The sequence below is a fragment of the Nyctereutes procyonoides genome, unplaced genomic scaffold (assembly GCF_905146905.1).
Source record: "Nyctereutes procyonoides isolate TBG_1078 unplaced genomic scaffold, NYPRO_anot_genome, whole genome shotgun sequence".
NCBI lineage: Eukaryota > Metazoa > Chordata > Mammalia > Carnivora > Canidae > Nyctereutes > Nyctereutes procyonoides.
In genome coordinates, this window is record NW_026575052.1 from 6,682,041 (window position 1) to 6,752,560 (window position 70,520).

Genomic DNA, 70,520 nt, shown 5'->3' on the forward strand with positions numbered 1-70,520 from the left:
TAAAATAAAATATTTTTTTAAAAAGGGCATTTATGTTTGTCATACAGAAAAGATGGGAGGAAATATTAGGTTAAACCACATGATCACTTTTGTAGGTTAATAATGGTCAGTTATCAGCAATCTCATATGGTTCAAGCCAATACGCGTAAAGATGGTTATAATTACTACTTCTGAGAGTGGGATCATGGATGATTTTTTTCTTTGTTATTCTTTGATGTCAAAATTTTCTCCCATGAAAATCGCTGTATTTTTCATATCCAAAACATTTCCACGTGTATGGTTTAAGAGGAGAGAGAGAAAGGTGTCTTTCTGCTGCCCCCTTGTGTGCCCTCCAGCACAGGGCTCCTCTTCCCTTCACCTGCAGGGTCCTGGCACAGGTGCTAATTGTGTAGGTAGTTTACACAGGGTAACTCTACCAACAGACTTTCTGAGCAATTAGATCTCTGGCACAGAGACACCAAACAAAGAAATCATTATGGAGCCATAAAGATCAATCCTGCCGCTTAAGGACCAGCCAAGTCATTGAGAGTACAAGCAATCTAAAATCTAGCCCAGGGACAGGAGCCCCTATTCCCATTCTCCAGGACTTTCTTCCACCCCAACAAGGGCCATCGATCAAGCAGAGAAGTCAAGCAAGGATCACACGAAAACAAAAACCAATGTCTTTCATTCCCCATGAGGGCAGTGAAGGTTCTATCTAGTTGCTAGAAAAAAGGAGTGATGGATGATATTAACTACTCCTTTCGCATATATAAATAATTTAGAATAGATGTTTTCGTCTATTATTAGTATGTAGTATAGAGTCATCTCAGGGAAAGTGGAGATTGGGCATGAGTAAGGTGGGACAAAAGAGAAGTAAGGGAGAGAGGGGGAAGGAAACGGGTATTTACTGAATTAGGTACTAGCCCATTAGGGTCATGATCTCAATGTCTCACAACCACACCGTGAGGAAGCCCTGACTGCTCTTATTTTCCAGATGAGGATATTGGAGCTTGGAAAGATTATGGAAAATACTCCTGGTCACAGGGGTTTAAGCAGCCAAAATGGAATTTGGATTTATAACAATCTGACCACTCCCAGACTCTTTTCCTTTTGGTCCATCATATGCTAAGTGAGTGAGACAAGGGTGCCAGAAATCCGGAGAAAGATGATAAAGCCCAGGTGGGGAAGCAGGACACACAGAGGTGGGCAGTGGGACTAACTCCCCCCGAGGGCAGGAGCCAAGAACAGAAAAAAAGACAGAGGAGTGACAAAGCTCCCCCTGTGTGCGTGTACCTATGCTCATGCAAACACACACACACACACACACACACACACTCACACACACAGAAGGACAACAGCATAAAATAAAAGATGCAGAAACAAAGAATGACCGAGAGAAAAGAAAGACTTTTGTTGAATAACATTCTTCCCGCTGGCCTATTACAGGACTGCCACAGGATGGAAACAAACTGTGTTGCATTTTCACAGGGGTCTGTACAGGGGATGAAGTTAAAGACCTGCCTTTGGTACCAGAGACTCCCCACCCTGCTTTGTCCTTCTCGGAGGCTCTACTAGTCAATCAGCTGGCATCGGTCGTCCTCAGCCAATCACAGCTCCTATCCTGGCCCAGTTCACTTGCCCAGTGGTTCTGGGTGGCAGGGTGGGCTGATGCTCTTTGTCCTGAGTATTTGATGTCTATGTAGGTCCTCTATGTCCATCCAATAGAGTGACGTATCATTAATTCAAAATCCAGTCCTACATAACCAGTGACAGCTTGGACATGGTTGAGTTGATACCTAATTTAGCTTGAAAGCCCTGTCATCACTGGAAGAGCAAATTAACAATAAAAGAAGATGGAGCTGAGGGTGATTTGGTGACAGAGACAAGAGAGCAAGATGCCAAGAACTCTAAAGACAGGAAATACTTCTCGGGAAAAGCAATATGCTTATTACAAATTCATGCCAGCTAATAAAGCAGGTCCCCAAAAGAATTCTATAGGGCTGCATTTTGAAGGAAAGAATAGATTTTGTTAGTCCAGTAAGAATAATTTAATTAATGTAATTATATGCATCCTACACACACTGTCCTCACTAATATATATATTAGGTTTCCTGAGTCTTTATCTATATATATTATATATAAAGATAATATATAATATATATTAGGTTTCCTGAGTCTTTATATATATAAAGATAATATATATAACATGTAATATAATATATAGTATATATAATATATATTGTAGTATATATTCATTATATATGTATAATATGTATATGAATATATATATTTATTATATATTCATTATACATAATGAATAATTCATTATATATAATGAAAAGGTGTCTTTCACTCTTCCCTCCCTCCTTATTTCTTATCAATTTGGTATTTATCTTTCCAGACCATTTCTTACAAGTTTTAGCCCACATATATACCTGCAGAAAATGTAGTTCTGTTTTGTTTTATGTTGCTTTTGTGTTTTAGGTAAAGGTTACTTGGAATGCATTGCTCGGCCGCAGGGTTTTCCATTAGACCACATGTTCAGGAGAGCTGTTTATGTGAGTTCTAGACCAACCTCATTTCCCTCCACCTTATCCTCTTAAACTGTTTCAAAGTATTCAATGGCTGCCTTATAATTTAAGAAGACATTTTCCTGTGGATAGTTATATTGTTTCTAATTATTGACTTTTTACCTACCATGATGCCTTAAACATCCCTGGGCATACCTCCAGGGGCATGTGTGCAAGATTTGTTTTAGAATGGGTGATGAGATGTGGTATCTCTGGGCCGCCAGGTATTTAAAATGTTACCAGAGCCTGCCCCATTGCAGTGGCCGGACTCCAAAGCTGCCAGACTAGTGCCCCGTGTGAGAGTCGTTATCTTCCCACACCCTTTATGGTACATTCTGGCAAGTAAGTCCTAAAGCTGCATTTCTTCACTAAAAATCTAATCATTTTTTGGGGGGACTAATTTTTCACAGTTTCAGTTACCTGTGATCAACCCCAGTCTGGATCCTCTTGATCCTCCTGATGATGTTAATGGATTGTCAGAAGGTAGGTAGTAGCCTAGGGCTATGTGCTATGCCTGGTCATTCGCCTGCACCTCACTACATCTCATCACATGGGCATCTTATCATTTCAGGTCATCACAAGAAGAGGGGCGAGGACAAGATAGCCTGAGAGAGACAAACTACATTCACATAACTTTTATTATAGTATCTTGTCATTATTGGTCTATTGTATTATACATTATATTTATATGCTGTACTATATACATATATATACTATTTTATACTATATATACTTATGGTAAAGTTTAATTTACAAATTAGGCACAGAAAGTGCTAATCTCTTTCTTGCCTAATTTGAAAATTAAACTTTACCCTAAGTATGTACGTATAGGGACAAACATAGTATATTTAGGGTTTGGCACTATCTACTGTTTCAGGCATTTGCTGGGGATCTTTGAATGTGTCCCCCCTCAGAGAAGGGGGTCTCCTGTACTACATGGCACCCAGTGAGGTTTCCTGAGTTTTTGAAATAGCTCTGATGAAGCTGGCAGAGCAACTGCTAAGTGTACAAGTCCTCCTTCCCTTTGGCCTTTCGATATAACACATAAGCAGCCTTTGTCTGCACTCAAAGGACAACATTGTCTAGCGGAGGTCTCTGCTGAGAGAAGGGCAACGAGTTCCTTCGAAATTCTAGGCATGGCGCAAAAGGTCATGGGCCTTTGGAAGAAAAGAATTTTACAAGAAAGGCAAGCGTTTGTATTTCTGTCACTGTTTGCACATGTTCTGCATTTCCATGTTTCGTGAAGACAAGTCTTCCTCTTCTGGTTTCTGAAGTTTGCAACGCCAGGCTTTGCCTTCGTCCCATGGGCTTTCCACCACAGAGGAAGGTTTCAAGCAACTTTGTTAAGCCTGTGGGTCTGGGGCTTTGTGTTTCTATTAATGTTTACAACTCTCCCTCCTGTCCCTACGTTGGCACGGACATTTGACAGAATAGCAAACTGAGGTTCAGAAGTTAAACCACTCACCGGAGGTGAACCCAGGATAGAAATCCAGGCCCACCAGGCTCTAAATCATTGTGATCTGCTTTAACACGGAAAAAGTTAAATAGAAAATCAGACAACGGTGATATGTGACAACAGGGGTAGAAAGACTGTATCAGCAATAATATGGGATGCATGGGAGAATTAATGATGAAATAAATGAAATAAAATGAAATAAAAATGAAATAAATTCAGGTGTTATGTAGAGTTTTGTGCAGTTTATGAAAAGTTATGTGTGTAGTTTGATACAGTGGTTCAGAGCATATAGTCCTGGGACACCTGGCTGGCCTAGTTGGTAGAGTGTGTGACTCTTGATCTCAGGATTGTGAGTTCAAGCCCCATGGTAGGTGTGGAGCTCACTTAAAAAAAAAAAGAGTATATAGTCTGGAGTGAAATGGCCCAGCTTCAAATCCTGGCTCTGTCACTTTGTGACTTTGGGCAAGTTACTTGACCTCTCTGTGCCCCAGACAGTACATATTTCATTGGGTTATTGTAACGATTAAACAAGATATAGTACTTGCAAAGCAATAAGAACAGTGCCTAGCACAGAGTAACACCACAGAAGTTTGTCATTACTGTTGCATTTGGTCTTTTCTGTTTTCATTGCTAATTTCCAGATGAACAACAGGAACTTGGGAGGTGGAGGAAGTAACCCAAGATCATGGAGTCTGGGGATCCCTGGGTGGCGCAGTGGTTTGGTGCCTGCCTTTGGCCCAGGGCGCGATCCTGGAGACCCGGGATCGAATCCCACGTCGGGCTCCCGGTGCATGGAGCCTGCTTATCCCTCTGCCTGTGTCTCTGCCTCTCTCTCTCTCTCTCTGTGTGTGTGTGACTATCATAAAAAAAAAAAAAAGATCATGGAGTCTGAAGGTGATAGATCCGGACCAGAACCTCGGTCTCTGCCATCCTGTCCAGTGGGTTTGCACTCCCAGCACTGCCCAGCACCCTCCCCTTACTAAACATAACAGAAGGGGTCATCTAAAGCCTCAGAATGTCTGTGCAAGAAAAGGCGGGTCCAGGAACAATTCACACTCATTCTTCCGGAGAACAAAAGAAGGATCTGTAGGGAAAGAATTTCAGGAACTTCAGTGAAGCATGTGCAACATTTCAAGACAAGTCCAATTCCCTTCTAGGCACTTGTATCAGCATGTTAATCTCTCTTTCCCATTTCCCTCTCTCCGCCTCCACCCTGGACCTAGCATCACATCACCATCATCTGTCTTTGGACATCTACAGGAGCGTCCTATGTGGCATCTGCCCTCAGACCCATTCTCCTCACCAAAGCAGAAGACATGTTTCTAGACATATACCTGATCATGTATGTTCCCAGGATGGGCCCCCACGGCTCTAAGGGCTTGGGCTGAGCCCCTTCATATGCCCTATGAGATTGGGCCCGAGCTGGGCTTTCCTTCCACTTTCTGCTCAAGCCCCATATTCCCGTCAGACGGCACTTCCTTCAGTCCGCAAAACAGAACACACTGTCCCCTCCCTCTGAACTTTCAATCTGCCCAAGTCCTTCTCATCCTTTCAGATTCAGCTTGGCACTCAGCTCTTCCCAGAAGCCTTTTTGCATCTTTCACTCCACTTTTTTTCCCCCATGGCACCCTGTGCCTCTTCCTATAGCATTTCTCATGCAGTATTATAATGGTGGTGTCCTTGCCTATAGGTCCCACTAGAACCTGGGCTTCCTGAGGACAATCCCCCTGTCTCTTTGGCTCAGGGTGATGCTGGTTACCTGGCACAGAGCCCAAGATGAGAGTTACTGATGGAAGATAAATACAGATGCTGGTTGAAACTGAGCATTCGGATGCTGCTTTTGGTCATGACCCAAGAGGAACTTGTAGGTAGAGGGAGGAGATAGTTATTAAAGGCAGAAACATTAGGAACATTTCCAGAGATGGTGAGATTGCTTTAGAGGGCCATGAGGAGGAGAAGGCAGTAGCATGACTATGGGAAGGGGAAGAGTTAAGAAAGAGGGACTGAGATGAGGGAGGAGAGGGTATTAAGGTAACTGAATGAGGAGGCCATTAGACCGAGGTGGCTCGTAACTACAGAATGCATTGTAACCACAGAATCGCACCAAACCCTAAGCCAGAGTCAGTGCACTCAAATCCCAGAAAATGAAACTTAAGAACCAAGCACAGTCAAATAGGGTTTCCCAAGTACGTCAACTGCTCATGCTACAGCCAGTCAAATAATTTCCTTGCTTGAGTTCCTGTCTTCTCTATAAAATCCTCTCCCCTACCTCCTGTTGGAGGAGCGTCTCCAACCACCTTGGAGGTCATGATCTGGGGGGTCTTGGGATCCAGTCCCACATCCGGGTGGGAGCCTGCTTCTCCTTTTGCCTGTGTCTGCCTCTCTCTGTCTCTCATGAATAAATAAATAAAATCTTAAAAAAAAAAAAAACAAGAGAAAATGTTGATGTGTCTTAGTCTGCCTTTGAGCTAAGGGATTATTGCAGGAGAGAGGGGGGTTACAGTTGGGGTTAAGTTCCAGAACGGGCGGGTGTGAAGCAGAGTGACCCAACGACCCTGGCTCACCAAGGACTGCAAGCCCTGCGTCCCAGGGAACCCTTAGTTCACTGCAAACCTGGGTGGGTCACCCTAGAGTGGAATCCAGATTCCCAGAGTTGCCACAAGTTTTGAACGAGGACAGCCTCTCCCTTGAGTTATGAGGATGGTAGAGGGGTCAAGAGAGGGGCTGATTGAACCAACAAAGCGGATGGGCTTTGGAGCCTGCGCAAAGCTCTTCTTGCAATTCCTTAACCTCTCCGATCCTGTTTTCCCCTAATACGGGGATAATTAAACAAGATTGGGCCATGTGAGCGCGCCCACCCCAGCTGTAGGCTCCTAAAGCGAGTTCGAAGTTTTTAGCCCCCTCTCTTCCCTCGTTTTTGTCGCTGCTCCTGCGTCTCATGTCACTTCTCCATCCTCCTCCGTTTCTCGGCTTTGACCTTCCCGGGCTTCCCGGTCCCCGCAGCCACCCGCTCCCCGCGCAGAGCACCACCCGCCGCTGGGGGCGGAGCGGAGCCAACGGAGGCGGGGGCCCCTCTAGCCCTCCGAGGCGGGCTCTCTATGGTGCCTGCCGCCGGAGCCGCGCGGAGGGGGGGGGCCCGCGGGGTCCTGTCACGTGACCCGGGTGCGCGGCGCCCGCGCAGGCGCGGTGGGCGCGTCGCCGTCGCCGGGCTCGGTCGCCCGCGCTGCTTGGCTCCGTCGGCCCCCGAGTCCGGCGCGCGGCGGGCGGCGCGTCTCGCCGCGGCCATGTCCCGAAAGCAGGCGGCGAAGGGCCGGCCGGGCAGCGGCAGCCGGAAGGCCGAGGCCGAGCGCAAGCGCGACGAGCGGGCGGCACGCCGGGCCCTGGCCAAGGAGCGGCGGAACCGGCCGGAGTCCGGCGGCGGCGGCTGCGAGGAGGAGTGCGTCAGCTTCGCCAACCAGCTGCAGGCCCTGGGGCTGAAGCTGCGGGAGGTGCCGGGGGACGGGTGAGGCGGGCCCGGGCGCGCTGTCCCCTCGCTCCCCCGGCCGGCGCGGGGGGGGGGCGGGGCGCGGGGGCCGCCCCCATCCCCTCGGGGCGCTCGGGACGCTCGCGGCCCCGCGTGACACGCAGCCCCGGAGCCGGGGTCCCCTTACGTCGTGCCCGGGAGGGCGTCCCCGAGAGGTGACGTCTGAGCGGAGACGGACCCGGAGGGGGGCGGGGCCGCGAGTGGGGCAGCCCCGGGGCCGCGGACGCCGACGCCGACGCCGGGAGGTGGCGGCCCGGGCCCCTCGGAGAGCGAGCTGCCGCCTCGGGCTCCCGCTGGGGGCTGCCGCCCCGCTTCTCCCTCGTGGGAACTCGGTCTTCGCCGGGCTGAAGGGAGCTCCTGCAGCGCTCGCCTGCTCGGGCCTCAGTTTCCCCGGCGAGGCTTCCCCGAGCTTGTGCCGGGGCTGAGACTGCAAGCTAGGCCCAGTTTGTTTGCATTCATTCATTCATTCATTCATTCATTCATTCATTCAGGAATCCAGGGCCAGTTTTACTAATTTATTTACTCATTCATTCTGGAATCTAGGGCCAGTTTTATTTATTTATTTATTCATTCAGTAATCTAGGGCCAGGTTTTTTTTTTTCATAATTTTATTTTTTTATAATAAATTTATTTTTTATTGGTGTTCAATTTGCCAACTTACAGAATAACACCCAGTGCTCATCCCATCAAGTGCCCCCCTCAGTGCCTATCACCCATTCACCCCCCCACCCCCGCCCTCCTCCCCTTCCACCACCCCTAGTTCGTTTCCCAGAGTTAGGAGTCTTTATGTTCTGTCTCCCTTTCTGATATTTCCCACACATTTCTTCTCCCTTTCTAGGGCCAGTTTTCTTTCTTTCTTCTTTCTTTCTTTCTTTCTTTCTTTCTTTCTTTCTTTCTTTCTTTCTTCTTCATTCTGAATCTAGGCCGTTTTATTTATTTTTTCATTCATTCATTCATTCTGGAATCTAGGGCCAGTTTTATTTATTTTTTCATTCATTCATTCTGGAATCTAGGGCCAGTTTTATTCATTCATTCTGGAATCTAGGGCCAGTTTTCATTCATTCATTTCATTTATTTGTGGGGGAGTGAGGGGAAACGCAAGCTAAATAAGTGGGGTAGGAGGGAGAAAAGAATGGGGAAAGGGAAGAGGCTATGGATCCAGGAGCATGGATGACAGAAGGAAAAAGAGGAGAGGGGCTCATTGCAGGGGTTAGGGTAGGTCGGGGGGGGGGTTCTTGTTGCCTGAGCCTGTTGCTCCGGAAGAGAGAGTGTTAGTTAACAGCCTGGCTGCCGTCATTCTTCCCTCCATTTGAGGGCTCAGAAAGGGCAGAGGGAGGAATAAGATGAAGTCAAAGGCCAGATAGAATTAATTGCTTTACTTACTAAGTGTGGAAGAAAGGGGAAGCACATGTTTTTTGGATTTCACATTCCGTTGTAGCTTATGGATTGAGACTTGAACTAAGGCCCTAATTTATCTTTCCCACCTTTCCTGCAGATCTTTAGTGCTTAGACACGTGGCCTTACTTAGAGCTCGGTTGCAATTCACTCACCACCACCTAGCATAGCAGCTAGTACATAGAGGACATTCAGTGCATTTTTGTTGTATGAATAAGTGGTAAAAAAAAAAAATATCGTGGAGGCCAACTAGACCCTCAGCAAGGCTGCTGAAAGGGAGGTGTTCTTAGTGGAGTCACTACAAGTAGAGACTCACTTTGCCATGTCTTAGTTTTAGCCTGGTACCTTGATTCTGTCAAATATAGTTTATTCACTCTTCTGGGCCTTACTTATCCTAGTCAGACTTAATAAGCCCAAGACACTGCTGTATAAACCAGAATACTTTACAGCTGAATGCTGTACACTTGGGTTGAAGCGGGGCTGTTCCTAGCAAATGGTTGGATTGCTTGTGTCCGTTACACTGGACATGATATTCTCAATGTCAGGGTGTCCAGGAAACCGGAGTACTCAACAGAAGGTTGCTTCTGAGCAGGAATTGCAGCGCAGGGGACTGTAAAATCTTGCAGGAGCTTTCATTTTGGGTGTACTGCCTCTACTCTGCCCCACCCCCAAAAGAATATACTTCTTTAGTTAATTCAGCAGACATTGGTTGAACAAGAGCTGGGAATCCATTGATGACTAAGGTACTTAAGGAGTTCACAGCCTAGGAAGAGACAAATGTATAAGGAGGCTCAGACGTTTTGGCCTGGGGACCCCTTTATACTTTTAAAAATTACTGATAACTCCAAAGAGTTTTTTTTTTTTTTTAAGATTTTATTTATTTATTCATGAGAAACACACAGAGAGAGAGGCAGAGACACAGGCAGAGGAAGAAGCAGGCTCCATGCAGGGAGCCCGATGTGGGACTCGATCCCGGGACTCCAGGATCACACCTCGAGCCGAAGGTGACGCTAAACCACTGGGCCACCGGGGCTGCCCAGAGCTTTTGTTTATGTGGGTTATGGCTACCAATAGTTACTGTATTTGGAATTAAAACAGAAAAAAACGCGAGAATACAGGAGCACACATTCCATTAACTGTCAGAGTGATAGCCCTTATGTATCAGGTGGGCTTTGAAAGTTTCCACTGTACACTCGTGAGAGAGTAAAAGTGCAAAACATAGGCAACATCTTCGTTTTGAGCTCAAGAATACTCTGAATGGGTCTCAGAGCTACCTCTCTCTCCCCAAAACTGGGCCACACTTTGAAAATGGATGATGTAAATAATTATAGTTTGGTATATATAACAATTAGTGACTGATTATAGTCAATACTATTGAGAAGGAAGTAGCCAGTACGCCCTGACGCGATCAAGGAGGCCTTGTTCATTCAGCCAGCGTTCAGTGAAACTTACACTGTGCCAGATGCCTTTCAGAGGAAGTCATACACAGACTAGGTCATAAAGGACCGGTAGGAATATGCCAAGAGAACGTTCCAGGCCGAGGAGTAATATATGTAGAGGTACAGGAGTGCATTTTTGAGAGAGCCACGAGTTGTTTAGGACGACAGGAGTTATCGGTACAAGGGTAGACCAGTGGCAGTGACCGTGCAGGCCAGAGGCCAGAATGTTCATCTCTCTCCCTTCTGAGGTTCTTATTCTTGAGACAATGTTAGATAAAATGATGATAATTCCTTCTCTATGGGTTCCATGAAGCTCACCTCTTTCTGTTCACACATTCTTCCCATGGGTACCATGAGATGGGCTGTGGCCCAGCCCTCTAGTACTGTGGCGCTTTTGGATATGATGATGACAGGCTTTGTTACTGTGCAGTGGATGGTGTTTCCTGTGTATGTGATTGTTTACTTAGTAAGTATCAACAGATTCTTTATTAATGTTTATTGTGTACTCTTGGTGAAATATGATAAGTTTGGGGGATCCCTGGGTGGCGCAGCGGTTTGGCGCCTGCCTTTGGCCCAGGGCGTGATCCTGGAGACCCGGGATCGAATCCCACATCGGGCTCCCAGTGCATGGAGCCTGCTTCTCCCTCTGCCTGTGTCTCTGCCTCTCTCTCTCTCTCTGTGACTATCATAAATAAATAAAAAAAAATATGATAAAGTTTGGTAATGCAGAAAAGTTGACAGCCTCCACTCTTCTTGTCTTTCCATTCTGGTCTGATTATAATACTGAGTAGCCTGACATAGCATCTCGCTATGGGGCATATTGATTGTAGGCGGTATGGTACTCGTAGCATCCTGGAACCTCTGGGCGCTTGGGGATAAATTAGCTGGTATCCTCTAATGTAGCGTTTACATAAGTTGAGTCAATTTAGCATAGATTAATCACAGAGCTACTTACGGGCTTTTGTCATGTGTCATGGGCCACCTTCGTGTTTGTCATGTTGACTGGAGGGTGGACCCATAAATAAATTAGATTCAGGTTCAAAACAAGAAAGAAACATTCTTTTTTTTTTTTTTTTAAAGAAAGAAACATTTTTTTTTATTTTTTATTTTTAGAAAGAAACACTCTAACCTTGGTGTAGTCCTTTTTTTTTTTTTACCTTGGTGTAGTCCTTAAAAACATGATTGGCTGTAGCGTGAAAAGAATCTCTAATTGGATCGCGCAGTACAATATCAGCATCTCTCTGAACTGTATCCAGTTGCATCTTACTAAATGTCGCCCTAAGTTACATTGCTAATTACATTACTAAAAACATTAAAGAATCACTAATTTTAACCATTTATCTCTATGCTAAACAAGTTATTTATATTTTGACTTTAGAATCATAGAATTTTAGTGCTGGAAGGGTATTCACATATCATCTTGTGTAATTATCCATTAGTACCTGCATCCTGTGTACAGCAGCCTTGTGTCTAGCTCAGTGGTTTTCAACCTTGCTGGCACAGTAGAATCATTTAGGGAACTTTGGGAAAAATAGTATCTGGCCTTTCCTAGATCAGCTATACTAGAATCTCAGGCAGTGGGACTTGGTTATTGATAATCTTTAAAACGTCCATTGGTGATTCTAATGTGCAGCCATACTGGCAAGCCACCGAGTTAGAGTCTAGATTCTAGGCTAGTGTTTCTCAAACTAGAATGGAACAGAATAGTTTGGAGGAACTAGGTTGCTTGGCTTTAACCCCAGAATGTCTGACTCAGTAGGCCTGGGGTGAGGCCTGAGAATTTTCATTTCAAAGTTTTCAAGTAGTCAGGGATCATACTTTGAGAATCAGTGCTCTAGACCATTGCTGGTCTAATAGAAATAAAACAGGAGGCAGTATGTAATTTAATGTAATTAAATTTTTTTTCCCATTAGCCACATTGAAAAAGAGGGGTGCCTGGGTAGCTCAGTTGGGTAGATGTCTACCTTTAGTTCAGGTTGTGATCCCAGGGTCCTGGGATCGAGCCCAGCATTGAGGTGCCTGCTCAGCAGGGAGCCTGCTACTCCCTCTCCTCCCTGCTTGTGCTCTCTCTTGCTTTCTCTCTCTCTCAAATATGTAGAATCTTTAAAAAAAAAAAAAAAGAAGTAACAGGTGAAACTAATTTTAATATATATGTAAGCCATTATATGTTAAAATACTATCATTTGACATACAATCAATATAAACATTTTTAATGAGATATTTTACATTTTTAAAAATACTATTCAAAATCCAGTATCTTATTCTTAAAACACACCTCAGTTTTTTTTTTTTTCTTCACACCTCAGTTTTGATTAAACACGTTTCACATGCTCAGTAGTCACATGTGGCTATTGGCTACCGTTGTGTACAACACATATGTAGACAATTGCTGGGGATTGCCAATAGATAGAAGTTTACAAGATCCTTAGTTTATAATCTCATTCCATAGAACTAAAATTTCCTTTCATTTGCTCGAATCTGTGTCTCTGGAGCTCCCATGTTTTAGTTTTACAGCATCCCTTTCACCGTGACATATAGTTGGACGTAGCTCTCATGTCCCACTGAGCCTGCTTTAGGTTAAACACTAGTTGCTCATGCTCTTCATATTATGTAGTTTAAAGCCACTTCTCATCTGAATACATCTCTCTTAAAATGTGGTAACCAGTATCACATCTAGTGCTCTAGCTGTAGTCTGACCTCAAAGAGGACAAAACCTGTCCCTCCCTCCACCCTGCCCTTTCTGCACATTTACTACTATTATTGCAGCCTTGGTGGCCATTAGTCCTTTCGGTGGCTGTTACGATATTGTCTCCTACTGAACTATTATTGAGCACCCAGAACTCTTCCATGCTATTTATGTAGTTGCTTATTTTTGTGAACTCAAATGCAAGACCTTACATATAACTTGGTAGTGCAGTGGTTCCCAAGTGGAGATGATTTTGTCGCCCCCAGGGGACATTTGGCCATGTCTGGAGACAGTATTGGTTGTCCCAACTGACAGGGAAGGAGGTGGTGGGGGTGCCATTGGCATCTAGTGGGTAGAGGCCAAGGATGCTCCTGAACATCCTGCAGTGTACAGGGCAGCCCCCACAACAAAGAATCATCCCCAAATGTCAGTGGTATGGGTGTCAAGAAGCCCTGCTGTAGTTGAATGGGTGAAAGTGTGGGCTCAGGAAACAGTTGGGTTCTCCTTGAGGGCCTTTGGGCACTGGTCATATGTTCTTGTGGGTGTTATGAGTGCTTCTGCTGGGCTCCCTAAGGGTGCCCATTGCACTAAGGATGTAGTGTGTGTTCACTTTTCCCGTGTAACTGTCAGAAAAGAAAGCAATTTGTCTATCTTGATTTTTCATTTTGACTAATTTTTAGTAAGCTCAGGAAAGTTTGGTAAATAAAGAAAAATATATTAAAATACACTTAACAGTTACTCCTAATTCCACTGTCTAGGGATAACTACAGCTAACCTTTTGGTGCCTGAGTCTGAATCCTGGGCCCACCATCTGTGGTTTTGTGACCGTGGGTTAAGTTAACCAAGGGGGATAGTAATAGTACCTGTCCCATAGAGTTGTGAGGACTGAACATATTTAATATGTATAAAATGTTTAGAACAGTACCTGGCACATTGTAAGAGCTGTGTAAGGGATGGTTGTAGTGTTTTGCTTTGCATACATTTGTGTGTATTTCTGTGTCTATGTATGTGATGTGCAGACGTACACGGTCAAGCTCATGCAACATACTTAATTTTATTCCTGTTTTGGCTTATATGGAGGACATTTGCCCATGTTACTGAACGTTCTAAGAAAGCATGTTACTTTCTGTAGAATACTATGAATTTAATGTAAGGATAACTAAATACATAATTTTGTGCTAAATCACACCTTTAAAAAAAAGATTTTAGGGATCCCTGGGTGGTGCAGCGGTTTAGCGCCTGCCTTTGGCCCAGGGCGTGATCCTGGAGACCCGGGATCGAATCCCACATCGGGCTCCCGGTGCATGGAGCCTGCTTCTCCCTCTGCCTGTGTCTCTGCCCCCCCCCCCCCCCGTGACTATTATAAATAAATAAATTAAAAAAAATAAAATAAAAAAGATTTATTTATTTATTTATTTATTTATTTATTTATTTATTTATTTATTTATTTATTAGAGGGAAAGCAAGAGCACTGGTGCCCACAAGCGGGGAGAGTGGGGGAGAGGGACAAGCAGACTCTGCTGAGCACAGGGCCCAACGTGGGCTTGATCCCATAACCCTGAGATCATGACCTCAGCCACCGTCGATGCTCAACCAGCTGAGCCACCCAGGTGCCTCTAATACATACCTCTTAAAATAAATAAATAAATAAAAAATCACATCTCTTAAACTAGATTCAAGAATAGACTGATTAGTTGTGGCAAGTACTAAGGGTTTAGAGAAGTTTGAGAAAAAAGCTTAAAATGAGAACATCTTATCCATTAGTTTGCTTTTTTCCCTGTGGAGAAAAGGCAGCTATTGTTATATTTTAGCAAAAGACACCTCAGTGTTGTATATAGAAATGCTATATTCCAGTCAGTTCTAGAATTTTACCCCAAATTGATGCATAGTTTCTAGTTTATAGAATCTGCATTCTTTAAATTCTCTCTCCCTCTTTGCAAAAGCAAACAAAACAAAAAAAACCCAAAAGGTATACATCCTTATAGGTTTGAAGAGATTCCTGTTTCTCCATAATTTTCTGTTGAAAACTCACTTTTCTGAGTTGGAAAAAAAAAAAACTTTTTTCTCCTACACGGTTAAGTCTGAAGTTCTGAAAGTGGTGAATTTATGTTTTGCAATGAGTTTACTCTTCATTTGGAAAAGTGAACAGTTTGGTATGAAATTGGGCAGCTGTTAGGCTTCAGAATGGCTTTTTTCCTTAGTTTTAAGGATACTAGATTGTGTTTGTCTTGTTCAGTTTCTGTGTATCTGGGCTCTGTGATACAGTTTGGAATTTTAGAAGCCTTTGAGGAGTTTCCAAGGAAAGATTGCTCTTGAAGTTTATTACCAGCATTTTAATTTGAGAAACAAAAAATGGTATTTAAAATTCTCATTTGGCAGGAAAAACAATGGCGTTGTGGCTCCCTGGGTGGGAGGAGAGGAGCCAAGGAGGGAGAGTGTCATTGCATAGTACAACTCTATGTTGTGTATGGACTTTCCTTCTCATAGTCTTCTCCAGTATGTGTGGAGGACTCAAACAGGATGTAGGTTCACTTGCTTCTATTAGGAGCTTAGCAAGTTGCTGTCTTTCGGGTACTCTGTCAGATGAATGATGAGTTAGCTGGGCAGCCCTAGTGGAGCTTGTTTCAGAGAAGCAGCAGTTGATAGGATTTATTACTTTGGAAGGGGCTCTGGGAATCACAGCCCTCACGTGTGGAACGGCCTGTAATGTCTGGACCCTTCAGGCAGTTAGTGTATTACCACCTCCGTGTATTGAAGCAGCTGAGGCCTGGGAATTTAATGTCTTTCTTCAGCCAGCCAGCTGGTAAGTGGGGAATAAGGTCCTAGTTTGTTGCCTCTCAGGAAGGTGATGTGGTTAAATGTTTTCCCTAGTGCTCTCCCCACAGTGTTTGGGAAGAATCCTGGACTGTCAGAGTTGAGGCTTTATCTCCACATGAAGGATTTCCATGGGTGGCCTTACACGAAGCATCATTGCTTCAGATGAACTAAGTTCATTTCTAAAAGGTCTTGACCAACATTTTTGTTTTGATAGCAATTGCCTATTCAGAGCACTTGGTGATCAATTGGAGGGACACTCACGAAATCATCTCAAGCACCGACAAGAGACAGTGGATTACATGATAAAGCAGCGGGAAGATTTTGAACCCTTTGTAGAAGATGACATTCCTTTTGAGAAACATGGTAGGTTCACCGTGGGACACTGGATCCTCCAGGAGTAATGCATTGGGTAATTAAATCCATCAGCATTCCCCACCCTCCCAGCCAGGGGTTTGATTGCATAAATTATGGCATTCATTTATTCAACAACTATTTATTTGTCTGCTCTGTAATAGGCAGCATGCTAGGCAATTGGGAATCAATAGTTTTAGGTGTCTGTACCCTTAATAAAAATGATGATGTTAATTAACCTGAAAAGCTGTTTATGGGCTTCTTTATTCAGTGAGGGGTAAAAGCAGCCTATAAAATGTTACATAGACTGATCTTCATTTTGAAAGGTGTACGTACACAGAAACACACAAGGGGAAAGTGGATAGGTACTAACATTTTATGGTTGTTAATTCTTGGCTCCGCTTATTTTTCAGAAACCACTCACTTTGGTTTGAAATTGGGGATAATAATAGCACCTAACTTGGAGATAATAATAACACCTAATTTATAGGGTTTTTGGTACAGACTAAATTAGATAATACAATTAAATTCCTAATAAATATCAGCCATCTGGGGATGGCGGGATATGATGGTTTTAAATGATCTTCTGCATATCTTTCTGATTTTTAAAATGACCACTTATTGCTTTTATAATCAGAAAAAGCAATAGTCATTTTAATTTCTCACCAGAAACCCAAACACAACCACTTTTCTTTGAGGCAAGTCAATTAGTGATTTAAATTAGCTCAAATCTATTTAAAATATCTTTATTTATTTATTTTAGGGAGAGAGAAAAAAAGAGCACAAAGATGGATGAGCAGAGAGAGAGGAACAAGCAGATTCCCTGCTGAATGCAGAGCCTGGCGCGGGGCTTATTCCCAGGACCCCAAGATCATGACCCTGAGTTGAAATCAAGAGTTGGACACTTAACTGACTGAGCCATCTAGGTGCCCTAGTACATTTGAGCTTTTAAACTTTAAGGATCGGGCGTCTGGGTGGCTCAGTTGGTTTAACATCTGCCTTTGGCACAGGTAATAATCTTAGGGTCCTGGGATCGAGCCCTGCATCGGGCTCTCTACTCAGCAGGGTATCTTCTCCTTCTGTCTCTCCTCCTGCTCATGCGCGTGCACTCTCTCTCTCTCTCAAATAATTAAATAAAACCTTAAAAAAAAAAAAACCTTTAAGGATCTAGTAAATGAGGTGTTGATATATTGGTGCTCTATAGCTAACATTTTCATCATAGGGCTCACATAATACCCTTATTAAAAAGCGGCAGAATTGTTGTGTGTTTTAGAGAACTAACTCTGGAAATCCTGTCAAGATTGGGCAGAGAGGGCAGCCTGGGTGGTTCAGTGGTTTAGCGCCGCCTTCAGCCCAGGGCATGATCCCGGAGACCTGGGATCGAGTCCCACGTCGGGCTCCCTGCGTGGAGCCTGCTTCTCTCTCTGCCTGTGTCTCTGCCTCTCTCTCTCTCTCTCTCTGTCTCTCATGAATAAATAAATAAAATCTTTTTTTTTTTTTTTAAAAAAAAAAGCATGGGCAGAGAGAGACTGAGAAGGAGGATGAGTTAGAAGGCTCTCCACATTGGCCAGATGAAAGAATAAGAGGGTCTCCATCAGCTCCCTGGGGTGACGAGTAGGGTGCAAACCAAGACACAGTTGACAGTGTAATTGATAGGCCTCATTGGAGATGGGGAGGAGGGGAGGGGGAAGAGGAGACAAAGGTGAATCTGAAAGTTCTGGAGAATGGCTAGGTAGCTGTATCCTTGTATCCTCTATCAAGATGGAGGGCCACAGGAGGAAGACCTTTGGGAAGGAAACTGTCTATGACCCCAAAGCCTTCCTCATTCCTCAGTAGGAAAGGACTTATTCATTAGGTGCCAGAGGCAAAGGGACACAGCAGCACCCTACCCACCCAGTCACTGAGTTCAGTTCTCAGTGATTCCTCTGGCTCACTTTTTGAGCAGGTACCAGGTTACCAGATGGTCAGCTGTTTACAAGTGTGGGTCTATAGGCCAAGTTTTGCAGTTTAGTGCTATATAAAATGAATTGTGTCATTGGTTCAATTAAAATACCATTATGGATGTTGAGAGATTTCAGTTTGTGACTGGAAATTCCACTGTGAATCTCTGCGGTGGAGGTCGCATGGCAGATTTGGGGGTGTGGCAGGACAAGGGACCCAAGCTGGCAGTTGCTAGTGTGAGAGTCACTATAGATGTATGGCGGGAAGGTGTTTTTTTGAAATGCCACTGTGTTTGCCTGATGGTTGGTTGGTTCTCTGTAAGAATTTGAGCATCAAAAGCCTGAGAGGTGGCTCTGACTGCCATCACAGAATGAGAATGAAAGGAAACCGTGAAGTCTGCATGTTCCATTTGCAGGTCAGTGGAAGCCTAGACTTACTATTATTACTCTTGTAGTTAATGTATGTTTAATGCCTGACACATGATAGGCACTCAGAAGATATTTGTAAAGTGAACAAATGAATGGCTCACTTAGCTGTTTAGGGCCTGGTTGCCCTGGCATATGGCTGTATTGTTTAGAATTATTCCTTTCCTTTAGACCCTGGCCCCTTCAGCTCTTTGAAGTCCCTGCTCCTGCCCCATTGTTCATTAAGTCTTGTCACTTCTACCTCAATGTTTTTTCTTTCATTGCTCCCTCGTAACATCCAGCTTCGGTGGCCATTTGCCTAGATTTCCTCGATACGTTTTGGACTGATTCCATTGCCTCTTGACCCCCTAGTTTGTTTTCCAAGTTGCAGCCAGAGTGGTGATCTAAATGTACATCTAAGACATCCCTCCCCTATGTAAAATCTGTTGGCAGCTCCCTACTGACCTGAAGATAAAGTCCAAACTCTTCAGCTCTTCTTATTTCCCCACCCTTGTCTCTTGCTGCTTCCCGCTCTGTTCTGTTCCCCCCTTTCCCTGCCCACCCCCCGCAGCTCTCAGCAGTCCCAAGTTCCCATGTACTGTACAGCATGCAAGCTCATTCTCTGCTTTGAATGCCATCTCTTACTCTTCTGTCTGTCTCCTACTTGCCCTTTGGGTGTCAGTGCAGTTGTCTCAGCTGAGAAGCTCGTCTGATTCACCGTACCTCCCTCTCCTACTACCAGACTGGGTTGTGGTCCTGATCTGAAGTTAGCCAAGTGACAGGGTCTGAGAGCAGTCTTCCACAAAACTTCCGTCTCTTCTGATACCAACTGCAAATTTGGGGTTTCCCAAAACCACTCTCAGGTTCAATAATTTGTTAGTAGGACTTGGAACTCACTGATGGCTATTAGACTCACAGTTATAGTTTGTTACAAGGAAAGGACGCAGATCAAAATTAACAAGGGGTAGGTCTGGGCAGGTTACACAGTCACAGAATATTGTCATACACAAACTTCTTGTTTGGATTATTGGGGTTTCATTATGGATTAGTTGTTAATGTTAATTGCCTAAGTGGTTACACTCAGTATCTAGCTCCTAATCCCCCAGGTTTTCCTAACATCACATGGCCAGAGAGGCCCCCTCTGAGTCACCTCCTTTGCATAAACTGTCAAATGTGGCCAAGGGGCCCATCATCCTTTCACTTGGGAAATTTCAAGGGTTTAGGAGTTCTTACTCAGGAGCCAGGGACAAAGGCTTGACCTCTCTGGGCAAGGTTAAGGTCTTTACTGTATATCCCTTTCCTGCAGCACTTATGCATCACTGGTGCCTATTTTCTTGCTGTTTGTCCCCTGTTGGTTGTAGACTCCTTGAACTCAAACTGACTGGCTGCGTAATGGAGTGGCCAAGAGCCAGGTCTTGGAGTCAGGCTGCCTGGGATGCAATCTCAGCTCTGCTGTGTACTGGCTCTGTGACCTCGGGTATTATTATAAACTACTCTGTTCCTTGCTTTCCTTATCTATTAGGTGGTGCATGATGATACCTCTTTCAGAGTTCTGAGGATTAAAAGTAATCATCTAGAAGTGAATAGGGCCATGCTTAATACATGATAACACTCATCAAGCAAACTGAAAGTTACTCTGGTTATTGTCCCGTTTCCATGTCTCTTACAGAATTAAGAACATAGGAAGCAGTCAGTAACTATTTAATGAAGGAAGAAATGACTCCTTTCTTTATGAATGATTGGTACTCTGAGTAGCAGTTGATGTACTGTTCAACCAGCTGAATTCCTAGTTCTGACTAAGCTAATGGACTTCTCAGATGTATCCTTCCATTTCTTACCATTTAGAACTAAGCAGATACCAAAGCATGTTTACATTTGGGTTTTTCCATTATAAAGAGTTCATTTCTCTCTCTCCTATTTCTGTGCAGTGGCCAGTTTGGCAAAGCCTGGCACCTTTGCTGGCAATGATGCAATCGTAGCCTTTGCAAGAAATCATCAGTTGAATGTGGTGATTCATCAACTTAATGCCCCTTTGTGGCAGGTAGGTCACCTACTGAGGGACTTATCTTAAGCTCTTATTTACAAATAAGCATTGGGAGTGTCCTAAGATGGTGATATTGAACTGTATAGGGTCACTTGGACTGCAGGCCTAACCACAGCCAGGAAGCTGCTGGGGGCTTGGAATTAAACCCTGTGCTATGTAATATGGAGTCTGAAGTAGAAGTCAGAGACCTTAAAAGGTTAGCAGTATTATTCAGCAAGGTGATGCGGATATAGGAGGGCACTTGGGGTGACTACCAGGTATCTTACGGAAGTGTTGAATCATTAAATTGTACACTTGAAGCTAATATTACACTCTATGTTAACTAACTTGACTTTAAATAAAAACTGTAGGGACTCCTGGGTGGCTCAGTGGTTGAACATCTGCCTTTGGCTCAGGGCGTGATCCCAGAGTCCTGGGATTGAGTCCTGTATCGGGCTCCCATAGGGAGCCTGCTTTTCCCTCGGCCTGTGTCTCTGCTTCTCTCTCTCTCTCTCTCTCTCTCTCTCTCTCTCTGTGTCTTATGAATAAGTAAAATCTTAAAAAAAAATTAAAAATTAAATTAAAAATTAAAAAAAATATAAAAATTCACATACACACCCCAAGTCAGTTAACTGGGTAATTTGAGGGCAGAGAGCCTAATATGGAAATACTTTAGATAATTTTGTGAAAAAGTACAGTGGAAATCTAGAGAATTAATGACTATGAATTCTGGTTGTAGGTACGTCTATCCCATGTGTATGTTTTGTTATTTTAGGTGGAGGGAGACAAGAACCAAATGCACTTTAGTAAGCATTGCTAAAAAGCGTGTTCTGAATAACAAAATTTATTTCATAGCCTTGGATGTCAGGCTCTTTTTCTGTGCTCTGTCTAGCCATACAGAATGGCTTTAGTGGTTTCTCTATGGCAAGTTAGATTTTACAACATACGTTCAGGATGGTTCCTTAACCCCTGTCGTGAAATACAGGCCCATCCAACTGTTTTCGCCTTTCTTTACCTTTGGTATCCTAAATTAACCTTATCTCCCCCGAAAGTCCATCAAACCAGGCATTCTGGAGTGTGGAGGGCCACAGGTCAGGGGGAACGTGTTCTGCAGGCTACCAGCCCCTACTCTTCATCCTTGCATTCAGAGCACTGCTTCTCATGTTGTGGCTCAGCTCCTAAAGACTGTGCGTAGGATTTCTATCAGTCCTCCATCCCTTCCTCCCATCACTCTTCCATTTCTAAGTTTTCTTTTAAATTAGCTAAAACACGTTAATCATAGAAAAATTTGAAAATTCAGAAAAGCCCATAAAAGCAAATAAAAATCACCCAGAGTCTCATTACCCACGGATTATTACTGTTAACATTTTAGTGTCTATTCCTGGCATTCATATATACTGTTAGCTAGAAACATTCATACACAACCAGGAAGGGATGTATCACTTGTAAATCACATGTAAGTGGTTTCTTACATACTTGAAGCACATCTACACACATGTAGACACATTCATGTATATGTGTAGATACTTATGTATCTCTGTTATCATAAAGATAATGATGACTTTTCATTTTTTTAAAAAAAGATTTTATTGATTTATTCATGAGAGACATAGATACAGAGGCAGAGACATACGCAGAGGGAGGAGCAGGCACTATGCAGAGAGCCTGATGTGAGACTCGATCTCAGGATCCTGGAATCATGACCTGAGCCAAAGGCAGATGCTCAACCACTGAGCCATCCAGGTGCCCCTTTTTCCCTCATTTTTAAATATACCACCTGCATATAATATTCCTTTGTAAATTGTTTATTTCTAGCCTTTGCTCATTAAAAGTAAAGCTTATAGAGACAATTTGCATATAGTAAAATTCACCTTTATAAACTTCTATGTTTTTGTCCGTCACATAACTACCACCGCTGTCAACACACAGAATATTTCCACTACTACAAAAAGTCACCCCATGCCCCTTTGTGTCACAGTTCCCCCATCCCTAGTTTCTTGTAACCACTAATATAATGTATGATTTGTCTCTTAACAGTTTTGCCTTTTCAGAATGTTCATATAAATGGAAGTATACAGTCTTTTGCACCTATCATAATATCCTTTAACAAAATTATATTACAACAGAATAAATTAGATACTCCGTGGGTTGGTGCAAGATATAGGGAGACAGTGATTGTATGTGTATTGTTTTTTGGGACAGTGTTGTCAGATGTACTGACACTAGAGAACACTGTAATATTTTGTGAGATACTCTCTTTCTAAGGATGTTCTTAGAGCCAATTTGTCATTGTCCCAATTTTTTGTCATTAATGTTTTATTGTTTAGCAGAAGTCATCGCGATCATTTGAATATATAGCATAATGACCCTATTCTTGAAGAGAAATATTCTGTGCCAACTTAGTAACCACAGCCTCCCTTTCCCTCCACTGATAACTATTTTTTTACAGATTTTATTTAATTATTTGAGAGAAAGAGAAAGAATGTGGGGAAGAAGCAGAGGGAGAGGGACAAACAGACTGCACTGAATGCAGGGTTCGATCCCACAACCCTGAGATCACAACCTGAGCTGAAATCAAGAGTCGGATGCTTAACTGTCTGAGCCATCTAAGGGCCCCCATAACTGTTGTTTAAGGTTTTTTGGTTATCTAGGTAGTTGTGGAAGATAATTTCTTCATAGTTAATTTTTTTTTTCCCAAATACATTTCTGTAGTGTTTTTTTCATGCATTGCAAAACATTGAAACTATATGTTTTTAAAATAAATATATTTCCTGTACAATGGAACTGTGCACTGGATCTCCTCCATCTTCCCACTCCTCATTGAAGCATTTTCTAAAATTTAAGAATTGAAACTACATTGGTTGCTACTGTTTTGGGTAAGAGCTCTTGCATGAATAATGAGTAGGCTTGCACTAGCAACATGGGGATACTGAAACCTGCATCGTTTCCTGGTTACGCATGGAATATATGCTTCTGTGAATAGTGTAGACTCCTGTAGTGTAGAAAGTAAAAGTTCCCCGTAATCTCTTTCCCTGTAACATCACAGTTAACAATTTGGTGACTATTTTTCCAGGCTTTTTTTTTTTTTTTTTCCTATTCGTAATGTGTATATAGTACTATTATTTAAATAAGTGCGTGCTTTAGGGATAATGTCATTCAAAGATTCTAATCAACTAGTTTTCTAATTGATTCTAGTTTTCCTTTTCTAGTACTCTTCCTGGGAGGTAAATGGTACTCACTCTATTATGTGTCAAAACCAGACTCTCTGTACTTTGAGACCTAAGCATTCTACCTGGAGAAAATTTCTGTGGTTCTGACGGCTAGACTTGCTTGGTTCCTGCCTGTTCCATGGCTTTTGCTGTGTTTTTAGAGCAGATACTGTTTGAATTATAAGGGCAGTATCTTCCTAGGACTTTGAGTAGAAACAAGAAGGAGGTGCTGATGTTTTGGAGTTGTAACAAAGAAACAGTTACTGGGCTTTTAAAGGCAGAGATTGGGAATTGCTTCAGAGTTTCTGTGGAGGTGGTGGTTTCTTAGGGGCAAACCCAGGCTGGCCATTAGGGCTTCTGTACGGCACGACTCCAGGGGACACCATTCTTGTCGGGCTGTGCTCCGTGGGTACCATTCACATAGACTACCTTGGGAGCAGGGCCTTCAGGGTTGTGTGCTGTGGTAGTACTGTCTAATATTGTTTTGAAATTGGTATAAGTGGGAGATTTTTGAGTTTGTTCTTGTTAATGTTTCTTTGTATGTAGTTGATGGAAAATGCCATTTTTGTTTTAATGATGAGTGGGTTTACTGTGAAGCCAGTAAAACATGAGTGTCAGGTCCCCCATTTTTATAGTCGCCTTTCAAGGTCTTGGGAGGGGTTCCAGCAATTTAATATTTGTAATTTTGTATTCTTTTTCTCAAAGAGGGCTGCAAGTTGTTTGAGATTCAAGCTGAACAAATATGCCTCTGGCCCTGGGCCTTCCATCCTAGAAATGGCCTGGGTGTAGAGGGGCTGAGGGGTGCAGATGCCTCTGAAGCATAAGCTTCTTTAACTTCCTTGTCTGTCTGCCCCAGCTTTTGACTATGTGTTTTCATGTGGATGAATTTCTGTATAGTTACATGTTAAGCATATTGAAGCATACATGACATGGGTGGGAGAAAGAATTCAGAAGTTGCCTAAGCATTTTATTTTTTTTAAGAGAAAGTCTTTATTTTTTTCCCCACAAATTAAATCAGAGGCTAAAAACAGGGCCCAGAGTCCAGGTGTGTAGCACCAAATCTCTCGTAGCAGATGCTTGTCCAATACCTGTTCTTCTGGCCCAGCCCTCTGGCACATCCGGGCCTATCCTGAATTCCTGTCTTCATAGAGCCTGCTGACTGGGCTTCCCGGATAACACAGGGGGCATTTCCCTCCCTCAGTTGACACTGTCCAGATCCTCGCTGGCATCTGTCTTCCCTTCTTTGCCTGCAGATTCGTGGCACGGAGAAAAGCAGTGTGCGGGAGTTACATATTGCATATCGGTGCGGAGAGCACTATGACAGCGTTCGGAGGCTCAATGACAACTCGGAAGCCCCAGCACACCTCCAGACTGATGTGAGTGAGGCCCCTATTTTCTTCCCTTCTCAGCCCTGGAGGAACCAGGTCAAGAGCTGTATGCCCTGGAGCTAAAAACTAGTGATTTTTTTTTTTTTAAGATTTTATTTATTTATTAGAGAGCATGAGCTCATGTGTGAGTGAGGGAAAGGGCAGAGGGAGCAGGAGGGAAAGAACCTAAAACCAATACCCCGCTGAGTGTGGAGCCCTATGCAGGGCTTGATCCCACGACCCTGAGATCACAGCATGCGCCAAAAGCAAGAGTTGGACACTACCGACTGAACTGCCCAGGTGCCCCCAAACCAGTGATATTTTTAGGGAAAGTTGTCTTTAAGAATCTGTAGGCTTGATTTTGAAAATACTTTTTTAACCTCAATGATAGATAAAATTGTCATTCTTTTGCTCTTCCGAATAGCTGATGACTGACTGCATGAATAGAATTTATATAAAATTCTGAAATTACTTCTGTGTTTTAAAATTAATCCATGCTTCATATCTGAAGTTCAGAAAGCACAGAAAAAGGGGAGAAAATAAAAATTATACAGAGTCAACCACAGGGACACAGTTTTTGTTATCGTTTTGATTCTTACGTAGCTGTGTTTCCTGCTGTGTTCAGCTAACATGATTTTATGAGCCTCTTCTAACTTTATTATAAGCTTTCTTTATAATTTCAAAAATAAAATGAAATTGCTCTTCCAACCTTGTTCTCCTGCCTGAATGCAACCAGTATTATCAGCATGCCATAAAATCTCCTGGGGATACTTCCCATCTCAAGCCGATGTGTGCATGTCTGCATGTGTATTCCACTTTTGCTGTCTTTACACACTGCCTGCCCCCGGTTGTAGCATCCTGCATGCACTCTTGTGTACTGTGCCTTTCACATTGCTCCTAGCCTGGAGTTTTGCTCATGGTGGTCTGTAAGGCTACGTAGTGTTGTAATGTGTTTGACCAGTCTCCCTGATGAACTTTGAGGCCCTTTTCATGCTTTTGCTTTTAGAAACAACATGTGGTGCCCTTATATATACACATGTTCTCACACTTGTGCGAGTGGGCCTGTGGGATGGATTCCTAGAAAGTCCTTCCTGCATCAAAGGACATGTGCATCTATAATTGTGACAGGTATTGCCAAACTGCTGTCTGTGGAGGCTTTACCGGTTTGCACTCCCACTCTTGTCACACATCTCTTCCTGCATCTTTGCTGGTGCAACGTGGCGCCACATTTTCCAACCTTTGTCAGTGCTGTAGGAAAGATTGTTTCCTTAACGGTTTTAATTTGTGGTTCTCTTATTAGTGAGTGTATGCATCTTTTCCTGGGTTTACAACCTATTTGTATTTCCTTTCTTTGTGAGCTGTGTTCATTTTCTTTACCCATTCTTTTTCCTGTGTGGTTTTTTTTTAAGATTTCTTTTATTCATTCATTCATTCATTCATTCATTCATTTATGACAGAGAGATAGAGAGAGAGACACACACACAGGCAGAGGGAGAAGCAGGCTCCATGCAAGGAGCACAACGTGGGACTCGATCCCAGGTCTCCAGGACCATGCCCTGGGCTGAAGGTGGCGCTAAACTGCTAAGCCACTGGGGCTGCCCTTGTTTGGTTTTTTTTACGTGATTTTTCAGGAGCCTTTACATATTAAGCCCTGTCTGTGGTAGGATCTGCCAATATTTTTTTGCAGTCTGTCCATTTGTCTTTTTATTCCTTCTCCAACAATCTTTGCTGTGGTGTTTTAGGTTTTTATGAGGTTAAATATCAGGTTTTTAAATTTTATTTATTTTATTTTATTTTATTTATTTTTTTACATATGTCTTCTGAGTTTTGGGTCATAATTAGAAAGGTCTTTCATACTCTGAGGTTAAAAAGAATTCTATAGTTTATGTGGTTTTGTTTTTTTCAAAGAAAAAACCACTTTTGTGGTTTTGTTTTTTTCAAAGAAAATTATGTATCTTGTACCTCTTTGGAATTTATATTCCCATAAGTATGTGAGTGTATGGATTCAACTTTATATTTTTCCTTGTGGTTACTTATCTAGTTGTATCCAAACCATTTGATTATTACATATCTTCTCCACTGATTTAAAATACCACTTTTTTTTTGCATATAAAATTCCCATATGTAGTTGGGTCTATTTCTAGATGTTGGTTCTATTTCACTGGTTTCTCTGTTCATGTGTTAATTTGTTTGTTGTTTTGATTAAGAGCATATTTTAAAATCTGATAGAGATTTACACCTGGTGGCTCAGTTAGTTAAGCATCTGCCTTCAGCTCAGGTGGTGATCTCTGGATCCTGGGATCGAGTCCCACGTCAGGCTCCTCGCGTCGGGCTCCCTGTTTGGCCGGGAGTTTGCTTCTCCCTCTGTGTGTGTGTGTGTGTGTGTGTGTGTGTGTGTGTGTGTGTCTCAAAGAAGTGAAATCTTGAAAAAAAATCTGGTAGAATTTTTCACTTATCACTACTTTTCTTTCTTTATAATTTCCTGTATATTCTTCCTTTTCTTATGTGTTACGTATAGATGTTAGAATAAGGTTGTCAAGTTAAAAGGAAGTCCTCTTGATTTTGTTTTTATTGGGATCTCATTAAATGGATAGATTAACTTCAGGAAAAAGTGACATCTTTATGAGGTTGAATCTTCCTAGCCAAGAGACTGATAAGCCTTTTTTGTTTTGTTTTGTTTAATTGACTTTTTTTGGTGATCTGAGGAGCATTTGCTTCCTATAGATCTTGCCCATTTTTTGCAGAGTTTGTTCTTAGGTGTTTTGTTTTTTTGTTTCTATTGTAAGGAAAGAATCTTTCCTTTTTATTTCCTAGCTGCTTATCATTTGTGTATATGAGAGTTGTTAATAAAATGTTAATTTTGTGCACACCCAGCTATCCTACAGAATTCTTTTTTTTTTTTTTTTTAATTCAGGTAAAATTGGGATGCCTGGGTGGCTCAGCGGTTTAGCACCTGCCTTTGGCCCAGAGCGTGATCCTGGAGTCCTGGAATTGAGTCCCACATCGGGCTCCCTGCATAGAGCCTGTTTCTCTCTCTGCCTGTGTCTCTGCCTCTCTCTCTCTCTGTGTCTCATGAATAAGTAAATAAAATCTTTAAAAAAAAATAAATTCAGATAAAATTCATGTAACATAAAATTAACTATATATATATAAATTTAAATTAAATATAAATAAATAAATTAAATATATATATATAAGTAGGCTCCATGCTCAGCATAGAGCCCACTGCAGGGCTTGAACTCAGGAGCCTGAGATCAAGACCTGAGATCAAAAGTCAGACCTTTAACCGACTGAGCCACCCAGGTGCCACCCACATAATTTTAAAATGTACGATGTAGTGTCACTGCGTACACCCACAAAGCTGTGCAGCTCCTTCCTCCATCCAGTTCCAGAACATTTTCCTTACCCAGTAGGAAACCACGTGCTAATAAAGCAGTCACTCCCCATTCCTTTTCTCCCTGAGCTGCCACCAGTCTGCTTTATGTCTGTGTGGATTTGCCAGTTCTGGATATTTTCCATAAATGGGATCATATAGTATGTGAGCTTTTGTGACTAGCTTATGTCACTTAGCATCATGTTTTCAAGGGTCGTCCATGTTGAAGCAGATGTCCGTATTTCATTCCGTTCTAAGAGTGAATCCTATTCCATCGTGTGGATAGAACCCGTTCCATCATCCCTTCATCTCTTGATAAGCATTTGGGTCATTTCCACTTTAGGCTCTTGTGAATAGTGCAGTTACAAATATTTGGGTGTAGTATATTAAGGTCCCTTTCTTCAGTCTTCTGGATACGTACCCAGGAGTAGAATTGCTAGGTCATGTGTTTATTAACTTCTTGAGGAATTGCCACATTGTTTTCCATAGCAGCTGTGCCATCTGACATTGCCACCAGCACTGTATTCAGGGTTCCACTTTCTTCACACTCTTACCAACACTTGTTATTTTTTCCTTCCATCTTTTTAAAATTATGGGTATCCTACTAGGTATGAAGTGTAATCTCATGGTTTTGATTTGCATTTCTTTAATGACTAATGATGTTGAACATCTTTTCATGTGTTTGTTGGCCATTTGTTTGTCTTTGGAGAAATGTCTGTTCAAGTCTTTTGCCCATGTTTTAATTGTGGTATTTGTGCTTTTGTTGTTGCATTATGAGAGTTCTTTATATATTTTGTATACTAGATTCTTATATATGATTTGCCAGAATCCTTTTTGTTTGTGGTAGGTTTTTGGTTGATTCTCTTGTGTTTTTTTTTTTTTTTTGTTTGTTTTTTTTTAGGTATAGAATTATATCATCTACAAATAATGGTAATCTTTCTTCTTCCTTTTCAGTTTCATACTTTTGTTTTTTGGGGGCCAGGAGGGCTAATTGCATCAGCTGTTACCTCCAAAACATTGTTAAATAATAATGGTAGTGAAAATGTTTATTGAGCTCCTTACTTTAATGGAAATGAAGCATCATTGTGTGGATTTTCCATGGTTATTTAACCATCCACACACCGTGAAATCCTCAGGTTGTTTGCAGGTATTCACCACTATTAGAAGCGCTGTGGTGAGCACTTTTACATGAATCCTTTCTATAGTTGACATGATTTGACATTATTTCCTTTGGATAAATTTTAAAGACTTGATACATATGGCCAGGCTGTTTGGGTATAATTTTATAATGGATGGCTTTGATTGTAAGGAATGGACTGTGCACTGCTGGATTCCGCTTATACTTTTGCATGCAAACGAATAAGAATTTGTCCTTGCCTATTTTCCATCTACCCATGTTAGTGGGAAAGGAAGGGAGAAGGTGGCTGATCAGCCCCAGAAGGATGATTTTAGCTATTCTTAATAAGCTTAGGTTGGGAAAGGCCTTATGGATACCATGTGAACTGTTCTTTGTGTTTTTAGAATTTGGATGGCCAGGTTCCCTTGCATGTGGTTACATGACGTCGGGTGAGGTTAGATGAGTCATACTCACCTGAGACTGTCCAGCTGGGACAGGAGCTTCAGCACACTGAAGCTTGCTGATAGTCAGATAGGGCCTAGGGACCCAGATGAGAGATGTATGAATGCTTCTTCAAGACATCTTGTCTTGCTGCAGAAGTCACTGGGTGAGCTTCTGTTACTAAGCTCCCAGCTCTGGAAATCAGCTGACACAAATGTGTGCTGATTGCAGAATGTTGATATCTAGGAACTACATAGGAATGCTAATGCTATTCTTACAGTTTATCCTATTTCTTGATTCTTTCTTTTTCATACTTCTGTTGTGGTTTTGGAATCTCCATGTCTGGATGAAATTTAGCCTAGTCATTACTAGTCCTTAAGATTGTTCCTGGAATCTTTTCCACATAAATATATATTAGAATGATTTTGAAATTTGAATGTCTTCCTGTGTTGAAGATGCTGAACATAATTTGTATGTTCCATGATTATTACTCTTTATATTTCCTTTAGTTTCAGATGCTTCATCAAGATGAATCAAATAAAAGGGAAAAGATCAAGATGAAGGGCATTGACTTTGAAGATGACCTGAGAGATGAAGTAGAAGATGCTGTCCAGAAAGTTTGCAATGCAACTGGTTGTTCAGTGAGTATTTCTGTCCTGTAGTAATGACAGTGGATGAACAACCGTTGCTATCCCTAGTTTACCTGCCAGTTTCGTAGTACCAGTCTAGCTGCTCACACCCGATGGGCCAGAGTAGGTTCATGATGTCTGTGGTTTGATTAGAAGACTTAAAGGAGAGCTGTTTATTCATTTATCTCTTGTTTGTTAGACTTTACCCAGTACTGCTCAAAATCCTAAGGAAGTATGTGGGGTTTATTTTTTTATTTTTTATTTTTTTTTCCTGACTAGCTAAACATTTACCCTAGTAAAAGTACAGTCTTGTAAAGGAATTCATTTATATTAAATGGTTAGTTATTTCAGATGACCAGCCTTATTGAAAATTAAGACATTTTCTAAATGGAAAAGGTCTTGAAACCATGCCCCAATTCTCACTGTTACCTCTTCTTGTGTATTAGGTTGTTGACGTAGAGGCAGGTAGAAGAGTATACCCAGTCTTGAAGTGTTCCTTTGTTTCTTGGATAGGATTTTAATTTGATAGTCCAGAACCTGGAAGCTGAAAATTATAATATTGAATCTGCAATAATTGCCATGCTTCAGATGAACCAGGGGAAAAGAAATAGTAAGTCCATGATTGATATTTATAAGCTTTCAAAATGGTTGTATTGGTGATTTTCCAAACATTTGTTTTTAATCAAGGCATAGGTAGTGATTACACTGTCATTTATCACTTTCTGCGTGTGGGCATGTTGTATGAGATCCTAGCCCTGCCTTAGGGAGAAGATAATCTGGAGTTGAGGGGGGCAGAGGGGAGATAATAAACTGGTATAATAATACCTACTGGAGTTGGGGGTATAGGGAACTGGGGAAATGGATGGATAGGCCACCTAACCAGTCTTGGAGGGATGGAGAGTGTCAGGGAAGACTTTATTCTTTTCAAAAGAAAAATCCCTTAGAAAACCAAAATGATAACTGAAATAGAATAGAGAGAGAAATAACTTATTTTTCTAACGGAAATATTTACATACTAGCATCTATCAGCTGGTGATAAATCAGGATTTTTTTTTTTACTTTTTTTTTTTTTTAAGATTTTTATTTATTTATTCATGACACACACAGAGGCAGAGACACAGGCAGAGGGAGCAGGCCTCCCGCAAGGAGCCTGATATGGGACTCGTACCTGGATCCCGGGATCAGACCCTGAGCCAAAGGCAGACGCTCAACCCCTGAGCCACCCAGGCATCCCGGATTTTTTTTTACTTGAACTGGGTTAAATTCTGTGCCTCAGGAGATGGGAAAAAAGATGTAGAGTCTTAACTGTTTTTACAAGTTACTTATTAAAATGGTACAGTATTGCCACATACAAAATACATATTGCCAGTATGTGTCAGGTACTGTTCCTGGCATTATAGTTTTCTGTGTGTTTGAGTATTTTATTATCCTCTTTATATTTTTGCTGTGCTTTCTTAGCTGTCAGGGACTTGGTCTTTGTGACAGTAAAACAGCACTGTCTAGTGTCTCTGTCATTCAGTATAGTGTGTATTGGACATGTGTGGCTCAGTGAGTAAGAAACTAAAGTTTAAATATCATTTAACTAATTAATTTTAATTTAAATGGCCACATGTGGCTGGTAGCTGCTGTTTTGGGCAGTATAGGTTTGAAGCCTGTTTCCTTTCTGGGCTTTAGGTGCAAATGAAGGATTTCCTCCTAAAAATACATGTTAAAAAATAGTTTAATAAAACACTCTGTAGGTGGGAAGCTGATGATTAGGCTGGTCAGCAGGTTATTTTTAAATTTATCTTCCAGATACTACTGGTTATTTCCCCACTAGATTCCCTACTGTATTGTCTGGGTGTTAGAATTTTGCTCCAAGGAAACTTGTTCTCCACATGACAGGTGATATTGGAGTCACTTAACAGTGTGTGTTGTTACATTCTCAATTTTAATTAAATACCTTTCTTTGGAAGATACAGAGGAGAACCTTGAGTCCGGCGGCCGAGTTCTGAAGCAGTGTGGCCCTTTATGGGAGGAGGGTGGCAGTGGCACCAGACTCTTTGGAAATCAGGGTGTAAATGAAGGCAGAACTGAAAACAATAAGGAGCGGGCCAGCCCTAGTGAAGAAAACAAAGCAAATAAAAACCAGCTCCCAAAGGTATGAAAGGTGGGCTGCTGTAATTCACTGGCAGTGGTGGGGAACTTGGAGCTCATATTAGTGCCTCTTTTTTTCCTGAGTTCTAAAAAGAAGTTACTCTAGAAAAAAATATGAGAGTGCATATGGGGATGTCAAGAAGCAGAAGGAGGTCCTTGCTGGTCTGTTTTGCTATGTGCGGTGCTGAATAGAACTATGCCCTGAAATCCTCCTGTGTGTACACACACACAGCCTCCCTTTCCTGCCCAGTGTCACTGTGTGTCTGGGTGCTTCAGTGTTAATCTGTTACACAATCCCCATAACTGCCGTCATCTCCATTGAGAAACTTTGTGTATGAATTTTCAAAATATGAACATATTTTGCATTGTTGTTACTGTTTTTTTTGTGGCTAGAGTCCCAGAAGAGGAATGGACAAATTAAAGGGTATGGATATTTGAATCTTTTTAAGGCTTTTTGGTAAATTGTCAGATGCTTCCCAGAAGGGTTATGTGTCTCCCTCCCTGCCCCTGACTCCTGCAAGTAGGTATATGACACCATTCTTTTTACTGACTTTGGAATTCATTTTAAAGACTTTAACCAAGCAGTTCTAAGCCCAACATGCAGCATAATGTAAAAAGCCACAGGCAGAGGTAAAGATGCAATAAGCTTCTGAGGATTTTGTTAGGATTACCTGGGGCATTAAATTATGTAGAGAAAGGTGTCCTGTGGCATGTTGGAGCATTACCTCTTGCAGAACCAGGGTTAATGTTTCTCAGGTCATTGTGTATTGGATTATGAGGAGAATGGAATTGATTTCATTTACCAGCTCAGCAAGGGGATAGAAACGTAAGTGTAAATTTGAGCCGTGGTGGGAAATCACCACTTCTGGTCTGTTAGGTGGCTTTTCTCTGTTCTTGCTGAGAGGCAGTCTGTGCACCTGGTAACCGTTAGCCCTGCAGCCCCCTTCAGCAGGCAGCATCTGAGTCCCCTGTGCCAACAGCTCACCCCGCAGCCTTCTTTTCCAGGTCACCAACAAACAGAGGCGGGAGCAGCAGCGCCTGGAGAAAAAGAAGCGACAGGAGGAGAGGCACCGCCACAAAGCCCTGGAGAGCCGGAGTGGCCATAGGGACAGCAGCCGCAGTGAAGCGGAGGCCAACACACAGGTCACCTTGGTGAAGACCTTTGCTGCTCTCAACATCTGACTCTTTGGCCTTTTGGGAGCTGCACGAAGCCAGTGGAAAATGGAGCGCTGTGTACCAGGCTCTCCAGTGAGGCCGTCCTCTCCCCAAAGACACACAACCCACAAAACTCACACTCAAGCTCACACACTGAGTTAGTCTCCTTCAAGCTGCCTCTGTTTTGCTCAGACTTTTGTTAGTAATGTGTTTTATTTTATGAAAGTTCACTGAAGCCATTCATGTTCTGTAATTAAAATATTGAGTTCTAGGGTTGGATAGTTCAGGCAAAACCTTTTAAGTGTGGTTTTATTTGTCCTGAAAATCAGTTCAGTGACCCTAGGGTTTTTCTGTAACACTTGGGGTGAGTTTTGCTGTAATTGTTCACCAAGTAGTTTAGATTAATTGCTAGAAATTCAGAATGTCAAGTTTCCTTTGTTTCTCTTTGACTTTCAAGCAGATATTCACATACAGGATAGTTTATAAACGGTCTCCAACTCAGGAACATGTTTAGATTTAATTTTCTACGAATTCAAGTTAATCAGAAATTAATTCAGGAAGTATTTTTCCCAAAATAATAGGATATGGGGGTTGTGGCCTGTAGTCAGAGTGGAAATTCAACACCTACGTTTTTCTCCTTCCTGATTCTGATGCTATTTCAGATGGGATGCAGGTGCTGTGAGGTTTGCCTGCGCTCAAGCCATATGATAAATATGCCTGACGACTGTTAATTAGGCATGGACTTTGCTGGAAAATCAGTAGTGTTGTTGAGATTTTGGTACTGGTTTCTTGACACAGAGAAGGTAGTATGTTACTGCTTATGATGTAATTCTGATCGTGTGAGAGAAGAACCTCTAGTTGTAAAGGGAGAAATGAAGAGATTCCTGAGTCTTTGTACAGGGAGTGTCTAAAGAGTTACTTGATGCTGTAGGGGCAGAGGCATATCTAAGGCTTTTCAGGTTCATGTTTTAAGTAATTGTGTTTTCTTCCTTGCTGTTCTAGACTTAGATGCCTTCAGAGAAGTAGTTTGACCTGTTGCTCAGTTTTCTTACTGTTGTGAAAATGGAATCCCATAAAATGCTGCATTTCTTTCTTTCTGTTCCAGCCCTATCTGGGATTTTGATGTTGGAAAAAGTCTTGTGTACTCTAGCAGTTGTCAGCGACTTAGGTTAGACCACCAGGGCAGAGGCTGTGTGACTCCACAATTCTAACACGGATTTGGGAGTTGGAGAAAAGTCAGTCCTAAGGCTGATCAGTGGGTGAGGACTTTGAACCTGGAATGTATGAAGTGGACAGTCGTGGACAGTCTTGGCCTTTTGGGGATCCAGTACTTGGACAAATAAAATCTGCTGAATCAAAAGGTAAATTAGTTACTTCTCCATCTCAGATTTCAGAATTATAACAGTTCTAAGGGGAAGGAAGAAGCATAAAGAAGTGTTGAGTGAATGGGTGCATCATTGTCTGGGCTGGCCCTGGATTCATTGAATTGCTCTTATCAGCAGATGATTTGCTTTCTTTAGTTTTAATGACGTGTTTTAATTTTTTGTTCGTTGACTTCAGTGACTTTTTTTCTGGTTTCTTGAAGCTGCTCTCAGGCCATTGCAGTTTGGTCTTCTTCCTGGTATAGTGCTTTGTAATGTTAGCAGATTTGGAAAGTGCGGAGTATGTTTCCTTTGCACATTGTGGAGTCCTGAGTCTGAGGCTGTAGGAATCAGTCCCTGCAGAGGCAGAGCCTCCATTGCCTTACTGTGTCCAAGGGAGTGAGATCTAGGGCTCGAGGATTGATCGTTCTCTTGGCTTTCTCCTCTGGACACTTGCGTGACTATGGCCGGTCTTTCCTGAGCAAACACTCTTTCTTGTCTATCTGGTAGAGTGAGAGTGCAGGTGACCAGATCCTCTTGGGCAGGTCAGGATTGTGTGCCAGAAACTCAGCAGAATTTGGAGTCCAAAATAGCGTAGGGGTACCCCTTGTCAGGAGCAGTAGACTTGCTTTATTTAAGTGGTTGATGAAGGTGGTCTTGGGCCTGTTGGGATTTAAAGGTTTAACTAGAAGCTGCTAAAAAGTTATTAAAGAATATTGGGCACATTTATTAACAAATGAGGAAATTCTGATAATAGACTTCAACATTTCTGGGTTAAAATAATAGTGGTTTTAAAAACTAATCATATGGCTTCGGTAATTTTCTCTTACTATCATTTCATAGTTTTCCAGTTGAAATTGGTCTGCATTTAATATAATTATTAGGAATGGGATACGTGTACCCAACTTCATGATCTCTTCTGCTTAAGGGTGTGAATTTAGATTTCACTGCCTCTGTCTCACTGAAGTATGAGTTAGATGGGAGACATATACTTAGTTGCCTTGTAGACACTTGGAGATTACTTTATTGGCAGCTAGCACAGAGGTCCAGTGTGCGTGGTTCTGGGATGACTACTCTCAGTGACTAGTGTCCGTACCGTAGTCTTACATGCACTCCCTGTTTGGAGGTGCTTCTGTGCTGTGTCATGACCATTAGAGGTTTATGTTACATGAATTGTCTCGGTAGCTTTTTGTGAGGTCAGGAGAAAGGGGATGGGGCTGTGGTCTGTAGCTGCTTAGTAGTCTTATAAACTGTATATAAAGGTTTTATGGATTTTAAAACAAGATTTTTTAAAGGTCAAAATAAATAAAATTTTAGTGGCAACAGCTTTGTATTAGAGAGGTAGATGTAGTAAAACAACGTGGAACCTTCTAAATAACACAGTTGCCATCGGGAGATAGTAGAGAGAGAGAACACATATATATATATTTAGTTTTTTAGTAGTGTGCACACATTTTTTAGGAGCAGAGCCCGGTGGAGGGATTGTGGCAGAGAGAAGGATCTTGAACGTCGGCTGAGGTTGTCGTCTGTAGTTTCTTTATAACCTCTGCAAACACTTGCAAATCTATTTTGATCCCGAGGGCTGGTGAATTGGGGTCTCCCCTGAGGGGCGGCTCGAGTGTGCATCACGGGAACCTTCGAACAAGTCATGGGTAGCGTCCTGCCCTGGCTCCCAGGGGTGTACAGAGTGAAGTGATGCAGTCCTGGGGGCGGGGGTGTGCGATGTGGGGGAGGGCCGCTTGCATGTTGAGTAGGTGGGCATCCGATGGACGGGCACTGCACCGTCCTGGTGGTGAGGCCCTGTCGTCAGTGTGCAATTTCTCTCATTCTGAGAAACTCTAGACTCTGCCTGGGTTTTACCGGGTCAACATAGAATGCTGTCAGTTTACCTCTGAAGTGGTCAGCTCGAGCGTGCGGTCGGTCACTGGAAACTGGCATTTCTAGTCCGTGCTGACGACCGGTCACCCTGAGTGAAGGGATGAAAATGGAGCTCTTGCTCTCCATGGGTCACCTCTGGGGCCCTCTGACCCCCATTTCGAGCAGACACGTGGTTCTTCACCTTTTTACCTCAAGGCTCTGTATGTCTGTAGCAAATGCCTAGATTCAGAGTCTGCTGCTGTTTTCCTGTTGGGTCGTCTTCACTAGTCACCGTTCGTTCACCTCTGCTTTCAGAACAGACGCTGCTAAATCTCTGGGGCCTTCTGGCCGTTGTTCTGAGGTGATTTAACAATGGCACTTTTTTTTTTACAAGGTGTGTTTTCCTGACTCTAAAGCAAATTGTATTTTTCCGCTGATGTCGAAGCAAAGATCTTCTAGGTGGCGTGTTGAGGGACATCTCCTGCTGTCCCCTATTAAAGGGGGCATGAGTGACTGGTGTGAAGTGGAGGTGGTGACCTCAGTCACAAAGTGCTTGCACAGCGTGGGGCACTCCGCCTGCACCCCAGGGACCAGCCCACGGTGAGGAGCTGGGCCTGTGGGCTGCCCTGCCCTGCCCTGCCCAGGCCCCGGGTTTCACTCCTGGTGACCTCAGGCCCTTAGACACATCTTTTAAGCTTCCTAGTCTCTCTCTCCTGGTTAGGAGTGCTTTCTGGCTTGGTTAAAACGGTTAACATCCTTGCAAAGCTGCTGGAGAAGGGGCTGCCATCATCACAAAGAATGTTTCTGTAAAAGCATGAATTTCTGTACAGTGGCTTTATTTTCAGCAAGGCAGCCCCGTGCCACAGAACTGCTGCCGCTCACTGTGCTGGTCGTCAGGGAGGGCGATGACCCCCGGACGAAACATCTGAGGTCTGCCCCCGCCCCTGTGCATGTCAGCAGCTCCCAGGTCACCGTGACTAGCCGTCTGGGACCGTCATTAGAACTCAGCCAGAAGCCTCAGCCTGCGGTTTGATCCCCTGGCAGGTCCCTTGACCAAAACCTGAAGAAGGTTGGTGGGCTGCCCACATCTTCCCACTCTCCTTGTTCATTTTCCATGGCGGGAAGGGCCCTTGGCCTCCCCTGCCACCCTTCCAGCAACCTCCAGGAGCACTGAGCTCAGTGAGAAGGAAGGGAGGAGCCGGGAGTTAGACTTGAGCCCCGCGTGTTCCTCTTGCGGACATAGGAGTACAGGTGGGCGTGAACCCCTTGTGCAGGAGGGCAGGTGTGTCTGTGGAGAGCACGGGCCTTTGCAGGCTCAGGAACCTTCTCTTTTTTCTAATTGCACTATGCTTGTCTAGCTTCAGTCTGGAGATATTTAAGACCTCCGTGGGGTCACGATCCATAGACTTAGCAAGTCTTGCCTTATTGCTGGAGCTCGATGGGGAGAAATGTGACCATTGTCTGATGTCCATAGTTCATTTCCTCTCAGTTGTTTCTTTTCACAGATTGTGTTCATCTGAACCATTTTATTTTTTGTTTACCAAAGTACTGTACTTGGCTATTTGCAGTGTTTTCAAAACCAAATGTTTCTTTTTTTGTGTGTTTTTAATCTTCCATACTTGGTGCAATAGAAGCTGCAAAGATGTGCCACTTTATCTATGAAATGGAGTTTTGTATACCAATAAATTCTAGTTTAAAGACAAAGCTTCACATTGTTTTTGCCAGTGTGACTGCCATTCGAGTGCATGAGCCTGAGAGAGCATGTCAGGAAGTGGTCTTTTTAGAGGCCTTGTGTGGGAGACGGGAGGGTGTGGCCATGAGGGGTCTCACCGGGCGTGGAGGAGCCGACGAGCTTTGGTGTACAGCTGAGCGCTGCCACCAGGCTCGCTGGCAGAGGCGCCCTCGAGGACGAAACACCGAAGATTTCTGCTGATACTAGGAACATCTCTGAGAATTTGGAGTTGTCTAGATGTGGAGCAGCTGTCTGTCAGCTGCCGCCTGGAGGTTTTCCTAGAACTCAGGGTTGGTTTGACCCCATTCTAGGAGGAGGCACAGCCCTCCAGCCACACATGGACAGCTGTGAGCAGAGTACAGACACCTGGGAGAGGTCCTCAGAAGGGGACAGGGCAGCGAGAAGGGCAGCCGCAGAAAACCAGCCTGTGGGGAGTTCTGTGTGCTCCCAGGGCCCAGCCCACACGAGGGCTCTGGCCGGTCACAAGGTCCAGGCCGGTGTGCGGTCTCACTGTGGCTTGCGGTGTGCTTGGGATTTTGGCCCTGGGACTCCCATTCTCTCTCGTTCTAATTTTATAGTCCCCAAGCAGCCTTTGAATTGGCTCTACAGTACCAGAAGGTATCCAGTACCACCTGGATGAAAGATGTGGCTATTGGTGAGTACGTTTCTCCTCTGTCAGTGTCCTCGTGTGATTTTCACCTCTGTCCACAACTGAGGGATCCCTGGATGTGTGAATCCTGTCCAGTTCCTGAGCCCACAAGGCCTGGGTTTTGGACCCTGATAACCCAATGGGTGATCTTCCTGTAAGATCCTACTGGAACCAAAGTGATGTCCCAGTTTCGGAGCTCCCTCAGCTGGAAACCTCCCATGGCCTCAATTCCATCCCTGCAGCGATTCCCTGGGGGCCAGGGCACCCTGCTAGGTTGGGCAGTGGTCAGGGGGCTTCCTGCCAGGGCCCAGGTGACCTGTACGGTCCTGTCTGTGAGACAGGATGAGGCTGCAAGGGCCGAGAAGCATTCTCAGACCAAGCAGGGGATGAGCAGAGTACGACTACATTTTTCTTCAGGCTACAAGCAGTGCTTACTTGGGGTGAATGATGATACGATGCCAAAGATCGAGATAACATAAGGGGAGAGTGGCTGTTGTTGTGTCCCTTTTTGGTAACTTCATGGTGGCCTAGGAGAAAGTTGGGTTGGAAGCCTAGGTTTACAGTCTCCCATTTACTAGACACCCCACAAGCCATTACCTCCAATGCACAGAAAGTATGTGTGCCCTGAGATAACGATAAAAATTTGTCATAGATGCTCTGTGCCAGTGTGGGTTCCGGCAGGGTCGCTGGACAAAGTGGGCGCTCAGATCGTGGTGACTCAGCGACTGAGGACCTGTCTGGTTGTAAAGGATCAAGATTTAGAACTTGTTTGTTTGTAAGGGGCCGAGACCAGTCCTGCCACTTCATAGGTTCTGGCTTGGCAGAAGGAACACTTTCCCGGCTTGGAGAAACTTGTCGGAACCTGCCTGTGTCAGAGGGACTTTGTAGTCCCCCAAGGTACTCTGTTTTTATTCACCCATCCAGGAGTCCGTCCAACATTTACTGAACCTGCATGGTCCAGGGGTTCTTATTTCTAGGCATAGAGGTATCCTCCAAGTTTCCAGGAGTGAAGGAGGACACACACACACACACACACACACACACACACGCACGAAGTAGAGTACTGCTAGGAGGGCTGTAAAGTCAGAGGGAAATCATGGGAAGTTTGGTGGAGGAAGCAACATTTGGACGGGCATAGGGAGGAAACCCTAGAGTGGGGTGTCCCATGTGCTAAAGACAAGGTTTATTAAGGATATACCGTTAGTTTGGGGAAAGACCGGGAACTTCCTCAAACATGTGTCTTGTGGCTTTTGTTCCCAGAAGGCCAGTGCCTGCTGAGCAAATCCCTGAGCCGAGGCAGACTTCGCCCCTCCTGACTGCTTCATGGTGTCAGGAGTTGACCCCTGGGTGTGCCCTGACTTTGGAACTCAGCACAGGTAGCGGCCCTCCAGGAACAGTGCTGCGCACGCTCTCTCCAGCCAGCTTTGTCCCATTTCCTTTGCAGGACATCAGCCCCGGGCACTGAAGGTCAATGATTTTCAAATGTGTGTCTGTTTAAGACAAATGAACACTCAGAGTAACGAGCCCAGGGGCTACTTGAATAAATGAGCATAGTCTTTATCATATGCATGATGCCACTTCCCTAAAATAATTCTGATTATCATGTGTCCATGGATTCAACTGAACAGCTACTTATCTTGCATGTACTGTGATGGATGAAGTAGGGGAAGCAAAAATACCCAGTGACCTGGCAGAGAGGGAGCTTCCATAATGCTCCAGGCACCCTGAACGTGTCATCTCACTTAAACCATTCAACCGTCTCGTGAGGCTGGTGGTTCTAGCCCCATTTTTACACCCAAGGGAATAGATAACTGGCCCAAGATCACAGATTGGTAGCAGGCTTGGAATCTACAGCAATCTGCCTCTAACACATAGGAACCCTAGACAAGGACCCCAGTGACGGGGGTAAGTGGACCAGGAAAGGTATAAACACGTTGCCTGAGAGTTCAGAGGAGGGCGAAATCTTCAGAGGGCAAAGTATGGAAAAGGGGGCATTTGAGATGTACCTAATGTGTGTGGATTTTCACATGTGGACAGGGAAGCTTCCAGGCCGAAGGCAGCTTCGTACAGAGCTGTGAAGGCTGGAAGGCAGGGGGATAGGGTCAGTGTGTGTGTGTGGACCATATAAAGAAATATATATATGGGTGGCTCAAGGAGGCCGGAAAAGCAGATGGCACCATGCTTGAACGCCAGGGGTTAGTGGACAATGGGAGCTACTGACGGTTCGGGAACAGAGGAGGGAGCGACAGTCCAACTGGGCGAAGATGAAGCTGGCCTCGGTGGACAGGATGGGGACAGGCTGGAGGATGGAGGTCCTTTTAGTCTAGCCTTGCTCTGTGGACGCACTGACTAGTGTAGAATAAGTAGCGCCTGTTCGCCGGTTGGCCGCATCTGACGTGTCTCCACCTGCAGCGTTCAGCAAGGACCGGCCGCGGAGTCTGCATACGAGTTCACTGCAGGAAAGAGTGAACACGAATGCAGGGTTCAGTTCTCCAGCAGTGAGGCTGCCAAGCACCCCAAAGGAGCCGCCGGATGTCCGCGAAGAAATCATAATTGGAAATGCCAACGTGATTCGATTTCTGATCACTCAGCGAGGTATTTAATCAGACATTTCGTTAGTGGCTTGTTAGGGGGTGGTGGGAACAAAGCAAATCAATCCGAATCGCGTGGTCCACGTTGGGAAGAGGCAGCCCGTGACCGCTCAGGTAAGCCCTGCTGGGGCCCCAGGCCTCCTTCATTTCAGGGTTCACTCAGGGAATTAATAAGCCGACAGCACTTAGAACGGTGCCTGGTGAAAGCCAAGGCCTAATGAGGCGCAGGTGGGTACGGCTCCCAGGGAAGCGTCATTGTTCCTATTCGGGCCACTTGTCAGCGCTTTTTGGATTTTAATGTTCATACACCCCCCGCAACACGCAATAACCCCCCGCAACGGGGGGGGGGTCTCATTCACCCACAGGCTCAGCCTCAGGGGGCCTGGGGTCAGGTCCGAGACTCTGCATTTCTGACAAGCTCCCGGATGATGCCCCTGGTGACCCCGGGCTACACGGAGCCGCAGGCCTGGGACGGATGCACAGTTGCTGACTGGCTGAGCGGAGGGGTCTCGGCCTGGAAGCTGTGACCTCAGATTCGGGGATGTTTTAGTCCTTTCTACAAGTCTGGTGCTGCAGCTGGTGATGACGCGTGTGCAACCACAGACACATCTGTGGAATTTAGACCCACTGATTCATTCACCGAACGTTTATTGATCACTGGGAGAACAGGCTGCAGGCCAGGTCTAGTTCCTAAGTGCCCGATGGCCGCGCACCTGCCAGGTGAGCAGGTGCCGGTGCGCTTGCTGCCTTACACCCATCACGCCCACAGCAGGACCCCTCTCCAAGTCCCTTCCCCTTTCCTGTGCTGCTCACTGATGCAGGGGCACCTGTCACTCTAAGATGTTCGTGAGGGCTTCGTGATTATTTCTCAGCATATTTTTTTAAAGACTTCATTTATTTATTTGACACAGATAAGTGAGAGAGAACGCAAGCGGTGGGGGGAGCGGCAGAGGGAGAGGGAGAAGCAGGCTCCCTGCTGAGCCAGGAGCCTGACGTGGGGCTCGATCCCAGGACCCTGGGATCACGATTCCAGCTGAAGGCAGACACTTAACCGACTGCGTCACCCAGGGGCCCCTCTCCGCGTATTTATTATCGACAATGCCAAAGGACCCAGTTCACTAGCCCAGAAACTGCTTTGCCCCCACCCCATGAAGGCCAATCCAGGTTTCAGCCGAATTTAGGCTCCCCCCCCCAGCCTGAGCTAAACAGACACCAGAGGGCGCCTCAGGACCGCGGTTCCCACAAACGCACCTGCTCTCTTCCCCAGCCCCACTCAGTGCTTTAAGGTGCTTTAAGACCTGGTCTTCGGTGGGTGACTCTTTCCCAAGGATTGGCACAGTCACAGCGGCAGAGCGCGCACACCTGACCCCCCCACCCCCACCCCTTGGTTTATGCTAACACGGAACGTCTTCACCTTTCAAAGTTTACGATGATCGTCCCTTTGATTTCTTCCCGCTCCTTCCTGCCCTCAAAGCCCTGAAAGTTGCACACAAGTCGTGAAAAGGACAAAGAGAGTGAATGTTTATTGCGTGTCTGCTGGGAGCTTTGTCCCCTCCCCACGTAGCACCTTTTCCCGTTTTACCAGCTTATTGTAGACGGTGGAGATACCACGTCCATGGTTAGTAGAATCTGCTGGAAGTACACAGCTTCCAGGATAGGCTGCATCCCACTCGGTGGGGCGCTGGAGGGGGGAGGGAATCCTCTGGTGCATCAAATTCTTCATGTCCCCAGAGGCAAACGTTGGGAGGCTGAAATCGGTCCTCTTCCCCTCCCTGTGTCAGGAGCCCGATCCAGCCTGGGCGCCCCCGCAGCAGACCTTCTCAGAGCACTGGGCTGTCCAAGGTGACAGCCAGAGGGTCGGGTCCACCTGGCCGTACCAGAGCATCACTGGCTGATACCAGCTCGTGAAGAAACAGAGGCACACGGGCTGGGAGTGAGGACATCCCCCTCGGGGAGAACTTCCCCCCTCGGACCCCTGGCCGCCGCCTGTCCATCAAAGGAGGGGTTTGGATAAAATGATTCTAGAGCTTCTTTTCATACTCAGCCAGGCTGCTAATGGGAGGGATTTGGGGCCCGATGACATGGTGGGGACAATATTTTTAGGTTGGTATTTTTCATGCTTCTCACATTCCACCATATGGGCAGATACATTCCTTCTGGAGATTGCCATTATTGTCTTGCATAAGATTGTAGAATGTTAGAAAAAAGGAGTCACAGAAACTTACTATAAGGGGAAATGAAAAGGAGAGGATATTAGGATCGCACGCAGGGCAGGGGCCACCGTGTCAGACGGGTTCCTGCTGTATCCCCAGTGCTCAGCACGTGGCTGGCACACGGTAGAGGCTCAAAAAAAAAAAAAAAAGGAAAAAGTGAGTGTATGAAACCATAAACTAATGAAATCCTATAATAGTAGAGTCTGAGAATCAGAGAATATTAGAATTATGGGACAACCTTATTCACTTATTCAGAAGAGGGAGCTGAGATCTCAGGGCCGGGTGATAGAATCTTCTGGGTGCTGAAGGGTCCCTTGGCTCTTCCTCAGGGCAGCATGTGGCCTGGGAGGCCAGCGATGGTCCAGGCCACAGTCCGCGAGCTCTCGGGGAAGGATGGGTTTGCGGGAAAGGAACCTTCTGGAGGGAGGGCCTTTGGTGTCTGCATTGCCCAGGGCCGCTGGGGGCCGGGTATGAGGTGGGTGGGCCCGGCCCTAGCAGGGCGGCGTGGGGCCGCTGCACAGCTTGTTGGGGTAACGGACGAAGTTGCGGTTGTAGGTGCCCAGGTGGTGGCGGAAGCAGAGGGCGGCCGTCCGGTCACACTCGCAGGTCTGACGCTGGCAGGCGGTTTTCCCGGCTGATGGGGACAAGGTGAGTCAGGGACCTTGTGGCTCGGGCCTCCCGCCCTCAGGGGCCTCTGTCCTATTCTGCTGGAAGCCCACTGCCACGGGGGACGTTGGGGGTGTGGGTGGGAGCCGGGGCAGGGCGCTGGGAAGCCTGGAGCCGTCGGCCCTTCGTCTCCCGAGCCCACGCACGCCCCTCGGCCCTCTGGCTGGCCCCGAGACCGGCTGGTTCTCTAGGGCATCTGCTCCAGCACCGGGGGCACCTCCAGGCAGCCCCTTCCCCGTGTGACACGTGGCTGGGGGTAGAGCGCAGCCACCAAGGTGACAGGGCAACTAGGAAATGACGGCGGCTCAGTCCCAGGTGGCCCTTGTACCCCGGCCGGAGCCCGTTGGGACGGAAGCTTGGGGCCTGCTCGGGCCTTGGGCCTGCCTCCACCCGGGGGGCAGAGCCCATTTCTCTGGCCTTTATCTTAGGGCCCCCTCTTGGCTTGTGGGCTCACACCCAGCCGGGCACCGCTCTGTGGGCGCCAGGGCCCCAGAGTCTCCCCAACCCTCCACGGCCTCTCTCTGCCCTCAGTGGCTCTGGTGGCTCCTCCTTGTTCCCAAGAACACAGTCACGGAAATGCCCAGGGCTCCCCATCAAAGGTCAGCCTCCACTTGCCACCAGGGTTCTGCTCCCATCTGCTCCGCCAGCAGAGCGCCTGGATTAAGCTGGGGGAGGGAGATGAAGAAACAGGCTTTCGGGAGGTTACCTCTCTTGCCCAAGGTCACACAGTGGGTAGAAGGTGAAGTCCTGAGCCTCTGACCCTATTCTCTGGACACCTGTCCTCAGTCATCCCCTCACGGCCATTCCTGACAGGTGACCTGTTCCTACGTATAAACCTCCAGTGCCGGGGAGCTCACTACCTGTCAAAGCTGCCTTGCTGAGTCCATAGAGGCTGCAGAAGCTGGAGACTGAGTCCAGTCTGCCTCCAGCGGTTCTGGTCCTGGCCCGGCCCCGCCCCCAGGCCAGACCTTAGAGACCTGAGCTGTCTGACCCTCCTGGGTCCTTCTGCCTCACTCGGCCCTGCCCTCCCTCCAGGCCGTTCCTGCCTTCGCAGCGCAGAAGCTCGGTGCTCTCTCCACTGGGCCCGGCAGCGCGGAGGCCTCCACACTGTCACGTGGTCCAGGAACCAGGGTACACTTGATGGGTCCGAGGGGGCCTTGGATCTGGCAAAGCTGAGCAAACAGGTCCAGCCTGACAGCCCCACCGGGCGGAGTCAGCCTTTGGGAACAGGGTCTGCTGTCCCAAGTGGCAGCTCCAGCTCGGGGACCTTGCCCTGGAGAGGACGCGTGAGTCCAGCTCCTCCGGGCCTGCTCCAGCTCTGCCCCTTGGCTCTTCCGCCCAGAGGCTGGAGCTGGGAGGCCCCCCTGGTGGGGAGAAGCGCCCGGGGCCGGGGCAGGAGCCCCTGGGCGCCCGGTGAGCGTCTGGGTGGATGGACAGTCCTCTCTACGATTCGGTGACAGAGGAAGACCCACCTTCCCATCTATCTAGCCCAGGGGCCGGGCCTGGCCTGATGATGAACCAGGGGCCACCATCAGGAGGGGCTTCCTGCCTGGACCCCTGCCCCCCGCCCTCGGGTCTGGGGCACTCCAGGGCCGCTCACGTACCGCAGAGGATGCTGTGCCTGCTGGCGGAGAAGAGATACCTTTCCAGCTTGGGTTCGCAGCCCAGCTTCTCCAGACGCCCGTAGCAGCAGTCGTGGGCATGGCAGCACCTGGAAGGGTCATGGGCGACCCGGAGGGGCCTGTGAGCCGGGCTGCGCCGGGCCAGGGACTGCCAGGGGGCCCAGCCCCTCCCCGCCCCCGGGCCCCCCTGCTGGGCCGGCCGCTCACCAGTCTGTCGGGTCCACGGGCCAGTGGGAGCCCCCGACGCCGCAGTAGCAGCCGTAGTCGTTGTACTGCAGCGCCGGCTTCCCGGTCATCCGCTCGATCATCACCCCAAACTGCACCAGGTTCCCGCCAGCCGGGGCCACTGCGGGGTGGGGGGGGGCCGGGCCCGCAGCGACGTCAGGGCCCCGCCCTCAGGTCCCCTCACACCTGAGCCCGATGCCTCCCCTCCCGGACCGTGCAGTTAGCCCCACCTCACCAAGCACCTGGCCCCCAATAACAGCGATGCTAAGCAGTAATAATATTCCCACGACATCCACCCACCCTGATCCTCAGTGCTCACCCCATCATGACGACGCACCCAGTGCCCTCCCCCCGGCTCCCCTCCCTCATCTCCACTCATCCTCCCACTTGCTCCCCACTGCTCCTCAGACCCCAGGCGTCAGCTCGGTGCCCCCAGAGCACTCTGTCCCCACTGATCCCACCAGAAGCCAGGGGGTGGGCTTCATGACCACCTGGGGCTCCCTGGATGCCCCCAGACCCTGCTGCTACAGCAATGGGGGGGCTGCCCACCCCAGGCAGGTAAGAACCAAAAATGGATGCTAATGGGAGCAGCGGGTGGAGCACAGGTGGCAGGAGCCTCGTGGGTGCTATCTGGGGTCCCCACCGGCCCCTTTCCCATGCTCTCCCAGTCCACCCAGCCTGCATCCCCGCCTCCCGAACCCCCATCAGTGCTGGCTCGGGCATGACCCACCACACCTTCCCTAGAGCTTGGGTCCAGGCCCTCTGGGGCCTCCGGGGAGCTCTGGGTTTCCAGCTGGGGAGGAGGAAGAGGGAAGGTCACATAGGTCACTTACCCAGGAGGCAAAGGAAGGTCAGGAGAGGGGGAGGCTTCATCCTGGGGGAGGAGGAGGTGAGCAGGGGGCAGAGGAGCTGGGCTGCAGGAGAAGGAAGTGAGTGGGGTGCTCTGATCTCAGGGCACCTCCCCAGTTAGTTAAATACTGGGTCCTGTCCACTCCCCATCATTAACCCCTGAAAGCCCAGTGATGCAACTACACTTCCCGGCCTTTGGTCAAGTCGCCAGGGGAGGGGCCAGCCTGGGGCCCTGTGGACTTAGTTTCCAGGCGGTTTGCAGGATCCAGTGTGTGACTCTCTCTCTTTTCCCGGCCTCTCCCTTCACCCACCCCCTTTCCAAAAACCACCAGCTGGGCTGTGAGCGAGAGGCTGTGCCAAGGGCTCTTCATTCTTGGCCTCTTTTCCTCATTCCCATTTTACTGGTGCAGCAACTGAGGCCCAGAGAAGCTGAGAAACTTAAGTGCACGTGGCCAGGTGTGTCCGGTTTTCATGCGGCCAGCTACTGCAGCACGGTGCCCTGCTCCCCGTCTCCCACCCCTGCCTCCGTGTTGCCCAGAGGAAGCATGCGGGGAGCAGCCTGACCACGGGGCAGGACCCTGGGGACCCGGAGGGCCATTTGTCCAAGATCCAGTAGGTCGGAGGCTGGGAGCTCAGCCAGCTGAGTTTCAGGATTTTTCTTCATTGTTCTTTTCTGGGCAGGTTCCTGCTTGTTGACAAGCAGTGAAAATGCTCCCAGATGTGACTGTCTCCCTGGATCCCCTGGTGCAGTGTGTGGCCGCCGTAGAAATAGGCTCTGAGTCAGCTGGAAAACCCACATTCCAGCACGGACTGGAAACTTCCATCCTTTTGATGTTCTCTTAGGGGATGTGGTGGGGAGACTGTAGCCCCTGGCCCAGGTCGGGTCAGAACACGGAGGCCCGGCTTCAGAGCTCGGGGGCAGGGGTGCGCAGGAGAGGCCCCAGCTCTGTCGTGGTCAGAAATTTCAAAGTCCCACCAGTCATGGGCTCACAGTGGCTTGTTTGCTGGCTGCTGCCCATACCCCTGAGTCCACTCAGGCAGCAGTGGAAGCAAGAGGATGCCCCCGTCCTGGCCTGCGGCTTCCTGCCACCTGCTTGTTCCTGGTCTGCAGCTGGGATAACTGGACCAGCCACTTCCACCCGCAGGGGACCTGGGAGCTGCGCGACCTGCAGCAGCCTTGTGATCCTGCTTCCACCACTTATTCCACGGCTGTGGGCAGGTCCTTAGCCTTGCTCGTCTCCTCGGTTTTCCTGTCTGCATTATGGGACTGGAAGGCATCCCACCTTGCCTCCTTCCTGGCAGGATGGGAAGCTTAAATGCAGCTGGCGGCTGTCCCCCTTGGGGTGTTCACTATGCCCCAGGATGGTGCCGAAAGCCCTCCTCAGGCAAGATCTCAAGGAGCCTTCAAACAGCCCCACGACACCACAGCTCTGATCATCCCCATTTTGCAGAGAGGCAAACTGAGGCACACGCCTAAGTCCACGGAGAGCCAGGATTTGGGCGCAGGCAGTTCAAAGGGCCCACCTCGTGCCTCCGGGAGGGCTGGAGCCTAGCATTCGTGTTATTTTTAGGGGCTCCCAAGATGTTTTCATTTCTTTAAAATCAGGATGACTATCATCCAACCTGGATTATATTTGTTTTCCTACCGGTGTGGTCCTAGCATCTGCTTTTCACTTTTTATTTATTTTTTTTCTATTTTAATGGAGGAAAGCGCTCGTGAAAGCAAAAGTCATGTCGCCACCCGAGACTGACCCTGGGAGCTGGCCCTTGGGAGCTGATGCGGTGCAGAGGCTGGGTCTCACACCGCACACCCCACGCAAGTTCCGTGACGCAGTGATCGGGATTGGGATACAGGCCCTGGACAGGTGCCACCCACGGAGGGGAAGAGATGCTGGGTAGCGGGACGACCGCCAGTGATTTGGGACGAAAGGTTTTTAACCCAAGTGTGAAGCCGGGTGAACACTGACCTAGCCCGCCTGCAGCCCTGCCTCACGCCTCTCCCATTTCCTGCTCCTGACTCCTCCTGGAACTCACCCCCCTAGACGAAAATTGGGGGGGGGGTGGCGAGTGCACCTGGCTGGGATCACCCAGCAGCTGTGAGTCATGGTCTCCAGAGAGGGGGCTCCCCTTTGCTCACCACTACCTTTTGATTTTAACGAGGGCACCTCCTGACAGCCCCTGGCTCCCGGCCTGGGTCATGGGAGCCCAAACGGTGAGTCACTGAGGAGCTAAGTCTAAACAACTGGAAATGAGCTTTGATTCCCCAGCTCTTCCCGCAGCAGCAGAAGGGTGTTTCCCGGGAAGGGCCGGGTTTCTGAGATACTTTCCTTGGTGAGCCATCTCCATCCCAGGATGGGGCCCCTGGCGGGTCCTGCCCATGTGTACCTGGGGGAGGAAACCCGAGGACCCGGGGCAGAGCCAGGCAGGGAGATCCAGCCAGGCTGGCTGGCAGCCGTGTCCCCAGCTGAGGCTCCGAGGAGGGCCGGGGTTTGGGGAGGTCTCGGACGTGGAGGAGAGTTTCAGGCCTTCGGGAAATGTGGTTGGCTTTAGAGTTTTCACACAGTGACACATGTGCTTGACAGTGCCAGGGTCTCTGACTTGAGTGCTCTGCCACTTAGGGGCTGTGTGACCTTGGCCAGTCCCGTCACCTCTCTGGGCTTGGCTTTGTCATCCATAATAGGGGCATAATTGGAACTACCTCTCAGAGTTTGGGACCAGACAGAAAGGAAGTGAAGGGTGGAGAGTTCTCTGCAGGATGCCGTGCCCACGGGAGGCTCCCACAAATGCCGGCCCCTCCTTCCCTTGCTCCTTACCTGGTCACCGGGGAGGCAGCTGGTGTCTCAGGAGCTCCCTGCACTTCCCCCCGTGAGGGTGGAGCACGCGGGCAGGCCAGGCCCCCAGCGCTTGAGCCCGGCCGAGACCCCCGCGTGGCAGATTTTAACTTCCTCGGTGGAGGGTGGCCGGGGGCAGGCGAGCAGAAGGAACAGAGCCCAATCTCGAAGCAACGTCTTCTCTCTCCTTGTGTCGACTTGTTCCTTGTAGCAGAGAAGCTGTCGTCGTCATCATCATCACCATCATCATCTTACCATTTCCCGAGCTCTGCACGTGCTGCAGGCACCGGGCTGACAGCCCTTCATGGCCTGATCTCGTGTCCTCTGCGGCATAGACGGAAGAGCCATACGCTGTGATCCCGGCCCGCATGGGGCCCACAGTCCAGCAGGGAGACAGACCTTAGTAATTATACACCGAATAAGCCTAAGTGGTTTGACAGGCTGTTCCACAGGCCTAGGGGAGCATTTATGGGGGCGTCTGATCCGGGCAGGGGGCCAGCGAGGGCTCGTCTGTGGAAGAAGTGGTTTAGTGGGGATCTCAACAAGTTAATCGGGGTGAAGAGAGAAGCAGAGAGAGTTTACGTAGAGAGAGCGCCTGTGCAAAGGCCCTGTGGTCAGAGGGACATGCATCCATCCAGGAAGGGCTGAGAGGGGGTGAGGTCGCTGTGCTACTGGTGGGCGGGGCTCAAAGGGCATGATTCACTGGGAAGCTGACCCTGGGAACTTGACCTCCCGCTCACCCCACGGTGAACCTTTTGCCTGAGCCTTGGTGGGCAGGTGGTCTAGAGCTTGCAGAATGCTGGAGAGGGCCCCGGAGCCCCCCGTGAGAATGAGGCCCCTCTCTGAGAGAGATCTGTGGTATTTTCGTCCCAAGGGGGAGAAGCTGTGAGCACCCGGAGGCCAGGGAGAGACCCGTCCCTCCACTGGGAGTAGGCTTTGTGCAGCTGTCATCACACAGCTGGGTTCTCCCATTTGTGCTGGACAAGAGTCCCCGGCGTGGGCTGCTGTCATCTTTTATGAGGTGCCGACGTCCTCGTAAAATGGCATAGCTCCGCCTTGTTGCTCTTTGTCCAGGGGCCAGGGGAACGACGGTGAGGGTTTTACGCCAGGAGGCGTCCTGCTCCTACCTGTGTTTGGACAGGACACAGGACGGTGCTGGCTGCCGAGGGCCCCGCAGGAGGGTTCCCAGCAAGAGGAGCAGCTCCAGTTAGCAGGTGCCGCAGGCTCCAGGACAGCTCCGGCCACATGTGTGGGGACAGGAGGGGCTGTGCCGTGGATGCTCGTCCCATCAGAGTTCCACTGCCCCAGGCTGACCCCGGGAGGTCAGGGGAGGGGGAGCAGAGGGAGGACTCTGGGCAGTAGGGCCGCTTGCACAGGGGCAGGCAGGTGCCTGGTGGGAAACCGTTGCCCATGCCTGTGTCTCTGAGTGCCTGGAGGGCAGGGGGGGGACACGTAGGCCCCGCCCATTATGAGGCCTCCCCCCCTTACTCCCAGGTGCCATAGTGTTCCAGTTGAGAGGGCACTCTGGGCTCTGCAGTCAGACTGCCCGCCTTTACCCTTGGCTAACGGGATACTCCTGGGCAAACGACTTCACTTTCCGTGGTCTCGGTTTCCCCACCTGTACGATGGGGATGTTAATGGCACCGTCAGTGATATGGTTGGGAGTTAACCCAACGGTGCCTGCGAAGTGCTTACACCAGGAACCTGCAAAGCACAGCGGATATGCCTGTTGTTGCTGCTAGGAGCAGCTGTACCAGTTAGCGCCAGTTAGCACTGGCGGGCCTCCCCTGCAAAGCCCCTTCCTGCTTGGAGCCCCCCCTCCCCATCCCTTCCTTCCTGGAAGCCTCCAGAACCTGTTCTGGGTGGTGGTGGTCAGGCTCGCCCCCAACACTTTAACGTTTGTAGGGTCTGGGTCAAGAGTACACGTGGGGACCCCCATGCCGTGTGTCTAAATATTTAAAAGTTGTCAATCAAGGGACGCCTGGGTGGCTCAGTGGTTGAGCATCTGCATCCGGCTCAGGGAGTGATCCCGGGGTCCTGGGATCGAGTCCCGCGTCGGGCCCCCTGTAGGGAGCCTGCTTCTCCCTCTGCCTGTGTCTCTGCCTCTTTCTCTGGGTCTCTCGTGAATAAATAAATGAAATGTTTTTTACAAAATTATCAATCCAGATGCCAAGGTGAGAAGTAAAGTATGTTCCATCCTCCCATCTAAATATGCTTTCCTAACAACAGGTTAAAGATGTATGGAAAGCCACAGCTCATATATGGCTGAAAGGCAGGTGTTATGTCCAAATTGCTCGAGTTTAATTATTATTGTGCGTGTCTGGGTGTTCTGTTGATGAGGCTGGCCATGTTTGAATGACGTATTATGGAGTACAGACATATGTACTTTCATAAGTGATTGTACCTTTGTCCCGTACTTTTCCTTTCATTTCAGCAAAATCTCCAATTACATTTTAAACACAGTTTTACATGATTTCTGCTCCTCTGACCGTAACGATCATAATGATCTACACGATTCTTAAGGTGTAATTGTATTCAAAGTCTATAAAATCTATGTTTCGCAAAAAATAAGCAAAGCTAAAGAGAAAAAATTATTTTGATATGCTTTTCAAAAAGATTTTTCTTCTAAAATACTCTAAACTCTTGGGGATCCCTGGGTGGCTCAACGGTTTAGCACCTGCCTTTGGCTCAGGGCGCGATCCTAGAGTCCCGGGATCAAGTCCCCCATCGGGCTCCCGGCATGGAGCTTGCTTCTCCTTCTGCCTGCGTCTCTGCCTCTCTCTCTCTCTCTCTCTCTCTCTGTATCTATCATAAATAAATAAATAAATAAATAAATAAATAAATAAATAAATAAATAAATGAATCTTAAAAAATACTCTAAACTCTCTAGGACAATTAATAGGCAAAATACAAATAATAGCCAATGAATATATAAAATTTAAAATGATTTGAGTAAAGTTGACTCTTTGGAAGAATTTTTGTTGAAAGTTCATCACATCTTGCCCAATATTTTTTAAAAAGTGAAACTATTGGCCATTCTAGTATTTAGGGTCATGTAGCTGCCAATGTAAAGCACTGTCACCACCCAATGTTACGTGTCGACCTGCATTATTCAAATTTCCTAGTGATATGCACTGTTTCATGTGGCCCGGTGTCCCTTAGTCACCCTGTGAAACTGTGGCCCGCAAGGCCCTCAACACCATGAATTAGAAATGACCAGGCACAAGAAAATGAGTGGAGTGAGTGGGAAGTGATATTTGCTCGGCATGACCGGGCGTGGCTCCCAGAGGAAGGGTCTGACCAGGTCATCCGTCCTGGAGCTCCTGTGCCCACCCGTGGCCTCCAATGACCACATGACCACGTGGTGGCAGCATGGCTCACAGCCTTCTGATATTTCGAGGCAGGTGGCTTCTGTTGCCAGGACACAGGGCGGGAGATGCCAGGACGTGGTTCACCGGGCTGAATGGTGTTAATTATGAGAACAGAGGAGAGGACTGCAGACCAGGGGCCGAGGGGCCAGGGATGGGGCTGACCCAGTGCTGGGTGCTGGCAAGGGGTAGAGGCACGCACGGGCCTTCCAACAAATGTGGGGTGTGCATGACTGTGTGCGCATGCATCTGTGTGTCTGTGTGTCTGTGTGTGTCTGTGTGAAGCGTGGGTCCTCTAGAGCACGGGACCCAGGGTGGTGCAGGTGGTAGTGATGCCACCATCTGTTTAGCACCTTCTATGTGCTCTAGCGGCCTTACATTTAACCTTCGCCCCAACGCTGTGAAGTGGGCATTGCTGTTTCTGTCTTATAGATGGTGAAACTCGGACCCAAGGCTCTGCCAAAAAATGACCAGCCAAGGCTGCATCTGCCAGATGCTGCTTCCCAGTGGTGAGTTTAGGAACAGGCCTGTGGTCCTTGCTCGCTCAGATGCAGGAGGGTGAGGGAGGGTATCTGGGGTTCTGGAAGAAGGTGTCTAGTTCTGTGGATGAATGAAGTTGACCTTGGCTGCCTCTTCTGATCATTTGTGCTTGGGTTTTCCACAGCCTGCTGCTCTGTCCTCCTTAGAGGTACCCAGGTACTTGGGACCCAGTCCTCTTAGGGTTTCTTGGGCTCCTGACCTGGGTTCCTCGAAACTGACAATGTCCCCCCCACCCCAGCTCCATCATCTGACATCACCACTGCCCCGGGGCTCAGGGATGCTGCCCCTCAGAACTTCAGAAGCCTGAGACAGAGGCCAGAGGAAAGAATTCCAAACAAGGAGGTGAGAGCACTGTGGCTAACCCACTGCACCACCTCCAAACCAATTCAGTTAAATGGTGGAGCTGAACTACTCCCAGAGAAAGTCCAGAAGAACCCCAGCTGGGTCTGAGCAATTCTGGAGGTGTTTTCTCTAAGCCTTAGAGTCTTACTCCAAAGGATATGAATCTTGCTGTCGTAAGTCATTGGAAGATACGTGTGTGATACCCAGGAAGTCCGCCTACCGACAGTCTCAGAGGCTGGGGTGCCTCACTGTCAGCCGGGGCATGAGACAAACGATTGGATTCCCTTAAAGAGAAACTCAGGCCCTGGGATGACAACCCAGTGAGATGAATGTGAAAACAAAGAGCACATCTCAGAAACAAAGCAAAGCAGCTTAGGTTCTCCCAGCGAGGCTTACAACAGAAATAATGGAGCTGCCAGAGAGAACTGCCAGGGCAGCAGTGAACACCCCAGGGTTGCCTGGCGATCCCCAAAGAGGTGCAAATTAATGGTTACTGAGTCCCCACAAAGAGAGAAAAGAATCCAACACCTCCAACGTGGCAGGCCCTAACATGCATCCACTGCCTGGATGAAAATGACCCACTGCGGACCCCAGTGCACAGATTAGCATATGTGTGAGCAGCCCCAGCAGCAGGTCGTGGAAGGTGCCAGGGAGCCCTGGAGGATGGAGGGGACAGTTGACTCTGCCTGCATGGCCTTCAGGAAGGGCTGTGGAGAGGAGATGTCACCTAAGCCCGGGCCTGGAAGGGGGACCGGTGTCCAGCTGATGATAACCCCCCGGGGAGGGAGGAAAACGCAGTGAGAGGCCCAGGGTCTCAGGAGTCCTGCGGGCATCTTTGCTTTTCTCTGCTCAGAGCCTTTTCTCCCCACCTGATTCCATCATCTCCTTTGCCCCCTCATTGTAGGTGGTCCCGGTGGAACTGCCAGTCACAATGAGGCTCCACCCCCAAAGGCAGGCACATGACCCAAGCAGGCAGGGACTCCACTCCTGCAGAACCAGGCACTAGCTTGAGGCAGGTGGACGGAGCCACAATGTCCTTTTTTTTTTTTCCACTCTGTCCTTAATGTCTTTTTCTTCTTCTTCTTTTTTTTTAAAGACTTTCTTTCTTCCTTCCTTTCTTTCTTGCTTTCCTTCTTTCAGAGACAGAGAGAGAGCAAAGGAGGAGGGAGGAGCAGAGGGGAGGGAAAGAATCTCAAGCAGACTGGTGAAGAGTGGACCCGGGGCTGAATCCTACTCCCCTGAGATGGTGACCTGACTCAAAACCAAGAGTAAGACATTTAACAGACTCAGCCACCCAGACACCTCTGTCCTCAGTATCCTAAAGAGACTAAAAAGGTCTCTTTTTAGAGACCTTAGGGTCTCTTTAGAGACTCTTTGCCTTCTGTCCCTCCCAAGGCCTGCTGGATCACCTTTTTCTTCTATTCTTGAGACACCAAACTTCCTTTAACCAAATTCTTTTTTTGACTTTGGTTGGGCAGACTTGCAAACTTTGGTTTCTGCAGCTTGCAAGCAAAGATATTTAATTGATACCAGGAAGAAGGCTTCAGGCCACCAGCCCTGAGGGGAGAGGTAGAACTGGGCTACCAGTTCTCTGGGGAGAGGTGGAACCATGCTTTGGCACACTAGCTGCCCGTGATACCCACAGTCGCTAAACAGCACCTGCTCAGCAAGGGTAAAGCTTGGAGGACTAGATGTTTGCTGACATAGAGCAATTTAAAGTGGATGAGGAATGGGGAGGCCTCATTATGGGATGGTTGTTTACAAAATCAGAGTAATTAAAGAGGGAGATATTTATCATACCTGGCACCACCTGAAACAATATATGTCCGGTTTCTTTGTTTATTTTTCCTGTTCTCCCCGAAGAGAATGTGAGTTCCCTGAGGGCAAGCACTTTGTCTTGAGCACAGCTCTATCCCCAGTTCTAGAGCAATGCTGGGCACACAGTAGGCACATTCGATGGGCAAATGCATGTGTGAATAAATAGCAAGCTCAGGCTTAGGATTTTCAGAGTATGAAACAGAGTTATCCCAGGAAGAATTGAAGGGATTTGCTAATTCATATTATCCAGAATCTGGGGAGAAATAGTGAGCATGGATGTTGGGGCTCCTCCACCAAGAATGAAATGTTGGGTCAGGTTGGACATATTGCTATGGGTGCTCAGGCCATGGTTCTGCAATTCAGGGTGCTAATTTGGGCAGCCCTCCAAGTCTAATGTTGCCTGGTTGGCAAATTCAAATGCTGGTGTGCACGACACAACATGCGAAGCCAGATTCGTTGTCTCAGTGTGAGGGGAAGTGACATGAATTTCTGATTGTTATCTATGCCGTGCACCCTGGTTCCATCTGCTCTCTCATTTATCACCCCCCCTCTAACCCCCCCCCCCCCAGAGTCCAGATTCCCCTTCCGTCACTCTCACTTTGAGAACCTGACTGGGAGCATCATAATTTTAAGAAAGTTTAACTTGGGCTTTTCTTTCTTGGCCCGTGACGCTGGTAGAGGGGCTGTAGCTGAAATTATTTCTTCTTCCTCCTCCTCCTCTTGTTGTTGTTGTTGTTGATGTTGTTGTTGTTGTTGTTGTTCCTCTTCTTCTTCTTCTGTTGAAACTATTTCAGAGGTTGAGGGATGCCCAGGGTGGCACAGCCAGGAGGCAGCAGGCAACCACTGGGGTAAAATGAGTGGGGTCATCATGATAGGTAGTCAGTGGGTGAGGTGATGGGATCTTAGAGCATGGGCTGATCCACATGGGACTTATCAGGGATGAAATGGGTTGGTGACCCACTGAGTCTTGTTTTATTTGTGTAATTGATGCACATGAATGATTGGAATGAAGCCCCCTGAAGGTCCATGAACCTGTCAGGAGACCGGACTGGCGTTGGATTTCCGTCAGACACAGCTGTCATTCATTCTAGGACTTCTCTTTACTACCTTTGTGAGTTTGGTGAATTGTTTCTTGGATTTTATATTTTCTCCTTAGCTTACCTTTTTTATTTTGTTGGAATGCATCTTCAGATAATTTTCTGGAATGCATTCTCATCTACATTTACAGAGAGAGAGAACAGGAGCAGGGTAAGGAGCAGAGGGAGAAGCAGACTTCCCGCTAAGCAGGGAGCCCGATGTGGGGCTGAAAGCAGACACTTAACTGACTGAGCCACCCAGGCACCCCAAGAAGCAAACTTCTAAATCTTCCTGTGTCCCAAAATATCTTGGCTGCCTCATACTTTCTCTGGATGTAGAACTCCAGCCCAGGGGTTGTCAGACTAGGGCAGACTAGGACCAAACCCAGCCTTGTGCCCGATTCTTGTTCTTTTGTAGATAATCAGTTTAGTTCCCCTTCTTTCATAGAGGCTTTTAGGATCCCTTCTTTGTCTTTAGTGTTCTAAAAGATTCCAGTGATGGGGCTAGGCATAGGTGTTTTTCCCACCTGCATTTCTAGCACTCAGTGGGGTCATTCAGTCTGGGGACTATTATTCTTCAGCTCTGGGAAATACTCATGTTTCTTTGAAAATTCCTATTGTTCTGTTTTCCCTTTTATGGATTTCCTCAAAGCTGACTGTTGGATTTCCTGGATTGATTCTCTGAGTCTCTTTTCTGTTATATTTTCTCTTTTACAGTCTTTTGGTTCTACTTTTTGAGAATTACCTTTTAAATTTTTCTTATTTTATTTTTTATTTGTTTGTTTTTTAAGTAAGCTCTATGCCCAATGTGGGGCTTGAAGTCATGACCCTGGGATCAAGAGTCACAAGCTCCATCAACTGAGCATGTCAGGCACCCCTCTAAGAATTATTTTGACTTTATTTTCCAACTCTTCCTTGATTTAAAGAATTACAGCAATCATATATTTCCTTAAAACTTCTTTTTTTAATTTTTATTTATTTATGATAGTCACAGAGAGAGAGAGAGAGATAAAGAGAGAGAGAGAGGCAGAGACACAGGCAGAGGGAGAAGCAGGCTCCATGCACCGGGAGCCTAATGTGGGATTCGATCCTGGGTCTCCAGGATCGCACCCTGGGCCAAAGGCAGGCGCCAAACCGCTGTGCCACCCAGGGATCCCTCCTTAAAACTTCTAATAGCTCTTTCTTGTTACTTAATTACTGTTTTAACATGACTTCCTCTTGCTTTATGAATGCATTGTTTTCTTGAATCTCTTTGAGAGTAGCAATAAGAGATTAAAGAAAATCATTTTCTGTTCCCTGAATTATCTCTATTTCTTCAAGGTCATTTCCCTACCTTGTTTGATTATGCTGGCTTCCTTCATTTTGTGACTTCCCCCCTCCCACATTTCTGGTGGTCCTTGATTATCTGTTCATATTTACAAACAAGACAATAAACATCTTCATGCATGGAAGTGGGGCTTATCATCTAGTGGTTTCTGCTTTCAGATAAAAGGGAGCCAGCCTTTATGCCACCATAAAAAGTCTTTTATCTTGGGCACTAAAGTCCACACTAGTTGCCCTAATTATTCCCAGACAGCTTGTTGCAATACAGAAAAGTCCTCTGAATTTTTAGCTAGGAGAGTAGTGGTGGTGGCGTGGCAGGGCGTGGGGAGATTGGGTTCAAAAGCATTTGGCATTCTCTGTATGTGTGTGTGTGTGTATGTGTGTGTGTGTGTGTGTGTGGTGTAGTGAGACACAATTTGTGTCAGTACCTTCTGTCCATCTTATTGGTAATAACCATTTTTTACTTTGAAAAACCATCACTCTGCTCCATTCCATGCAGTCCTGCAGGGTGATCTGTCATGGTGCCCTGCACTTCCCCCAGGGATGGACTTGTGACCCAAGACGTCCAACCACATGTTTCATTTCTCCTGGCCGCAGGGATATTTCCAGGTGTAGGCATCCAGCCTGTACCACTCAGAATGTTTCATTAGACTTTGATTACGAGTCTCTTTTTTCTTTCCCTGGGGCCTTGTGCTATAAAGACCATGCAAGTCTGGAGTGGCCGGTGACCATCTTTCTTAACTACATGGAAGAAGCTGCCTGTAGAAGGAAGCTAACATGCTTAGGGAGGCAGGGAGAAATTGAGAGAGAGAGAGAGAGAGAGACCCTTGGATCCAACATTGTTTGACTTCCACTCTGAACCTTTAAATCATGAGATCTAATAAATTCTCTTTGCAACTTAGAGTAGTTTGACTTGGGTCTGTCATTTGAAACTGATGAGGATCCAGACTGATCTTGGAGCTTTCCACGGGTGGCAGAAATCTAGTCTACTTGTATTCAGCAGACTCCTGGGTGGTATATGGAGGTAGGGCTGAACACCACGTTCTGTGGTTGGAAACTTCAACAAAGATCAGTGGGCCCAACCCTGGCTTGTAGAGAGTATAGCCACAGCCTTTCAAAGAGTCCGAGTGACCACCAGGAAGTGCAGTGATAGTGTACCAATCTGGGTTGGGTGAGCCAAATTGATTTGGTTTGGTTAAAGTCATGCGACATTTCTTCTACTTGAGCATCATGGAAGAAATCATACTGATGATTCCCCCTTCCATCCTACCATCATCATCATCTTTCTCATCACCATCATCTTCATCACATTCCCACATGCCTGTATGGGAGATACCAACAGCCACGCCCAGGCCTGCCCCTGTCTCATTTTTCTTCACCAAGGACTAAAACAGCTTTGAGTCTTTTCCTACACAGAGTCACCTTGTTATACTTTGATGTTAGACAGAGAACATTTTCAGATCTAGATCTGAAATAATTCGTTAATCACAACCTTAGCTGCCTAGGTAATGGGGCAAAGGTGATCTGAGAACAGATGAAAGCAGACAAGTGACTTCAAACGTTAACAAAAGGCTAGCAGCGCATGATACAAGGAGAAATCAATCAGCAAATTAGACAACACGGCGTATGATGTGCAATATAGAAATAATGTCAGAATTCCAGTGTGTGGGAGAGGATCCGATCCGGGTGGGCTCACCCAGAGAACTAGGATCTATGTCACACTTGGAAAGAGTTGAAGAATTGCTTAATCCACAAGTAAAATGGGCCAAGGAGCATAGTAAAAAACAGTCATGATCATTCATGAGTTAAATGTTGGGCATCTCTTATATGCAAGCTTTTGCCTGGGTGCGAAAATAAATCAAATATGTAGCCCGTCCTCCAAATTTATTGTCCCAAAGAGGAGAGAAGTGGGTGCAGAAATAACTTTAACTCTCAGTCAAAAGTGATAAGTAGCCTAGGAGAGGTAGTGTTTGTGCTGTAATGTTAAAAAAAAAAAGATAAGATGGTCTTCTGGAATCGGTTAACAAAAGACAGTTTAAGGTCCGCTGCAAAAACTACCTAACATGGGAAGGAGACAAAATAGTACTTAATGCCTCCAAAACCCAAATCTGATGTTGGCTAGAAATTGAAGAGATGGATAAAGAGTAGAAATAGGGGCAAAGTGACAAGCTGCTATTTGCATACAGCGGGAGCTTCAGGTTTCAGTCTTGGCAGCCATGGGCAGGTTATGGGAGGGACTTAACAGGAGCATGGGCCATGTAGGCCTTGGTGTGTAGGTTACTTCAACTTGACTTTGAACTGGAAGAGGCAGGCCCTAGCACAGTGTAAGGGACAGCAGGGGTCTTTAGCAGATGCCCCAGAGCTGTGGGAGCTTTAGGCATCCTGCACAGCTGTGTCATGGATCCTTTGGGGGATCTGTGGGGGGAGGAAAGAGGCTTCCCTAGGCAAGTCCTGCAGAGGCTGGGGGCAGAAGGACGATTTGCTGAATTTCCTGTTTCTTTTTTTTAAATATATCATTTTAACAATTTTTAAAAAGATTTTATTTATTTATTCATGAGAGACAGAGAGAGAGAGAGAGGCAGAGACACAGGCAGAGGGAGAAGCAGGCTCCATGCAGGGAGCCTGACGTGGGACTCGATCCTGGGTCTGCAGGATCAGGCCCTGGACTGAAGGTGGCGCCAAACTGCTGAGCAACCCGGGCTGCCCAGCATTTCCTGTTTCTTTAGCCAGGTTTCCAGGCCAGGACTTTAGCTTCAGCTAAATTCCAGTGTTTTTATGGCGTAGTGCTTCTCAAACTGTAATGTGCATATGAATCACCTGGGGGTTTTATTAAAATGTGGATTCTGATTCACTGAGTCTGGGTTGGATCATGCTTGGTGTATCCAGGTGGGTCCCATCCAGACCTCAGAATCAGGATCTGCACTTTTACAAGATTCCCTGTGATGTGAGGGCATGTTAAATTTGGAGAAATGCTGCTCTAGAGCATGGGGATTTTAGCTTTTAGCATTAAAGGCCTATGTGGTTGGCATAGATGGACTGGCCAAATTCCTTTCCATTTGCATTGTTTTGACTGGCCTCAGAGCCAAGGGATAGAACTGTAGAGGACTGTTGTCAACCAAGGGGGGTCTGGGCCTCCAGGGGGCATCTGCAATGTCTGGAGATGTATTTGATTGTCACAACTGGGAGGAAGCTACTGGGATCCAGTGGGGTCAGGCTAGGCATGGGGCTAAACATCCCGTGATGCCCAGGACAGCCCTACAGCAGAGAATGATCCCACCCCAAATATTAATAGTGTTGAGGTCGAAAATCCCTTCTGTGAAGGGATCGGCCTTGAATTTAGATGGCTTGTCCAATGTGGTCAGTCCCACTGAAAGTCCCAAGTTAGCTTTTATTATTTATAATTTATTAATTACAGAAGTCAGATCATGGCCAAACACTGGATTCACCCATTGACAGATGGTAGGTTCCATGGAAAATGAAAAAGGAGCACTCTTATAATAAACACACCATCCACTTGCACCGAGTATAGAAATGATGCAACTATTCTGGAAAACAGTGTGGAGGGTCCTCAAAAAGTTAAAAATAGAGCTACGCTATGACCCAGCAGTTGCACTACTAGGTATTTACCCAAAGGAGACAAACATAGTGATTCAAAGGGGCACCTGCACCCCAGGGTTTATAGCAGCCATGTCCACAAGAGCCACAATCAGGGAAAGAGTCCTGATAATCCATCGACGGATGAATGCAATGAAGATGTGGTTACACACACACACAGTGAAATATTACTCAGCCATCAAAAAGAATATAGTCTTGCCATTTGCAAAGATGTGGATGGAACTAGAAGGTATTATGCTAAGCCGGGTAAGTCAATCAGAGAAAGACAAGTATCATATGATCTCACTCAAATGTGGAATTTCAGAAACAAAACAGATGAACATAGGGAAAGGGAGGGAAAAATAAAATAAGGTGAAAACAAAGAGGGAGATAAACCATAAGAGACTCTTAACTATAGGAAACAAACTGAGGGTTGCTGGGAGGGGAGGTAGGTAGGGGGACAGGGTAACTGGGTGATGGGCATGAAGGAGGGCACAAGATGTGGTGAGCACTGGGTGTTATTATTCAACTGATGAATCACTAAATTCTACACTATGTGTTAATTAAATTGAAATAAAAAATTAAAAAAGAGAAATGATGCAACAGAATTGTTGTCCACTTGAGGGGTAAGAAGACAGGTGAAGTGGTCTGTATTTATAATATTCTGTTGCTAGGGATCAGGATGGTTCGGGAAAATTTTAAGAGTCAGAATTATTTGAGAGGTATACCTTGGTTTTTGTTTGTTTTTAAATCTGAACAGGGGCAGTAGAAGAAGGGAAACAAAATAAAGACAGGCAGGTGGACGTAGGGGAGAGCTTTCCTTGGAATTGTGGTGCTTAGAATATGGTCCCCTAGCAGCAGCAGCACCTGGGAACCTGCTGGAAATTCAGATTTCCAGGGACTCTAGGGATAGGGCCCTGGAACTCATTTTTAGAAGTGTTCCAGATAATTCTGATGCTCACTCTGGTTGGAGAACCACTGTCCTTAGGAGAAAGGCTGAGATGTCGGTGGGGGGGCAGTTAGAAAGCAAGAATCATGCTGGGGAAGTTGCTCGAGCTGAGGATGAGCCAGTGAGGCGTTGGGAGGACGCATTTTGAACCATGGGATTCCCTGGGATTTTAGCACGCAAGGCAAAATCATAGTCTCTTTAATCTAATATGCTTTGATGCTGATTCTTCTTTGATCTTATCTGAAATGGTCAACAGAAGGTTTTTACTCAATTAGGTCAAGAAAATGCTCCCTGTCAGACAATTGTCGATTGACAGTGATTTTTTTTTTGACATTGATTTGAAGATGTGTCTGGATTGCATTAATGCATCACGTCTGGATACATTACAATGAAGGGCAATGTGCATTTTAGAATAAATGTATGAGGGTAATTTTCAGACTTCACATTTTTCCTGAGAGTTTGATAACGGGAGAGGGTTTGTATTCAGCTGAGGAATTTGTTGTTGGAGCATCTTTCTGATGTCTTTTTTTAAATTTTTATTTATTTATGATAGTCACAGAGAGAGAGAGAGAGAGAGAGAGAGAGAGGGAGGGAGGCAGAGACATAGGCAGAGGGAGAAGCAGGCTCCATGCACCGGGAGCCTAATGTGGGATTCGATCCTGGGTCTCCAGGATCGCGCCCTGGGCCAAAGGCAGGTGCTAAACCGCTGCGCCACCCAGGGATCCCTGATGTCTTTTGAACTCATTGTAGAACCTCTTTAATAGGCTGTACTGGATGATGAGGCTGAACAGGAAATGGGAAACAGAATGTGGAATGGATTTTTCAGCTTTGGGTTCGAGGTGGTGTATCAGAATTAGGTTCAGCTGTGAATGACAGAAACCCCAGATAATGATGATTTAAACAAGATGGAAGTTTATTCCCCTCTAGCCAGAAAAGAAATCCAGAAATAGGTGCTCTTGAGTGTAAAAGTGAGTTCACAAGCATCGAGGACTGGGTGTCCTCTATCCTGCTGCTCTGCTGTTCTACGTGTAGGACCTCATGGTTCCATATGGTTGCTTGAGTGCCAGCCATCGTGTTCACATTCCACTTAGGGGGAGGGCTGAAGGCCAAGCTGGGGGAGAACTCTGGTCAGATGAAGGAGGGTGCCTGCCATGGAGGATGTCTCATTCTGATCAGGGCCACTATGGGTTTTTTCTTGTCACGTGATTTACTCTGTGTTCTTTAGAAACATTCTGTTGAAAGACCCATCCCACAAAGACACACGACACTTCCCATGACCTCATTGTTTCAAATTTAAAAAACACTCTTTCCTTTCAGCGAGTCCTAAGTATGTACTTCTTTCTGGTGCAGCCCTGTTGCTCATGTTGGGCACAATGGAATTAAAAATGCGGGGAACATAGTGAACACCATTTTCTCAAATCTACTCTGTCCCGGATGGTGTCCATTTGCCCTCCTGGCCCTGTTCCCGCCCTGCCTGCTCCGGGGAGGCTGACCTCTGCACCTGCGTCCAAGGGTCCCTGGTAGGTTTGGTCACAGGGAGTCAGAGGAGAGAAGAGAGCGAGGTCAGGGAGTTTCTTCCCCTGGGGCTGGATGAGTCCCTCAGGTCAAGGCCACGGCTCCTGGGTCCCTCTACTCACTGCTCTCCCTGGGTTCTGGAAGCTGCTTCTTTCCTTTGACTCTTCAGGTGTGGGGATGGTAACAGCTCTACCCACTGTTACATATTCATTGGGGTTTCCCTACACCCATGGCAAAGGCCAAAAGTCCCTTTATCCTTGAGTTACCCAGTTTGAAGGGGTCTTTCCTTCCCGTTGGGATCTTGATGGATACACACTCTGGTCAGTCAACCTCGCCCCCCGGGCTTCACACAGTCCTTCCTCAGGTCACTGCTGGCCACCACGTTGCTGGTCCAGTCGCTCCTTCTCAGTTCTCATCCTGGTGGGCCTGTCCCAGCACCGAACACGCCGATCCTGCTCCCCCACCGATCCAAGGCTCATCCTTGCCTTCCAGGACCTTCCCTCTTTGGGTCTCCCTCCCACCTTCTGGCCACCCCCCAGTTCCCTTTGCTGGCTGCTCTGAGTCTTCCTTCCCAGTGCCTTCCACTGGGGTGTCCCGGGCCATCTTTGAAACTTTCCACTTCTCCATCAACACAAGCAAACCCAACCAAGTCCATCTGCCCGGTGCGCGGCAAAGCCAGTCACTGCGGCATCAGGTTTGCAGCCAGGAAAGGGGGCCGAAGGAGGGGTCCAGAGGACAGGCCTCAAGCCTGCCTCCCCAGAGGGGGAGAGAACAAGATTTTTTAATCACAGGGGTTGGGATTAACACACGTATTGATGAAAAGGATCGGGAAACCTATGAGGATTGGTGAGGAAGGACGGAGCTCGTGCATCGAGTGGCACAGGTGTAGCCTACCTGCGTGCTCACCGGGGTGGGTGGAGACTCGACAACAGATCCAGGCACAACCAGCCCCACCTTCCCGAGGTTATCTGAGGATGAGGAGAAGGGCTGCGGGCGCCTCCGAGAGCTGGGACATCCTGGTGGGGTCTTGGGCTCGTTATCTCGGGTCGGGAATGCGGGGTCTCACTTGTTCCAGGGCTGGAGCCTCGTCAGCTGACCCTGAGGTCAGGCTCTGCAGAGACAGCTAGTTAGTGGGGGTCTCAAGACCCAAGAGCTGACACAACAGCTGATCAAGGGGAACCAGCTTTAAACTTTCTGCTGGTTTCAGCCTCATTAAGCCCATGGGGACGGTTTCCTACTCGCCCCGCCGTGATGCCACCAACGACCACAGCTTTGAAACCCTCTCCCCAGGGCTGCTCTGCTCGGCCGGTGACTCCCAAGCTTAGACCTGTAGCCCAGCCACTCGAGATGCATCTCCTACTGTCCGCTCGACATCTCCACGCGGACGCCCAGCGGAGCATCTGCGACTCCGCAAGGCCGGGTGCAAATGCCTGACCTGCCCCCTGAACTACTCCACTCCATCTTTCCCGTCTCGGGTGAAGGCAAGATCTTGCAGGTGCACAGCTGAGCTCAGCCGGAGCGATCCTTGACTCCAGGGATCCAGTCCGGCAGGAAGGCCTGCTGGCTCTCCTCTCAAATTATATCCAGACCCTGAGCCCTTCTGTCCACCTCCTGTCCGGCCACCCCGGGGCCCTGGCGGGCTCTCCCAGACATCTGCACGGTCTATACCCGCTGTCCTTCAGTTCTTTGTTCAAATGTCACTTTCTCAATGAGGTTCCCTTCACCTTATTTACAAGTACAACCCTGTCTCCTGACCCTGCTGTGCCTTTACTATTTTCACAGCCTTGTCACCCTCTAACGTACTATGTTACTTAATTAAGCTTGTTGGTCATCAGTTGTCTCCTCCCTCCGCCCCACTCCCCATCCCTCTCCCAGCACAAGGACCATGGTCAGATATCTGGTTTTTTTTTAAGATTGATTGATTGATTTGTTTATTTATTTATTTATTTATTTATTTATTTATTTATTTATTTATTTATGATAGACAGAGAGAGAGAGAGAGAGAGAGAGGCAGAGACACAGGCGGAGGGAGAAGCAGGCTCCATGCTGGGAGCCCGACGTGGGACTCGATCCCGGGACTCCAGGATCGCACCCTGGGCCAAAGGCAGGCACCAAACCGCTGAGCCACCCAGGGATCCCCCATATCTGGGGTTTTTTGATGTGTTCTGAGCATATGGAATGGTGCTGGAACATAATCAATGCTCAGTCAATGTTTATTAGACAATGATATTAAGAATCTAACTGGCCTAATTCTGTGTCCTATAAATTACAAAAAAAAAAAAAGTAAAAAGAGGAGAGATTTGGTCTATTACGCAATAAGAAGCAGTAATAATTAACAAAAGACAAGAGAAAAGTCTCCAACCACCTGGACAGGTAACTTTAAACGACTGTTACGGACACGAAGATGTATTTAGTATTGCGGAATACTGAAATGTGTAACAATGGAAACACAACATTTCATGTTTCGGGGTTACCGATCAAACCATACAGAGAAAACTTACTGCCTTCGATGCATTTATAAGCAGAGAAGAATACAATAAGTGGATGAAATATTCGATGCAGGAAGTTAGAAAAAGAACGACAAAATAGAAAGGAGCGTAGGAAGGAAGCAACAGAGACCAGACAGATGATAATAAATAATAACACAAAAAAAGCAGAACCAACAAATCAGAGAGCTGATTCAAGAAGGAAGAGTCTAAAATAAAATAATCTGCGGTCAGTTTAATCACAGTAAAGGGGAACAGCACAGATGTGCAGAATTAGGAAGAGGACAAGACATCACCACGGAGGCAGTGGTGACATCAGCATCCACGCTGTCCTCTCCCGGTCACGGGGATGGGCACCGTTTGCCCAAAGAGCAGCTGAACCACAGCCGAACCAGGAGCTGAGGTTGCCTGGCTCCTCACGGGTCAGGGGCGACACGGGGTGGACTTGCATTGCCCGTTGCAGGCAGCTGGGCCTACTTGGCTCCACGTTCAGCACCGAAGCTGCCCATCAGCCTTCACAGTCTCTACTGGCCTCATTCCGACCTTGGACACGCTCACAGCCCGAGTCCTCGGCCTTAGGGTCTGAGGAGGGAGCTTCCAGATTCCCGGAGCCACTGAGCTGGTTCCTTAAGTCACCAAGAGATGTCGCTGGGTTTCCACCCCAGGTGTGCTTCTCCACAGCTGGCAGCCAGCGTGGATCCACCTGCCACTGCCTCCTTGTCTCCATGAGGGGGGCAGGGGGCAGGTCCTCTCTGGCCTGGCGCGGTTCACCTGCTGATTGGTCCCGGCTGCTTCTGTCTTGGGACTGGGTCGGTTTCGCCCGGTTCTTCAAGGAGGTGGTGGAGGAGGAATGAACTGGTCTGTGTGGTGAGGGAGAGAGAGGCAAAATCCCTGAGAAGGGGAGCCCAGTGAGATTCACCTGGTTTGGGGTGTTCAGGACCTGCTCAGTGGCTCTGGGAATCAGGAAGTTCCCTCCTCAGCCTTTTAGGCTGAGCCCACGTCCAAGACCAGAATGAGGCTGTTAGTGACAGTGGAAGAAGAGGCAAAGCACGGGCAGGCCCAGTGTCGTCCAGGGGAGCTTTACACAGGGGCAGGCAGGGTCATCGGTCAGTGTGTCACCAGTCACGGCGGTGCTGTTTCCAAAGTTCTCTGCAAGGCCCGAACTCTGGGCTGCCACTCCAGGAACCTGCTCAGGGGTCAACACCTTCCCTGACACGTGTTATTTGGAGGCAAAAGCCCCAGTGATTTGGGGCACAGTCTCCTTGTGTGGAGATGGAGGTGTAGTCAGGGCTGGGCTTCCTCCCGGAGGCCCTGGGCTCCTGCAGCATCTGGAGCTGCATCCCTTGGCTCGCGGTGCCTTCCTGGGTCTGCGAGGCCGGCAGCCTGGTGTCCCGCTGCGGAGGTCACCCCGCTTTCTTCTTCTGCGGTCAGCCCCCACTTTGCCTTCCACCGCAGTGAAAGACGCTGCGTGATTCCATGGAGGAGCCACCAGGACATAACAGCATAACGTCCTCGTCTCTAATTCTTGTTTTTTTGTTTTTTTTTTTTCTAATTCTTGTTTTAATCACATCTGTTGCATCTCTTTTGCCACATTAAGTGACAGCCACAGGTTCCCGGGATGAGGACCTGGATAACTTTTGGACATTCGAGTTGTTCTTGCCCTGACACCTGCCCTAACCTCCCAAGAGCTCCAAGCTGCCGCCGGCCGGGGTGCGCCCAGTGTGGGCTGCGCAGCTGGTCCTTCTCTTGTGCGGGGCTGTTACCCCCGAGTCCCTGGGTAGGTGGCCCCACAACGGCAGGGGGCTAGCTCTGCCCGGCCCCACCACAGACCCCCTCTCTTCCTGCATGCTGCCTGCTGTGGAAATAAGCACCCCTCTTTCCGTGAAGCCCCATATGCAGGGACCGTCCTGAGTGGGGCCTTCCTGGGAAATTCCTGGGCCAACCCAAGTCCAACTGTCACCGTGGAGCTCCACCCGGAGGGGAGGAGTGGCATTACACCTAAATCTTGCAGAAAGTCCCTAGGTATTCTGGTCCTTTTCAGGTAAGAAAAAAGGAGGCTCAGAGAAGTTAGGATATTTGTTCTTAGTTCTTAGATTTGACAAGTCCATTTGCTCTTTATACACCACAATGCACCGCTGTTGTGAAGTGAGAGCGTGTAAGGGTTGAAAGGCACAAAAACCTCAATGGCCTAAAGGCCACAGTCCTGGAGGAGAAACTTCTGCTCTTTCTGGGGTGGAGGCAGGACAGATACCCACAGGGGAGTGGCAAGGGGCTCATCCTGAGAGCCTGTGAAGACACGGGGAGAAGTCAGCCATGCACAGGCCAACAAGAAGAAAGCAACCCTGCGGGCACTTTGATCCCGGATTTCTAGCTTTCCAAATTGCTATTCCGGGCGCCCCGTCTGTGGCACTTCCTTAACGGCAGCCCGAGCAGACTGGTGCACCCAATCAGCAGATTGCCTGGGCAGAGACGGGAGGGAAGTCTCGGAGAAGCGGAAATGTTCTATATTGTGATGAGATGTTGGGTTACGTGGGTGTATCCACGCGTCAAACTTGTCCGGCTAAGATTTCTGCATTTCAGCAGATGTATGTTTTCCCTCTAAGAAAGAACCGTAAATATAATGATGGTGATAGCTGAGTGCAGGTGCAGAGTGGGTGGAGGGATGGGTGATAAAAGAAGGCAGATTGTTGATAAATGTTGAAGCGTGGTGATGAGCGTGGAGGAGCCCATGATATATTTTGTTTACTTTGTATATGTTAGAGATTTTCAAAAAAAAAAAAAATCAAACGCTTGAAATGAAAAAAGTAAAGGCGCATGGAAATGATGCTCTCTTCTCTGTCTTCCTTGCTGGTGGTGGACTTCCTGGCTCTGTCGTCTGTCCTTCCAAGTGACTGGTCGA

General features: G+C 47.1%; 2 protein-coding genes across 4 annotated transcripts; one reads left to right on the forward strand and one right to left on the reverse strand.

Annotated features, from left to right (window-relative positions):
* The first annotated feature begins 7,192 nt into the window (after nucleotides 1–7,192).
* On the forward strand, nucleotides 7,193–38,930 carry OTUD3 (OTU deubiquitinase 3). 3 transcript variants are annotated; one of them, XM_055331700.1, is made up of 8 exons: nucleotides 7,193–7,510; nucleotides 16,083–16,231; nucleotides 20,493–20,605; nucleotides 25,050–25,172; nucleotides 30,604–30,735; nucleotides 31,237–31,333; nucleotides 32,679–32,863; nucleotides 33,865–38,930. In XM_055331700.1, the coding sequence occupies exons 1-8, from the start codon at nucleotides 7,293–7,295 to the stop codon at nucleotides 34,039–34,041; spliced, it is 1,194 nt and encodes a 397-aa protein (XP_055187675.1). In that variant the 5' UTR covers nucleotides 7,193–7,292; the 3' UTR covers nucleotides 34,042–38,930. The 3 variants fall into 3 exon arrangements, with proteins under 3 accessions (XP_055187675.1, XP_055187676.1, XP_055187677.1); XM_055331701.1 differs by having other exon boundaries at nucleotides 32,685–32,863; XM_055331702.1 differs by lacking the exon at nucleotides 25,050–25,172.
* Nucleotides 38,931–43,701: 4,771 nt separating this feature from the next.
* Nucleotides 43,702–51,130, reverse strand: LOC129514271 (group IIE secretory phospholipase A2-like). The gene is made up of 5 exons (XM_055332916.1): nucleotides 50,593–51,130; nucleotides 47,764–47,844; nucleotides 46,913–47,051; nucleotides 46,688–46,794; nucleotides 43,702–45,051 (listed from the first exon to the last, which is right to left on the reverse strand). The coding sequence occupies exons 2-5, from the start codon at nucleotides 47,801–47,803 to the stop codon at nucleotides 44,909–44,911; spliced, it is 429 nt and encodes a 142-aa protein (XP_055188891.1). The 5' UTR covers nucleotides 47,804–47,844; nucleotides 50,593–51,130; the 3' UTR covers nucleotides 43,702–44,908.
* Between the last annotated feature and the right edge of the window lie 19,390 nt (nucleotides 51,131–70,520).

Coding starts and splice junctions, on each gene's coding strand:
- OTUD3 (XM_055331700.1), top strand. CDS start 7,293: ATGTCCCGAAAGCAGGCGGCGAAGGGCCGGCCGGGCAGCGGCAGCCGG. Junction 20,606..25,049: donor TTAATGCCCCTTTGTGGCAG/GTAGGTCACCTA, acceptor CTTTGCCTGCAG/ATTCGTGGCACGGAGAAAAG. Junction 25,173..30,603: donor CAGCACACCTCCAGACTGAT/GTGAGTGAGGCC, acceptor TATTTCCTTTAG/TTTCAGATGCTTCATCAAGA.
- LOC129514271 (XM_055332916.1), bottom strand. CDS start 47,803: ATGAAGCCTCCCCCTCTCCTGACCTTCCTTTGCCTCCTGG. Junction 46,795..46,912: donor CCCGTGGACCCGACAGACTG/GTGAGCGGCCGG, acceptor TGACCCTTCCAG/GTGCTGCCATGCCCACGACT. Junction 45,052..46,687: donor CAGGCACAGCATCCTCTGCG/GTACGTGAGCGG, acceptor TGTCCCCATCAG/CCGGGAAAACCGCCTGCCAG.